The sequence below is a fragment of the Lampetra planeri genome, chromosome 43 (assembly GCF_965212315.1).
Source record: "Lampetra planeri chromosome 43, kcLamPlan1.2.h2, whole genome shotgun sequence".
Classification (NCBI taxonomy): Eukaryota; Metazoa; Chordata; class Hyperoartia; order Petromyzontiformes; family Petromyzontidae; genus Lampetra; species Lampetra planeri.
The window spans coordinates 2,505,614-2,577,702 of NC_136149.1; the positions used below are offsets into that span (position 1 = coordinate 2,505,614).

Consider the following 72,089-nt stretch of genomic DNA (forward strand, 5'->3'; position numbering starts at 1 on the left):
TTGGACGTTTTCTCTCGATGCAACTGTTCAAAAATAAATCATCATCAGCATCATCGCAATCATCAGTGACATCATCATCATCATCACCACCCTCTGCTTGTCCATCGTCATGATCGTCATCATCATCGTGAACGCCACCACACGTCGCCAGTGATCTCTTGACGTAGAGTTGGCAAAGGTGCAGCCCTGCAACTGCCGGGAGAGGTTGTGCAGCGACGACCCCAGGTCGATTCCCGCTCACGGCCAACACCAGCGACGATTATCTGAACCGGTCCTGGGCCTCCCCTAGGTCGACTCAGCCTCAAATGAGTACCTGGCGCGGTGTGCAAACATCACCACCGAGGAGACAAAGGCGGCCGGGTGTGGTGTCGGCCCAACCGCCCGCCCACCCCGCGATGTGCCGTGCCAGCCTACTCTCGAACAGCACTTGCCCCTATAGCCTATACGGGGGATCTTTGTTTTGTGTGTGTGTGTAGGCAGCACCTACATGTGTGAGTGTGCCCGCGCGTGTGTGTTGTTGTTACCCCCCCATCCTCCACCTCCCCTGCACCCCCCTCCCCGCACTCTCTGCTTGTCTCCCCTGCGTTCCCCTTAAATAGCTCGCAGCGATGTCACCCGATTCCCCAAAACTACACGCGACACGGGCCATGAGCTACCACAGAGGCACGCGATAGAGGGATAGTGGCGCGCGTGTGTGTGTACCTGTGTGTGTGTACCTGTGTGTGTGTACTGTGTGTGTCTGTGTGTACCTGTGTGTGTGTACTGTGTGTGTCTGTGTGTACCTGTGTGTGTGTACCTGTGTGTGTCTGTGTGTACCTGTGTGTGTCTTTGTTGTGGGGAGCGGTAGTGTAGCGGTTAGCGCGCTGCGCTATGAACCCGGCGACACGAGTTTGATTCCCACTCACGGCCAACACCAAGTGACGATTATCGACTCAGCCTTAAATGTGTACCTGGTGCGGTGTGTAAACATCGCCACTGGGGAGACAAAGGCGGTCGGGCGTGGTGCTGGCCACCCACCCCCTCGTGTACCGTTCCGGCCTTCATAGGTGCTCGCTAACAGCACTTTCCCCTACAGTCTGTTAAGGCTACACGGGGGATCTTTGTCTTTATCTGTGTACCTGGGGAGCCGTGGTGTAGCGGTTTGCGCGCTAGAGGAGGAACGACGCTCACAACAACGAGCGGAGCGCCGGGCGGATAAAACGCAGCCAGGTGGCACATTGTGGGGTACAGCTCGTGCATCTGCCAGTCAATCTCAGTCAGTCGATCCATGGCACCTGCGTGCGTCTATCCCAGCGAGCCTTCGACGCTTTACAAGGCCTCAAAGTGCACCTAGCTTGGCACGATAGCTATGGTTTCGTCACCGCCACTCTATTGGCGAAAGTCTGCTGTTGTTGTAGTATCTGTGTGTACCTGTGTGTGTACCTGTTTGTGTACCTGTTTGTGTACATGTGTGTGCCTGTTTGTGTACATGTGTGTGCCTGTTTGTGTACATGTGTGTGCCTGTTTGTGTACCTGTGTGTACCTGTTTGTGTACCTGTGTGTACCTGTTTGTGTACCTGTGCGTGTGAGTGTGGTGATCAGCGCACCGCGCCGTGAAGCCGAGGGAGCTGGGCCTCCCTCCCCTAAGTCGACTCAGCCTCAACTGAGTACCTGGTGCGATGTGTAGAACACCCCCCCCCCCCCCGTGTCCCAACACGGTCCCTCGGCAGAGATATGTTTTGTATACGTCGCTTGTATTGTGTACTGCAATGGTGCACTAACACAAGTCTACACACGTTAGTCCTTTCAAAATACAACCCCCACCTAGACCTTAATAATACCCCACAATTATGAATGCACTTATATCATTAACCCTCTGGAATTTCAGAGAGAGAGAAAAACATGCACACGCGCGCGCGCACATGCACGCACACGTGCACACGTGTGCACACATGTACACACACACACATGCACATAATGAGCGCCCACACCGCCCCACTATAGCCTGTAACAGACTGTTGGGGCAAGTGCTGTTAGCGAGCACCTATGAAAGCCGGCACGGCACACGAGGGGGTGGGTGGCTAGGACCACGCCCGACCGCCTTTGTCTCCCCAGTGACGATGATTACACATCGCATCAGATACTCATTTGAGGCTGAGTCGACCTAGGGGAGGCCCTGGTCGCGATCGTTAACCGCTGCACTTCGACTCCCCCCCACACACACCACGTAACACACACACAGACGCATTGTATATAGCCTGTCGCTTTTCTCGTGTTCCATCTGTGAGCGCATGTGTACGAGTGCGCATGGCGCAGCGCGCTAACCACAGTGCCACCGCTCCAACTCATGCCCGCAAAACATGAAATCAATTCCACACACACATACACACACACATACACACACATACACACATACATACACACACACTTACACAGATACACACACATACACACACATACACACATATACACACACTTACACAGATACACACACATACACACACATACACACATATACACACACTTACACAGATACACACACATACATACACACACATACACACATACATACACACACACTTACACAGATACACACACATACACACACATACACACATATACACACACTTACACAGATACACACACATACACACACACACATACACACATACACACATACATACACACACACTTACACAGATACACACACATACACACACACACATATACACATACACACACACATACACACACACTTACACAGATACACACACATACATACACACACACATACACACATACATACACACACACTTACACAGATACACACACATACACACACATACACACATATACACACACATTTACACAGATACACACACATACATACACACACACATACACACACACACACAGATACACACACATACACACACATACAAGATCAATTCCACACATATACACACGTACAAAATCAATTCCACACACACATACACACATACAAAAGGCAAATGCAAAGGTCCCCCAGCCCAGGACCGGTTCAGATAATCGTCACCGGTGATGGCCGTGAGCGGTAATTCAACTCGGGTCGCCGTTTTCGTAGCGCAGCAGCGCGCTCACCGCTGCACCAACACACACACACAAAGACAAAGATCCCCCGTACAGCCTCAACAGACTGTTGGGGCAAGTGCCGTGAGCGAGCACCTACGAATGAGGTTCCTGCGCGGCACGAGAGAGGGTGGGGTAGAGGGCGGATGGACGCTCGCTCGCTCGCTCGACACCAGCGACACCTCAGCACAGACGCTCCCTGCGGAGGGCAGGAACACCGTCGCTCCAGTGTAGCTTGCGCAACACTCGAGCAAGGTGAGGGGCGGCGGTGGGGGGGGGGATTACATAATCCTCACGGCACCTCAAGGCGGAGGAGACCGTCTGTCAGCCGTCTCACCGCTCACGCCTAAACTTGTTATGCCAGTCCTGCCCAGTAGCACCCCCACCACACCCCCCACGAACTGAGTCACGGTGGTAGCGATGCGCTGGGCTGTCTGCGTCGTCAGGCCACGTGGTGACGAGGAATCCGTTCGGAACTCGGGGCAGCAGAACGAGCCCTGTTCTGAGCGGCGATTTCGCAATGGTTCACGAACCCGGCGCCCCGCAGAAGTTCGATTTCGAGACGAGCTGCTATTAAGGCGAACGCCGTTTCCCCCCCTCCTCTCTCGACCCCTACCCTACCGCTCCCCCACCCCCACCTTGAGATCACGAATATTTGTAACTTTGTTGATATTCGCCCGAGACAATTTGTGGAATAACATCCTTATTCTTGGTTCTTTCGGTAAAGTCACGTAGAAGGGAAATAATAAAATAATAGAACATTTGTGGCCGGGTTCTTGCCGTGGATTTCACACCTGGTGATGATTGCTTGTGTTGCAGTCGAAACGTCGTGAAAATTGTTATTGTTTTATATTAATATTATTTTATTATTTCCCTTCTACGTGACTTTACCGAAAGAACCTAAGAATATCAATTTGTATAAAGGTGTCAGTTTTGTAGCAGTTAAAAGGGTAAAAACGTATTACTATATTTCTAGATTTGAAGCTTTCGTGACTGCAAGGATTCATATTCTTAGGTTTTTTCGGTAAAGTCACGTAGGTAGAAATTTAAAATTAATAAAAGTAAAGTAGAAAGTAAAATAAAAAAGACTGTTTTCTTGGAATTTCTCTTACTTGATACAGCAAGCGTGCTGTGACGGTTCCACCTGAAGACGGAGGCTTGTGTTGCCTCCGAAACGTCGTGATTTTAATTTTATTTTTATTAATTTAAATTTTTTACCTACGTGACTTTACCGAAAAAACCTAAGAATATTCGCCAGCAGCCGGCGGTAGAGCAGTCATACTTAAATTTCGATTTAAAGCTTTCGTGACTGCAGGGATTCATCTTCTTGGTTCTTTCGGTAAAGTCACGTAGAAGGGAAATAATACAATAATAAAAATAAAACATAATAAAATAATTCTCACGACGTTTCGGCCACAACGCAAGCAGCCGTCCTCAGGTGAAGAGGACGGCTGCTTCACTCTTAGAGAGAGGGGGGGGGGTTACCCGAGTATGTATGCATATACAAATATAGGAGTCCAGAGCTTGGATATAATTGTTGGCGCCGGTTCTGGGCTGCCTTCCCGCTTGTCCGTGGGTTTCCCGCGCCTCTGAATCATTCTCCCCCCCTCTCTCTAAGAGTGAATAAACACTAAGTGGTTATTATATATTTGTGTTTTATTCAAACGCAGCGGTTTAGACTGCATTGTAGTCGAAGGCGTCCGGGCATGAATGTTAGCAACAGAGTCGTGTGCCGTGACGGACCTTAATAGGTGGTCGCTACCAACACTTGTCAGCAACGGCCCCGTTGGAGGTTACACGGAAGGGCCTCGGTCTTTTGTTCTCTCACGTGTGTGCGTGTGTGTGTGTGCGTGTGTGTTCGTGTGTGCGTGTGTGTGTGTGCGTGTGTGTTCGTGTGTGCGTGTGTGTGTGCGCGTGTGTGTGGGTGCGTGTGTGTGTGCGTGTGTGTGTACGTGCGTGTGTGCGTGTGTGTGTACGTGCGTGTGTGTGTGCGTGTGTGTGTGCGTGTGTGCGTGTGTGTGTGTGTGCGTGTGTGTGTGTGTGTGCGTGTGTGTGTGTGTGCGTGTGTGCGTGTGTGTGTGCGCGTGTGTGTGTACGTGCGTGTGTGTGTGCGTGTGTACGTGCGTGTGTGTGTGTGTACGTGCGTGTGTGTGTGTGCGTGTGTGTGTGCATGTGTGTGTGTGCGTGTGTGTGTACGTGCGTGTGTGTGCGTGCGTGTGTGTGCGTGTGTGCGTGTGTCATTGTGGGGAGCGGTAGTTTAGCGGTTTGCACTACGAACCCGGCGACCCGAGTTCGATTCCCGCTCACGGCCAACACCGGTGACGATTACCTGAACCGGTCCCGGGTCGATTCAGCCTCAAGTGAGTACCTGGTGCGGTGTGTAAACATCGCGATGGGGAGACAAAGGCGGCCGGGCGTGGTGCTGGCCACCCACTCCCTCGTGCGCCGTGCCGGCCTTCATAGGTGCTCGCTAACAGCACTTGCTCCAAAAGTCTGGTAAGGCTACACGGGGGATCTTTGTATGTGTGCACTAGAGGGCAGCCCGTCCTGCAGCCGTGTCGGCATGACACTCACCTTTCCTCTACCAGACACTCGCGATTACCAAAGACACAGATCCCCCGTGTAGCCTTAACAGAGTGTTGGGGCAAGTGCTGTTAGCGAGCACCTTTGAGTGAAGGCCGGCACGGCACACGATAGGGGTGGGTGGTGGCCAAAACTACAAGGTACAAATTTTCGGCTGAGTCGACCGATGGGAGGCCAGTGACCGGTTGGTATATTCTCTTATTGGTCGTAAGCGGGTGTCGAACTCGGGTCGCCGGGTTCGCAGCGCAGCGCGCTGACCACTGCGCCACCGCTCCCCACAAGTGACACTCACCACGCACCCAAAGGCTCACAACTAATAACTCACCACCGCTCACCGCTCACCATGATGTTCATGTCTGGCCAATGAATGAACTCGAGGCAATGGCGCTTTTCTAACAGCAGGGCGCGCGCCAGCCATTGCGATGAGATTGCAGGACAGAGGTTTGATTTTTATTTATTTTCGAGGTCATAGGTCGAACATGACTCGAATGTAACAGCGTAGGTCGCTGTATTCTGCTGGTCAGTAGGAGCCCCTGCTGGAATCTGTAAGGACACAACAATTAGTCAAGTAAACACCGTGACTGACAGGACAGGTCACGTCCCACATTTGTTGTGTCATGTGCAGGTGGAGGCAGGCGCCCTTCAACGACAACGGCGGGCGGAAGGAGCTACGCTCACAACAAGGAGCGGTGCGCCGGGCGGATAAAGCTCAGAGATTTGGCGCAGTGGGGGGGGGGGGGGGGGGGCACCGGTGGTGCCTCTGTCGGATATCTCAGTCAGTCGACCCATGGCACCAGGGCCGTGTTACCCAATAGGCCGCAGTAGGCACTGCGTGCCTAGGGCCGACGAAAACTGAGAGGGCCTTGGACAAAACATGTTTGACACGTGTTTTTGTTTGTTTGCATGATAAAACAAATTTAACCCGTGATATCTTCTTGAATGAATATATTCATATAGCAAGGATAGGCGCAGTGTTTATACAAAAAGGCAGTCATGTCAATCGTTCTTTTATAAGGTGAGAGAGACAAATTAACACCGGAGATGAACTTTTCGAGATTTTCTCATTGCAAAATTAGCAAATAACATCTTCAAATGGTATTTTTCGCCCAATCTCATTCTCAATAGAAAAGTAGTGCAAGGGGAAAACAAGCGTTATCCTATGGTTGATCGGAGACAGTTTTTGTAAAAAAAATTCAGTTTAAGCGAGTGGCAGCAGCAGTGGCAACTGTAGAAGTTGATCAATGAGGGCCTAGGAAACAGAAGTGCTTGAGGCCTACAAGAACCTTACTCCGGGCCTGCCATAGGACCTGGGTGATTATGACCTGTGACCTACTGCACCTAGCCTGGCACAGCAGTCAACCCATAACACCTGGATCTGTCCCGCCCTCACAGCAGCGAGCCGTCTTCCACACGTGATAGCCTCAGAGTGCACCTAGCCTGGCACAAGCGCTGACGTCACTTAGTGGCGAATGGAGGCCGCTGATGTCGATGTGAATTTAAAAACGATGGGCTGTATTCTGAGTGATGTACAAGCAGACATTTCCATTACTCGGCACATCTGGCAGTATCACTGTACCTTGCAGCAATAGCTGGTTGACGTTTCGGACTATGTCCCTAATTCAGAGCAGAGCGAAAATAAGATACATCGGCTGTGTTGAGAATAATGAACCGTTTGGAATTCACTATTAGACGTCCCAGAAAGTAAGAGCGCACCCCAAATGCGTGCCATGTGTCAAGATTACAAGACTCAGCCCCATCACAGGACGGAAGTTCGTCTTATAATCTGGAATACACCGTGTGAGTGGACACTGAGTATACATCTTGACTTAAAGCTTTCGTGACTGCAGGAATTCATGTTATTTGGGTCTTTCGGTAAAGCCACGTAGATATAATAAAAATTTAAATAATGACAGTATCACGACGTTTCGATCGCAACACAAGCAATCGTCATCAGGTGAGCGCTGCTGAAGCTGGAAATAATATCTAGCGGGAGCGCTGCTCAGGCAGGAAGCTATAAAGGTTTGAGATGGGTGTAACCCAAGGGTCAGTGGGCGGGGAGAGATGTTCAATTTGCATGTAAATGTAAGATCGGAGAAATCTTGACAAACGAAGCTGTGGGGGTGGCCATTGCTTTGCGAGAGATTAGCATGTCAATGTGAGACATTTGCTTGTGAATGTAAGCTCGGAGAGAGCTCGGAAAGACCCATCTCCACGTGGAGGTGGACAAGGATGACAGGCCGCCATTCACTAACACAGCTAACGGTGGCTGTGTTAATGATTGCAACTCAGAGAGTCGAAAATAACTACTAAGATGGGTAGCTTTGCAAACCCACTGGCTATCAGCAAAGATTCGTCCATGAAGCCATCCAGATATTTAAACACAGACACCATTCAACCGAGAAGATCGGTACAAACTAAGCAATCATTGGAAGGACGTTATTAACCAGTTTAGGTCATAACTGGCTGTGTTATTCCCTTCCTACCTACCGATGTTAGCAGTTATTTTCGACTCTCTGAGTTACATTCACTAAACGACGTGATATTGTCATTATTATAAAAAAAAAATCTACGTGGCTTTACAAAAAGACCCAAAGAATTGAGTTTACAGCACAGTATGACAAACACCACAAGTAGATATACAAACACGTATATATATATAAAACAATATATATATATTAACGTATGAATGTATTTGCACGTGAGCGTGATTGGAGAGTGAGATTGACACGCGCCTGTAATCAGAATGTTTGAAATGGGCGTTAATTGTGCGTCAATTTGTAAGGAGTAGTGGCGCAGTGATTAGCGCAAACTACTTGTTTGTTTTAATTCTCGGTCACGGTTAACATTCTTGGCAACGAGTATTCTCGGCCTTGATTGAGAACATCGTGCGGTGTGTCAAAACGTCAGCACGAAGATGACGAACAGGGCCGGGCGTTGTTGATAGTCACCCCACCCCCTGTGTGCCTTAATAGGTGGTCGCTCACAAAACTTTACCCGAGAAAAAACAATCTGCAGCTTGCAAATATATATTTTTTAATTGACCTTGCGAGTGAAACTACGATACATTACATGAAACGTATCGGGCTATGTAACGCATAAAAAAGACAAAGATCCCCTGTACAGCCCGTAGGGCAAGTGCAGTTAGCGAGCACCTATGAAGGCCGCTACAGCACACGAGGTGGTGGGCGGCCAACACGACTTATTTGAGGCTGAGTCGACCTAGGGGAGGCCCAGGATCGGTTCGGATAATCGCTATAACTGGTGTTGGCCGTGAGCGGGAATTGAACCTTGGTCGCCGGATTCGTATTACAGCGCGCTAACCATTACACCACCGCTCCCCATATGCAATGCATCAACACACATAGCTACGTACATAGCAACACACACTAGCGTTGTAAGTGTGTTCAACTTCTTTCGCACATAGCCAACCGTGCTAATCGGAGTTAGAGTTCAGTATTCGTACACAAAGACAAAGATTACCCCCCCCCATAGCCTGTAACAGAACGTGAGTGCTGTTAGCGAGCACCTATTAAGGTCGGCACGGCAAAAGAGGAGCTGTGTGGCCAACACCACGCCCGGCCGCCTTTGTCTCCCAGTGCTGATCTTTACACAATGCACCAGGTACTCATTTGAGGCTGAGGCGACCTAGAGGCGGTCTAGGAAAGGTTAACATATGGTCGTGAGCGGGAATTCAACTCGGGTTGTCGGATTCGTAGCGCAGTGTGCTAACCACTTTGCCACCACTCACCAAAACATACACGTACAGTCAGGATTCACATACATACACACACTCATGCTCACACATACACAGGATAGCACACATCAACACGCGCATACGCTTAAAACACTCACATAGCGACACACAAAGACAACGATCTCCGTGTAGCCTTCGTTGATTTCTTTCGTACGAGACAGAATCCAGAAGGTTTCTTTTATATTGGAGGAATCCGATGAGCGATAAAGCTCTTTTTTATAGATGTCCAGTAGGGGCAAAAAAATGAAATTAAAATTAATAAAAAATTAAATAAGAACACTTTTTTTTCATTTTCATTTCATTTTTTTTTTTACCTACGTGACTTTACCGAAAAAACTAAGAGCATGAATCCTTGCAGTCACGAAAGCTTCAAATCTAGAATCCAGTAGGGGCGTCTTGGAGACGTCTTTATCCAGCAGTGGATTTAGCATGGCGCGTGTGGCTTCACTGCCAACAGAGCCATCATTTGCCTCCGTGTACACATGCCCTGGTTAAAGGTGCAGCCCTGAACACAACAAAAATCGCTGAGCTCACGAAGACGCCGTTGGCAGGACGCTTGGCCTCCTCTAACCACGCTGTTCATCCCCACAGTCAGTGCCGGATTATCCCGGTAGCACAAGTAGCTACACGCGATGCTACGGGCCCCGCACTTGCAAGGGCCCCCGCGCTAAATGATTTCAAGCTATCAATTCCGGCTCAGTGATCCTGCACTTGCTCTATTACTATAGTACTATACCGCCTTCAGCTTTTACGAACTAGTGGGTGTTTCAGAATAGCGATTTGTCGTATTATCTGTCTGTATCGCAAGTGAAAAAATACAATTACTTTACTATGCAAATAAAAAATTGTGTTTTAATATTTATACGTGTGCGTGTTTTAAAATAAACAAATTTAGGGCCCCTTTAAAACATCATTGTAACAGGCCCCGCACTAACTTATTCCGGTACTGACCTACCGGCGGTACAGCGACCTGGCGACCTCAGTCGCCACGTCACTGTTGGCCGACGGTCCGAGCACCATGCCGGGCCAACAGAGGCGGCAGAGGCGGCGGTGGTGGTAGGACGAGGAGGAGGAGGTGTTGGGGGGGAGAGGTTCGTGAAACGCGCGTTCGATATTCCGCGCGAACGGCAGCAGCGAGCCGGTAGCGCTCAACTCTGGCCGCTATTGACTGCCTTCGCCGTCACACTCCGCGCGAATCCAAATTTAAAAAAAAAACGATCTCTCAGCACCGCGATGCCCACGGCCCCCGAAGTCGGCGGAATCCCTTCGCGAACGACGTCGGCCCGACGGGACGACTCCAAACAAAAGCAAAAATGAAAAAAAAAACAACCCCACGCGCAGCCTTGGTTCGAACGCAAAGCCAACAACAATTTAATTTAACGCGCGCTCAGAAAGTTGTGGAGCCCTTTGCCGATCCACTGCTGGATGAGACACGGGGGGGGTGGGGGGGACCGGGCGTGCTTTTGGCCAAATCGCCCTCGTGGCGAGCCCCGTGACGAACCTTCAATGTAGCCGCCCGCTCGCTGCACTTTCCCGGGCAGTGCCGCGGACACGCGCAGAGGAGACCCCCGTGATCGTGTGCGGGTGAGGACGCGTGGGAGCACGGGGGAGGAGGGGAGAGCGGCAGGTTTGAAGATGTACGAAGAGGGGCGATGCAGAGGTCGGAGGAGGTGTGAGCAGCAGAGAGGTAGGAGTCAGGTGCTGGGGGTACGTGGAAGGAGATTTAGTTACAATGAAACACTGAACGCATTCGGACTTGAATAACCACCCCCCCCCTCCCACTATATAATAGGCGACGTTTCGGGCAATGGCCCTTTTTCGTGCTCGGCAGGAAACGTCGCCTATTGTCCAGGTTCCACTTTGAAGGGCAACGCGGTGGCGATTGAGGGATGTGTCGACGTTGGCTGCTCGTTGTGCGCCACTGCCGACGCAGCGGGGCACCCAACAATGAATGCCATTCACAGAGAGACGAAGGTGGGAGGTTGGGACCAGGCGGGAGCAGCGGGTGAAGCGATAGAGGTGCAGGAGCCACGGGAAGCATTCAGCTGGAGGGAGGAGGAGGGAGGTAGGAGAAGGGGGGAGGAGGAGGTAGGAGGATGAGGTAGGAAGAGGAGGGAGATAGAAAGAGGAGGGAGGTAGGAGAAGGGGGGAGGAGGAAGGAGGGAGGAAGAGGAGGGAGATAGGAGGAGGAGGGAAGAGGAGGGAGGAGGGTGGAGGTAGGAGGTGGAGCGGGTAGGAGGGAGGTAGGAGGAGGAGGAACGCCCCAGTAATTATGGGAGGTGTTCTCGGTGCGAGTGCGAGGAGGCGTGCCCGCTGGGTTGTATCAACAGCACTGCGAGACGGAGGTAGGAGGGAGGAGACGAGAGGGAGGGAGGAGAGGGAGGGAGGTAGGAGGGAGGGAGGAGAGAGAGAGGGAGGGAGACACACTCGTGTGAGTCTGGGTCCGCCAGAGACGTCGAGACGAGTAGTCGCGACGTCGCTATCGCATCTGCTCGCTGCCCCCCACCACCCTCAGCTGCTTGCTCAAGGTTTCTGTACACCGCCCCCCCCCTCTCTAGCCCCACGTGGTCGCTGGAAGAAGAAGGACATCGAGACTCACCAAGGACTAAGAGAGAGAGAGCGACCGTTCCTTCCTCGTGGCAGAGAAGTGACAACATCAGAAGGTTGCCATTTAGTTACAAAGAGGACAAGGGTCGTCACGTCTTGGCTGCGTTGCCTGCTCACTGCGTGCCCTGGGAATCTTGTCCCGCTGAGTTCCGATCCGACTCCGGGCAGCGGAGAGGGGAGCGCTCGAGGAGGGGGAGACGCGGCTGGTGGAGTGCGAGTGGACGCGGAGTTTCCTGGCTCTCTGTTGTTGTCGCCGTCGCTACGAAGAGACTAAAAAAGTGAGTTGGTGAGCGAGAAAGTGGGTGGAAGAGTGAGAGAGGATGTGTGGGTGAGTGGCGAGCGAGGGAGTGAGCGAGTCGTAGGTGGGTGAGTGAGTTGGTGGGTGGATGATCGAACGGCTGAGTGAATGAGTGAATGAGTGAGCGGGTGAATGAATGGGCGGGCGGGCGAGTGAATGAGTGAGTGAGTGGCTTTGCGAGTGATCAAGAGGTTGTTGCGTGGGCGAGGGTGCGATTGGACGGGTGTGTAATTTGGTAGGGGGAGTAAGTGGTCCGAGCGACACGTACAAGGTGGAGTCCGTGACTGTTGGGTGGCGAATCGGAGACTGTGAAACGCAGCCATCGAGCGCAGTGAGTCGACTACGAAGACAGCGAACGCGCGGGTAGCTGAGCGAGTCTTTAGGTTACGGGCGAGTTTGGTTTGTGGGTCGACGATTGGATGCAGATCCACGTAGACATAGCGGACGGATCGCGAGAGAGACAGAGAGACACGGCAAGACAGAGGGAGGGAGACACGGCATCAGCTGCAGAGAGACAGAGACGCAGACGCACGCACGCGCACACGGGAACTAACTGTAGACAAAACGGCCATGCAGAGAGACACGTGGAATATTCAATGACAGGAGGGATGTAAGATAGACACAGAGGGAGAGATACATGCGCAGACGTTTGGGACCACATAGACACCTTCGATTCGGACAACGAGGCGGAGAGACACGAGTGAGACACGAGTGAGACACATTTGAGACACGAGTGAGACACATTTGAGACACATTTGAGACACATTCATCGGTATGGATACAGGGGGGGGCAGACAGACGTTGTTGAGACGTAACTACACAGAGGCTGGAGAACAACAACGTAACGAACACGCAGACGCATGAACAGACACAAGGACAAATATCTGTATAGAGGGACACACACACACGCTACAAAGATAAATAGAAAAAAAGATCCCCCGTATAGCCTTAACAGACTGTAGGGGCAAGTGCTGTTAGCGAGCACCTATAACGGCCGGCACGGCACATGAGGGGGTGGGTGGCCAACACCACGCCCGGCCGCCTTTGTCTCTCTAGCGGCGATGTTCACACACCGCACCAGGTAGTCATTTGAGACCGAGTCCACCTAGGGGAGGCCCAGGACCGAGTCTGATAATCATCACCGGTGTTGGCCGTGAGCGGGGAATCGAACCCGGGTCGCCAGGTTTCTTAGCACAGCGCGATAACCACTACACCACCGCTCCCCCCACACACACACACGCTGACCAGCTCACACACCACAGTGAACACAGCAAAACAATGCGTGTTAATACATCTATTTAAATTAACATTATTAATACAAATACAAAGGCGACATCACTGATCCTACACGCACACATAGATATACATACATACACACAGGCGTACAAACACTCGGACACACAAACGCGAGTCACTTAACACAGAGACAAATAAGACGGATATTCGCACAAAGACAAAGGTCCCCCGTGTAGCCTGTAACGAACTTTTGGGGCAAGTGCTGTTAGCGAGCACCCTATGCCTGTACGTGTGTGCGCAGATGCGGTGGTGTAGCGGTTAGCGCGCTGTTCCACGGACAGGTCTACCCGAGTTCGCATCCCACTCACGGCAAACACCGTCGACGATTATATTCGAACCGGTCCTGGGCTTCACACACGTCGCCTCAGCCTCAAATCGAGCACCCGCCGCGGTGTGCAGTAAACGTCAGCACTCGGGGAGACAAAGGCGGCCGGGCGTGGTGCTGGCCACCCACCCGCCCGTGTGCCCGTGCCGGCCTTCATAGGTGCTGCTCGCTAACGGAACTTGCCCCAACAGTCTGTTGAGGCTGTACGGGGGATCTTTGTCTTTGTTTGTGTGCGCGTGCGGTGAGCGGTGGTTCAGCGGTTAGCGCGCTGCGCCACGAACCCCGAGTTCGTATCCCATTTACGGCCAACGCCAGTGACGATTATTCGAACCGGTCCTGTACGTCTCCTAAGTAGACTCAGCCTTAAATTAGTACCTGGTGCCTTTTGTCAATAACAGAATCGGGGAGACAAAGGCGGCCCGTTGAGGTGTGAATGCCTTCATAGGTGGTGCTCGCAAAACGGCACTTGCCCCAACAGTCAGCCAAGGATATATACAGGGGATCTTTGTCATTTATATGTATGTATGAGTGTCGGTATGTGACTGTAAGACGATATATGGAATATTTGTTTTGTTTTTTTGTCTGTGAGTGAGAGTTGCGTGTCTTTGTGTGTGCATGAGTGTGTGTGTGATTGCGTGTCTTTGTGTGTGTGTCATTGTGAGTTGCGTGCTTTGTGTGTGTGTGTGTATGAGTGTGTGTGTGATTGTGAGTCTTTGTGTGTGCATGAGTGTGTGTGTGTGTCTTTGTGTGTGCATGAGTGTGTGTGTGATTGTGAGTCTTTGTGTGTGTGTGATTGTGAGTCTTTGTGTGTGTGTCATTGTGAGTGCGTGTCTTTGTGTGTGTATGAGTGTGTGTGATTGTGAGTCTTTGTGTGTGTGATTGTGAGTCTTTGTGTGTGCATGAGTGTGTGTGTGATTGTGAGTCTTTGTGTGTGCATGAGTGTGTGTGTGGTTGTGAGTCTTTGTGTGTGTGTATGAGTGTGTATGTGTGATTGTGAGTCTTTGTGTGTGTATGAGTGTGTGTGTGTGAGTGTGTGTCTTTGTGTGTGCATGAGTGTGTGTGTGATTGTGAGTCTTTGTGTGTGTGTCATTGTGAGTGCATGTCTTTGTGTGTGTATGAGTGTGTGTGTGATTGTGAGTCTTTGTGTGTGTGATTGTGAGTCTTTGTGTGTGCATGAGTGTGTGTGTGATTGCGTGTCTTTGTGTGTGATTGTGAGTTGCGTGTCTTTGTGTGTGTATGAGTGTGTGTGTGATTGTGAGTCTTTGTGTGTGCATGAGTGTGTGTGTGATTGTGAGTCTTTGTGTGTGTGTCATTGTGAGTGTGTGTCTTTGTGTGTGTGTGTGTGTGTATGAGTGTGTGTGTGGTTGTGAGTGCGTGTCTTTGCGTGTGTGTATGAGTGTTTATATGATTGTGAGTCTTTGTGTGTGTATGAGTGTGTGTGTGATTGTGAGTATTTGTGTGTGTGTCATTGTGAGTGCGTGTCTTTGTGTGTGTATGAGTGTATGTGTGATTGTGAGTCTTTGTGTGTGTGATTGTGAGTCTTTGTGTGTGTGCTTGTGAGTTGCGTGTCTTTGTGTGTGCATGAGTATGTGTGTGATTGTGAGTCTTTGTGTGTGTGTCATTGTGAGTGTGTGTCTTTGTGTGTGTGTGTGTGTATGAGTGTGTGTGTGGTTGTGAGTGCGTGTCTTTGCGTGTGTGTATGAGTGTTTATATGATTGTGAGTCTTTGTGTGTGTATGAGTGTGTGTGTGATTGTGAGTATTTGTGTGTGTGTCATTGTGAGTGCGTGTTTTTGTGTGTGTATGAGTGTATGTGTGATTGTGAGTCTTTGTGTGTGTGCTTGTGAGTTGCGTGTCTTTGTGTGTGCATGAGTATGTGTGTGATTGTGAGTCTTTGTGTGTGTGTCATTGTGAGTGTGTGTCTTTGTGTGTGTGTGTATGAGTGTGTGTGTGGTTGTGAGTGCGTGTCTTTGTGTGTGTATGCGTGTGTGTGTGATTGTGAGTCTTTGTGTGTGTGTCATTGTGAGTGCGTGTCTTTGTGTGTGTGTATGAGTGTGTATGTGATTGTGAGTCTTTGTGTGTGTATGAGTGTGTGTGTGATTGTGAGTGTGTGTGTGATTGTGTATGAGTGTGTGTGCGATCGTGAGTTGCGTGTCTTTGTGTGTGTGTGTATGAGTGTGTGTGATTGTGTTATGCACGTGTGTCACTACGTGTGCGTGTTCATGTGTGTCTCGGTGTGCATGTGTATCTGTGCATACATATAATATTGCGTGTATGTTTGAGTGTGAGAGTATGCCCGTGTGTGTGTGCGCGTTGTTGAGTGTGTGTCTTTACGTCTGTGTGTTTGTGAATTAATCCGCGTCTGCGTGTCTGTGTGTATACTGCTTGATCTGTGTGTTCACGTGGGTGTGAACATCTCTCTGTGTGAGTATATATATGAACATCTGTATGTGTGAGTATATATATGTGAATATCCGTGAGTGTGTATACAGTATTTGTGTGGGGAGCGGTTAGCGCGTTGCGCTACGAATCCTGCGACCCGAGTCCGATTCTCGCTCACGGCCACCAACAGCAGTTGACGATTATCTGAACCGGTCCTGAGCCTCCCCTAGGTCGACTCAGCCTCAAATGAGTACCTGGTGCGCTGTGTAAACATCGTCACAGGGGAGACAAAAAGGCGGCCGGACCATCCCCTCGTGTGCTGCGCCGGCCTTCATAGGTGCTGCTCGCTAACAGCACTTGCCCCAACAGTCTTTTGAGGCTGTACGGGGGATCTTTGTATTTTTTTTTTAAATCTCTCCGTAAAACACACACACCCCGCCTTTCTCCTCCCCCAGTGACCATCTCATCGACTGTCTGAGCCCCACTCGGCACCAAGCCACTAAGAAGCCACCAACCAAAACACACTCCCGAGTCAGCGGCTCACCACCCAGCACCACGACCACCACCAACCACCACCACCAACCACCACCACCAACCACCACCACCAACCACGACCAGAACTCCCGGCGATGACCACCAAACCAGGCGGGGCCACGGCAGTCCTGGGCGACGCTCACGTGAAGCGCCCCATGAACGCGTTCATGGTTTGGTCGAAGGGCGAACGCCGCAAGTTGGCGCAGGACAACCCCAAGATGCACAACTCGGAGATCTCCAAGCGGCTTGGCGCCGAGTGGAAGCTCCTCACCGAGGCCGAGAAGAGGCCCTTCATCGACGAGGCCAAGCGGCTCCGCGCGCAGCACATGAAGGAGCACCCCGACTACAAGTACCGGCCGCGCCGCAAGCCCAAGTCCATGCTGGCGCTCAAGAAGGACCGCTTCGCTTTCCCGTTCCCTTACTTCGCGGCCGACGCTGACCACGTGGCGAAGTTGCATCACCAGCACCAGCAGCACCAGCAGCATCAGCAGCATCATCAGCAACAGCAGCAGGCGGCAGCGGCGGCGATCCTTTGTCCGAGGTCGCCCTCCGGAGTGGACCATCCTCTGCAGCAGTGTCTGCAGGGCATGGACGACCACCACAAGATTCGCGCGCTGCTGCCCCACTACTCGCTGCTGCCCCGCGGCGTCGCGGACCTCTCCCCTGCGGCGCCTGGATCTGGGGCAGCGGGAGGAGCAGCAGGAGGTGGTGGTGGCGGTGGTGGTGGAGCTGCAACTGCAACTGCCGCGGCCGCCGCAGCAGCAGCAGCGTTCGCCTACCAGCATCACTTCGGACATCACCATCATCATCAGCAGCAGCAGCAGCAAGAGCAGCAGCAGCAGCACCACGTGCTGGCGGGACATGCCCACTCGCCTCACCACCACTCCCACCACCCTCACCACCCTCACCACCACGTCCCCGCTCCCCCCGGGTACCTCGTGCCTTACAGTTGGGCAGCAGCAGCAGCGATGGCCGGGGGAGCGGCGATGCAAAACAGCCCCCACCTCGCCTACCTCCTCTTCCCTCCGGCGCCGCCGGCGAGCCTGGCTAAGCCCACCGCCATCGAGCCTCTCCGGGCCTCCCCCTACCCGTGACGTGCCGGTGCGTTCCCCGCGCGCGCCGCGCTGTGAGGTTTGCGTGGTCTGTGCGTATGCGTGTCGGGGCATTCTGTGGCACAGTGCGGGGGCTCGGCCGGTGCTAATCGGAGGTGCGGGGAAAGGGGCAGCGGGCTAAGGACAAAGACGGCGGTTCTAAAGAAATGCGTTTGTCAATCTGGATGACGATTTGAAACGCTGCACAGCTCCGGTTGCTTGCTAACATCGGAAGGAAGAGCGTTCCAGACGGCCGCGGAAGCGCATCCGAAAGCGCGCGACGATGCTGGCAAACAAAGTAAGATGGGCCAGCCAAAAGACGCTGCTGCTGCGATGATGATGGCCCGAGTTCGCGTGGTGGTTTTGTGCCCCTTGACGAAATCAGCGAGATTGGCGCGGGGATTGTTAGGGTCAGGGCAGGAGCTGTCCAGGGGCTGACCTCCGCAATGTCCACTCAATTGATTCTGAGTGGACTGCAAAGCGTCAAGCCCCGTGGGGCTGCTGATGCGTTGCGAAGTCGTTGTGCGTGTGGTTGGTGGTCTGCTCGTGTTGATTGATGATTTGTTTCAGACGGAGTTGTCTTGGGTAGAGTTGCGGAAAAAATATTTCCCTGTCATCGGCGGGAGGGAGGGAGGGAGGGAGGGCGGGGGGAGCAGGGACGTTGTTTTGTGGGACTGAGGTGGTCCGGAAATATTTCGCGAGAAATCCTCCGGCCCTGGAGAAGGGGGGGGGGGGGTAGCGATGTGCCTGAGAGTTCGTGTCCGAGCCACGAGAGCGAATAACTAAACTGTTTACTTATTTTGTTTAATTTACCACGTGAGGCCCCCCGCTGAGCTGTGTAGCCCTTTATCGGAAGCGACCTGGCCACAAATGACAGCTCAACGAAGTGGCTCATCATCATCATCATCGTCGTGTGGGAATGTATAGCAGCCGCCAAGTACTCTAAACGCGTGATGTTGATTGTAAACATGGAGGGAAACACCGGGGGACCCGGAGACAAATCCACGAGACCACGAGGGGAGAGAAAGAGAGAAAGAAACAGAGAGAGAGAGAGAGAGGAGAGACACGCAAACTACAAATATTCGGCAGGCGTCAGGGTCGGGATCGCCGTGCGGGCCACGGCAGCGTGGAGTTTGATGAAACAAACCGCACGACCACAGCGACACCACGAGGGATGGCCAGTGCAGGGGTTGGGCGAAGGCGGAGAGCATAGACCTGACGTGGGCACGCGTAGCAGTGCAGCACACCCGTGGATATTGCTGCACCTCGCTGTTCATTACGTGCCGTTCTCCACGCCGCAGTCACCCATTGTGCATCATGGTCACCCAATACAAAGACAAAGATCCCCCGTGCAGCCGTAACAGACTGTTTGGGGAAAGTGGTGTTGCTAGCGAGCGCCTTTGAAGGCCGGCACGGCACACGAGGGGGTGGGTGGCCAGCGCCACGCCAGGCGATATTGACACACCGCATCGGGTACTCGTTTGAGGCTGAGTCGACCTAGGGGAGGACCCAGGTCCGGTTAAGATAATCGCCACCGGTGTTGCTGGCCACGAGCGGGAATCGAACTCGTGTCGCCGGTCTTCGTAGCGCTGTGCGCGATCAGTTGCACCGCCTCTCCCCACGCACACGCAGACGTTTGTCTGGGCTAACAGAGATTTTCATCGTCAGCCATCATCATCATCTTCTTCTTCAGCCATGATCTATCCGCTGCTGAATTAATCCGCCTTCACATGTCTCGCGATGCCAACGATCCATCCGGATTGTGTAATAGGATCCGATTTTGGGGCTCCATCTCTAGCAGGGATGTGTTTACCTGCCCCCCTCTCCCGATTTAAAATAAGTAAATATTCATATGGACGAGCGGTGGTGCTGTGGGGAACGCTCATCGCGCCACGAACCCAAGTTCGATTCCCGGCCACGTCTCCCATCAGTGGTGAGTTACCTGTGAACCACTCATTAGTCGCTACCCCCCCCACCCCCCACTCCCCGCTTTATATCAACCCGCACCGCCCAGCCTGGTGAAGTATGGTCAAACGACCCCAGTAAACGACGGCGCAGTGCGGGGAGATATGTCATGCGGTCGTGGATTTACAAAAATCAGCAATTGATTCTTATTTGATCGATCACTACTATAAGCTATGGAAATCTAAGGGCAACGCGTGTTGCGAAAGCTTCGTCGATGAGATGAATCACGAAAGAAGAAATACTTTGAAGTGACTTTCACGAGCGCTCCAGTGAGGCCACCGCCGTCAAACTTTGCTGAACGCGTTAGCGACGTCACTGGAGCACAACTGGAGTGGTGGATGGGTGGGTGGCGTAATAAATGAAACTCCTTAAAAAAAATTAATTTTTTTAAACGACGGTTTTATTCACAACTTCGTTTAACTCGCCCTCGAGCAGTACGTCAATGATGCCGCACCTGCTCCCACATCAACGCTTACTTGAAATAATTGGTTATTTTATTAATGAATCTTCAATGTACAAGTTGTTTTGTTTGAGACACGCGGCGCCTGCTGTTTGCGCGAGGCGATTCCACAGTTTAGGGACCGCGTCGTTTTTTGACCGACACAAAAATATATAATTAATAAGCCGTCCATACTAAAATTGTAATTGCATGCATTGTCACCGGATCTGAGCACGTGCGCAAAATGTCGAATTGATTACACAACAGGAAGTAGACACAAATTTTTACTACAATATTTGACCACGACAAACAGGGGCCAAGTTAAATAAAACCATTCTAGATTTGAAGCTTTCGTGACTGCAAGGATTCATACTCTTAGGTTTTTTCGGTAAAGTCACGTAGGTAAAAATAAATAATAATAAATAAATAATAGAAATAATGATAGAAATAAAATTATAAATCACGACGTTTCGGGCGCAAAAGAGCTCTTTTGCCCACTTCAGCAAGTGTTTCTTGCTGTGGTTGTCCCACCTGATGACGGACGCTTGTGTTGCGCCCGAAACGTCGTGATTTATTATTTTATTTCAATTATTATATCTATTATTTTTATTATTTATTTTTATTATTTATTTTTAACCTACGTGACTTTACCGAAAAAACCTAAGAGTTTAAATAAAACCGTTGAAGAAAATCGGAGCCGATCTTCTGAAAGTCCCGTCCCTCCTCACAGGAGGCGTCGCACCCCCCCCCCCCCGCCTCCACCCGCGTGCGTGGCGGGTCGAGGCGCGTGTCTGTCTCTCGGCAAGCGGGGCTCCACCACCGGGGTGACAATCGGAGATCAGATCCACGTGGTTCTCTCTAAATCAGCCCGAGCCTCACCGTAAAGAGCCAGTGCGACCCTTCACGTCACAGAAAACAGCCCACGGAAGTGGCTATCACGGAGTTACGCCTGAGATCCTCGCTCTCACCTCCACCCCCAGCCGCCCGTATAGCCTCAACCGACTGTTGGGGCAAGTGCTGTGAACGAGCAGATTGTTAAGGTCAACTCGGTACACGCAGGGTCGGGTGGCCAACACGACGCCCGGCCGCCTTTGTCTCCCCAATGCTGCCGTTTACACACTTGCTCATTTGAGGCTGAAGCAACCTAGGGGAGGCTCAGGACCGGTTCAAATATTCGCTGTCACTTTTTTGTTGGTGAGAGGGATTCCAACTCGGCACGCCGGGTTCGTGACTCCGGTGCTCTAACCACTACGCCACTACTCCCCGTACGTACAAATAAAATAATTACATATATGTGTCTGTAGAACTCCATTCTGTGTGATCTGCATATCAATACATTCGACGTATTTGTTAAACTTCTTTGGTACCGTACGTGGCCAATCGTGATACTCGCAGCTTGCGGATTATTTCAAATAATTTAGTAACGGAATATAAGACGCTCCCAAAATACTCGCTTAGAAATATGAGGGACGAGTGCGTCTTATAACCCGGTGTATACGGGATATTGTAGTGTACATTTGCCACTTTGTTTCAATTGCATGTATCGAGAAAAAATAGGAATTGGAAATATTTATCCTGGTAATGAATTAGATAATTTGTAAAAAAAAATTTAAAACGAGGTTTTAAATTTTTTTATTTTATGTTATCCGGGCGGAGCATTTTATGCTAACTTTTAAATCATCGACTTATCGGCACTTATTCGAGCAGAAACCTGGGTAATTGGAAATCCAGTGACTTTGAACTTTAAACAAAAAACAGATCAATGAAAGGATGGAACTCATGTGTGTGCATGTCGAGGCGCAGTGGTTAGGGCTACGCTGCGCTACGAACCCAGCGACCCGAGTTCGATTCTCGGTCACGGCCAACACCGCCAGTGACAATGATCTGAACCGGTCCTGGGCCTCCCCTAGGTCGACTCAGCCTCAAATGAGTATCTGCTGCGGTGTGTAAACATCGCCACTGGGGAGGCAAAGGCGGCCACCCACTCCCTCGTGTGCCGTGTCGGCCTTCATAGCTACTCGTTAAATAGCACTTGCCTCAACAGTCCGTTAAAGGCTATACGGGGGATTTTTGCCTTTTTGTCTGTTAGAAAAGAACTCTCATGCCCAACTGAAAAGCAATGTCAACTCAAAGTTGTCTCAGTAACTTGAATATGGGTAAACTTGACTTCATTGTGAACTTATAACCTTACAACATCCCGGCTGTGTATTACTATTATTTAATTGCGTACACACATAAAAAACAAAGTGAAACTTGACGAAGTGGTAATATCTCAGCACATTCCGTCAACAGCACTGTGGCACCTAAAAAAAACTGAAATATATCACAGGCAATGTTTCGAGCAATGACCCTTTTTCATCACAGCGCAACACGGGTCATGCAGATAACGCATAACAAGGGGAAATGTTCCATCGTGTTGACTATTACACACACACACACACGTATTTATATATGTGTGTGTGTGTGATCTTCATAGGGCCGCGGTTTTATTGACAGCTGTGTTGAGTGTAGCGGTTAGCGTTGGTGTAGCGGTTAAAGCGCTGCGCTACGAACCTGGCGATCCGGGTTCGATTCCCGCTCACGGCCGACACCAGTGACGATTATCTGAACCGGTTCTGGGCCTCCCCTAGGTCGACTCGGCCTCAAATGCGTACTTGTTGCGGTGTGTAAAGACATCGCCACTAAGGAGACAAAGGCGGCCTGGCGTGGTGCTGGCCACCCACCCCCTCGTGTGCCGTCCTGGTGCTCGCTAACAGCACTTGCCCCAACATTCTGTTAAGGCTATACGGGGGATCTTTGTCTTTTTATCTTTGATCCGTATCGGGCCGCGGTTTTATTGACGCTGTGTTGAGTTTTCGTATTTGTGTGAATGCGCCACTGCCAACGCGGTATGGCCACGCTGTTTGTTTATATAACAGCTCTCGCAAAAGGGCACTAACTACTACTACTACAACCGCTGACATCGCACATAACGTACATATATTTTTTTAAAATATAAAATACGTGAAAAAAAAATAAGAAGTCTGTCCTATCGGAAACACATCGTGAAATAATATATTTACGTCCATCCACAAACGACAGTAGATGTCTCATTGTGTTAATACCTGCACGCGGGATTGGGTCAACTGAACAAAATCGACTTTGGAGCGGTTTGTGACTTTTGTTGGGTTCGTAAGCGCAATGTGTTGGTCATTGAAATAAATGCGGCTGATGTACATTGTTTATTGTTCGTGCGCGTGTGTGGTAGACATTGTCCAGGATATTGTGCGAGTCTGTGATGTACATTGTGCGTGTGATATGCATTGTATATTCTGCGTGTGTGATGTACATTTTGCGTGTGTGATGTACATTGTGTGTGCGTGTCTGTGATGTACATTATGCGTGTGATATGCATTGTATATTCTGCATATGTGATGTACATTGTGTATGCGTGATGTACATTGTGTGTGCGTGTGTGTGATGTACATTGCATATTGTGCGTGTGTGTGATGTACATTGGGGGTGTGTGATGTACATTGTGTATTATATGTATGCGTAATGCGCATTGTATGTTGTGCGTGTGTGATATAGATCGCATGTTGTGCGTTGCGCTTATGCGATGTAAATTACGACTGTGATAACAAAATATATATATATGTAAATGTGAACACGTGCTTGGTCGATTGATTCTTTGCTGTTACAAATAATTGGGCGAGACAAGAAACGTGCAGAGCACCTCTCTTGGTAGCCACGCGAGCCGCGTCGAAGTGTCACGAAACGAGAAATCCAGTCGGGACATCTGCGAATGGAGCAGCAGCAGTAGTAGCAGCAGCAGTAGCAGCAGTAGCAGTAGTAGCAGCAGCAGTAGCAGCAGTAGCAGCAGCAGTAGCAGCAGTATTAGCAGTAGTAGCAGTAGTAGTAGCAGCAGCAGTAGCAGCAGCAGTAGCAGCAGCAGGAGTAGCAACATCAGTAACAGCAGTAGCAGCAGCATTAGCAGTAGCAGCAGTAGCAGCAGCAACAGTAGCAGCAGTAGCAGCAGCAGTCGCAGCAGCAGCAGTAGCAGCAGCAGCAGCATTAGCAGCAGTAGCAGCAGCAGCAGTAGCAGCAGCAGTAGCAGGAGTAGTGGCAGTGGCAGCAGCAGCAGTAGCAGCAGCAGTAGCAGGAGTAGTGGCAGTGGCAGCAGCAGCAGTAGCAGCAGCAGTAGCAGGAGTAGTGGCAGTGGCAGCAGCAGCAGTAGCAGCAGCAGTAGCAGGAGTAGTGGCAGTGGCAGCAGCAGCAGTAGCAGCAGCAGTAGCAGCAGCACGTGGTGGGTTCCTCGTGTCAGGAGGGTGCCAATAGACGAGAATCCGAGAGAGATATTTAATGGAGAACTTCTCCAGCAATAATCCAACAAGTGGCATCCCCGTTCCTTTACACCGTAGGAGGGGGTGGGAGCGTGCACATACCCGCAAACCCTGATACGAGATTATTTTTTTTGTAGGATAGCCAGCGAGTATGTTACACATTCTGCGTGCTCGAATTTGGCAATTTTTGAAATCAAAAGCCGCGTTTAATGTGGTGGGATTTGTCGTCGTGTGCAGACGTCAATCACCGGTGCTGATCCGATCAACGCGTTACAATTGAGAACCCCGGTTCAATCACGGGGTGGGTGAAACCTGGATTCAAACCCAGGTCCTCGGAGTTTCTGGCGCAGTGTCTCTGACCCTTGAGCCAACGCGGCGATATGAAAGAACAACAACAACAAACACAAACACGCGCACACACAACACCAACTTTCACTGGACGTCTCGGAACATCCCAATGAAGACAGAGTGGATGTGACATGCCACTAACTTTCTCAATTTAACAACACACCAACGATGCCACAGCAACTGCACGTGCACTATGACCAAAGCTCTCACTCAGCCTTGCGCAAACCACCAGGCTCTACAGAACTGCATTGTGCTCATACTTGGGTCTCAGAGCGCCAACTGAAAAAATAAAAATGCCACGAACAAGCGGAACGCTTCACAGATTTAAAATCGCCGAGGCACCGGTGACGTTTTTTCTTCTTCTTGGTTCTTTCGGTAAAGGCACGTAGAAGGGAAGTAATAAAATAATAAAAATAAAACATAATAAAATAATTTTCACGACGTTTCGGCTACAACGCAAGCAGCCGTCCTCAGGTGAAGAATGAAACACCACCACGCTTGGAGCGTATATTTAAGCTGGGTTCCCTTCTACGTGACTTTACCGAAAGAACCGAGAAGATGAATCCCTGCGGTCACGAAAGCTTTTAATCGAAAGTTACTGAAGTGCTTTGGGCCGGCGATGCAATTTAAAAAAAGTAAATTCTTGAAGTATTTTTTTAATATATATTCTGGTTAATTACAAAAAGTTCGCGTGGCACAGACAGCTGCTAGGGAAGAACTCCGTGTTTTTCGTCGGTTTCACCGCCACGTCATCATGAATATATTTCCGATTGCCCGAATAGTGATCACGTTGTATCTCTGTCCACGGGTTTATGGTTAGCCATAGTTGTTAGTGTTATAGATAGGGGTTCGCGGTGGTGTTTGGGATAGGGTTGTATGGGTGATGCCAGGGGTTATCTTAGTGTTCCTGAGGGTGTTTGGGGTACGGTTAGTAGGGTTAATGTTAGGTGTAGGATTAGTGTAGCGAGTAGGATTCGTGTTAATGTTGGTGGTTGTGGTTAATTTTGGGGGTAGTGTGTGGTGTATGGTTCGTATTGGGGGCAGTGTTTTGGGTATGATTAGTGTTGGGGGTAGTTTGGGGTAGGGGTAGTATTAGGGGGTAGTATTTGGGGTAGGAGTAGAATTGGGGTATTTTTTGGGTAGTATTGGGGGGTAGTATTAGGGGGTAGTATTAGGGGGAAGAGTTGGAGTCGGGCAAGGACGTTAGCGCCAGGGATGGTATTGTGGGTAGAGGTGGCGTGGGCGTTAGTCGCGTTAGGGGTATGGTGTTAGTGCCTGGCGTTAGTAGCGTTAGCCACTGGACCTATGGATAGGAGTTGGAAGTGATCGTTTGATTCATCGGTTAATTGGTTAGGGGGCAGCAGGAGGTTAACGTGAACGCATTTACGTTTGATCGGATGGATTTTGGCAAAACTCCAAATTTACATTTTGATGTGAAACGGACCGAGCTGTAATATTGTACTGTAACTATAATATCACGGCACAATGAATACACACACAGGCACCATGCACGCACAGACCTTACACCCGAATACACACACACACACACGCAGGCGTGAAGCAAAAGACAAAGATACCCTGGGAATCAAACTCGGTTCTGGGGGTTCGTACCGCAGTGCGCTAACCACTGCGCCACCGCTCCCCTTACACACATACAAAACAAAGACGATGTTTATACATTGCACCAGGTGCTCATTTGAGGCTGAGTCGACCTAAGGGAGGCCCGGGACAGGTTCAGATAATCGTTACTGGTGTTGGCCGTGAGCGGGAATCGAACTTGGGTCGCCGGGTTCATAGCGCAGCGCGCTAACCGCTACACCACCCATGTACGCATGTAGACTTGCTCAAGTGTGTATACTGTACCGTGTGTATACTGTGTACTATATATACTGGTGCTTGCTAACAACACTTGCACCAAAGAGTCTGTGCAAGCCTACACGGGGGACCTTTGTCAAACGCTGCGTGTATGCAGATGCCGACACACGCACACAAAGACAAAGATCCCCGGCATAGCCTTAACAGACTGTTGGGGCAAGTGCTGTTAGCGAGTAGCACTCGTGAAGGCCGGCACGGCAACACGGGGGGGGGGGGGGGTGCCTAGCGCCCACGTCCGGCCGCCTTTGTCTCCCCAGTGGCGATGTTTGTACACATTGCCCGAGGGACTTATTTGAGGTTGAGTCGACCTAGTGGAAGCCCAGGACTGGTCGATACAATCGTGACCGAAGTTGGCCGTGAGCGGGAATCGAACTCGGGTCGCGGGCTTCGTAGCGCAGCGTAGCGCTAACTGCTGCACCACCGCTCCCCCCACACACGCAGGCCACGTAACACACACACACAGACGCATTGTATGTAGCCTGTCGCTTGTCTCGTGTTATATCTGTGAGCGCATGTGTACGAGTGCGCGTGGCGCAGCGCGCTAACCACAGTGCCACCGCTCCAACTCATGCCCGGTAGAACTTAAATAAATTCCACACACATACACACACACATACATACACACATACACACACATACACACACATACACACACATACACACTTGCCCCTACAGTCCTCAACAGACTGTTGTGGCAAGTACATTTAGCGAGCTCATCTGAAGGACGGCAGTGCAACACGAGGGGGGGGGGGTGACCCCCACCCCACGCCGGGCCAAGCTGTCTGTCGGAGACCAGTTTGAATGGTCGATATTCACACAAAAAATGATTTCGGTTTTGTTCATGAATCTTTGAAAGTGTAAAGGAAGGCATCGCAGAGAGAGAGAGAGATACACGACGTTGTTTGAGCGACGCAAACTCAGGGGCTCGAGTTAGCATCGTGGGGGAGGTGGGGGGGGGCATTGCTGCTCACCTCCCATGCACAGCCCCTGCAGAGCCAGTGGTGGGAATTCCACATTCCTAAATCCGTGGGCCAGTCTATCCATAGAACAACTCCCGGTGCGCTCCGCACGAAGTGGTACCTGTTTTATCGACCACCCCCCACCTCTCTCCCCTGTGGAGGGGAGGGGGGGGGTCCACCTTCACCCGACCGGGATTTGAACTCGTAACCTTTCGAGTACGGACCGCTCCCTTTACCACTGGGCCACCTGGGCCGGATGCAGAGAGGCATTGCGTTCACAATTGTGCCAACGACAAAAACCATGCCAATTGAAGATAACTGCACTGTACTCTCTATATATATTGCGTGTCGGAATCTTACAAGCGACCGATTGATCAATGTGTAAATGGTAACGTCGTTCCACATCAGCATATACGCGTAAGGCTCCAACAAACGTATATCAACACTTATACAGTATTTATGCAAATGCCGGCACGCGTTTATATATATACAAAGATCCCCCCTATAGCCTTTAACAGACCGTTGGGGCAAGTGCTGTTAGCGAGTGGCACCTATGAAGGCCGGCACGGCACCCGGCCGCCTTTGTCTCCCCGGTGGCGATGTTTTAAACACACCGCGTAAGCTACTCATTTGAGGCTGAGTCGACCTAGGGGAGGCCCAGGACCGGTTCATATACAGTATTCGCCACTGATGTTGGCCTTGAGACTGCATAGGCTGTTGGAGCAAGCGCTATGAGCTACTCGCACACGCTGCACAAACAAACGCTTATGCACTAATTGCGGTCAATATTTACGTGAATTAAATTAACGTTGAACACTTAAACACTTGTATGTACGTTTAACTTCTTTTGCACCGTACGTAGCCAACCGTGCTAGTCGGAGGTGCGCTCAATTAGTCCCCGATATGATGTTCAAATAAACGTTTCTGGGTTAGATCGCGTTATTTATAAATGTGTCGTAACCCTCCACCACCCGACACGGCCGATCAGCAAAAAAATGTCACGTTGACAAAAGACAAAATAGTTCACTGCTTTAGCCCACCGGTGTGTTGATATGACGTTCAAATAAAGCGACCGATTCAACTTGAGTGCTTACACGTGTGTACGTATCTGTGTGTACGCGTGTGTGCGCAGGCGCGCGCGTGTGTGTGTGTGTTGGGGAGCGGTGGTGCAGCGGTTAGCGCTACGAACCCGGCGACCCGAGTTCGATTCCCGCTCACGGCCACCAACACCCAGTGACGAGTACCAGTTGGGGAGACAAAGGCAGCTGGGCGTGGTACCGACCCATATGTACTCGCTAAAAGTACTGACTCCCAACAGATCGCGTGTGTGTGTGTGCATGAACATGTGTCAATGATTATTTTCCGAACCGATTATCTGAATCGGTCATGGGCCTCCCCTAGGTCCATTCAGCCTCAAATGAGTACCTGGTGCGGTGTGTAAACATCGCTACTAGGGAGACAAAGGCGGTCGGGCGTGGTGCTTGGCACCAATCCCCTCGTGTGCCGTGCTGGGCTTCAGAGGTGCTCGCTAACAGCACTTGCCTCCAACAGTCTGTTAAGGCTACACGGGGGATCTGTGTCTTTGTGTGTTGTCTCTCTGCGTTTCCACGTGATCGCGTCTCTGTGTGTGGAAATCTCTGACCTTTCGTTGTGGCTAGCAGACCCTGACATTGTCATTTAGCTCCTGAGCGCCGTGCTGCTGCGATCATTCACAAGAGCAGACTCGTGTTTCTTTGTGACTGCGTGTCTTTATTTTGTTTCTTTTTGTTTAAATCTAAGTCTCATTGTCTCCCTTGTGTGTGTTTCTCTGTTTCTGTGTCTGTCTCCCTCGGCAATCATAGCAAGACATTACACTCGCCACAATGTACATCGACACATATGACATGTAAATTATTCCTAACATTATTAGTTACAGCTTTTACAAAACACACACACACACACTAATATATATGGATAGATAGTGACACACTTAACAACATTTTAAGTAATTTTATTTTCACCCAAATTTTTTTTTTCCCGAATAGTAATAATTTTGTATTGCAATTTATAATGTGTTTCTTTTGGGCTGGATTTTATAAGTAGAAATGTGTCGTAAACCCTCCTCCACCCGACGCAGTAGGAAATACATTTCGCGCGTTTTGATTCACGTGACCACTTTCCTCAAGTGGCTGCGTCAGGTGGTGGAGGGTTGACCACACACAATATTACTTACACAGCTATCTCAGGGGCCGTCCATAAATGACGTCACGCACCTAGGGGGGGGTCAGACATTTGTGACGATGTGTGACGAGGAGGGGGGGGGGGTGAAAAATGTGACGTCACATCAAAATGCGCAAGTTTAAATAAATATAGACAACACGTTCTACTTAATTAAATACACTTTTTAATAAATGTTTTCTCCTACAACTTCAGAGTGCAGCGCCACATTAAATACGCACTACAATGAAAATAGTTTAATGCGATTTGAAGCATGTTTTTTTTTTTGGGGGGGGGGGGGCAGAGCTTTGTGACGTCATATTTGAGGGGGGGGTGTCTGACTTTCTGTGATGCCGTGTGACGATGGGGGGAGGGGGGGTCAAAAATCGTCCAAAATCGCGTGACGTCATTTATGGACGGCCCCTCACCCAAAAGAAGCCAATTACGAATCATACATATTGGTCGGGGAAAGTCTTCGTATACATTGCATATGTCATTATAGCAAGTGACACTATTACACGATTTACAAACAAGCACGTGGCTTACGATGTCAACTCCATGTCGGGTGAAGCGTGCACACTGCACAAGTATCTGTGCGCGTGTGTGTCTGCGTGTCTGTGTGTGTGTGTCTGTGTGTGTGTCTGTGTGTGCGTGTGTGTCTGTGTGTGCGTGTGTGTGTGCGTGTGTGTCTGTGTGTGCGTGTGTGTCTGCGTGTCTGTGTGTCTGTGTGTGCGTGTGTCTGTGTGTGTGTCTGTGTGTGCGTGTGTGTCTGTGTGTCTGTGTGTGTGTGTGTGTCTGTGTGTGCGTGTGTGTCTGCGTGTCTGTGTGTCTGCGTGTCTGTGTGTCTGTGTGTGCGTGTGTGTCTGCGTGTCTGTGTGTGTGTGTCTGTGTGTGCGTGTGTGTGTGTGTGCGTGTGTGTCTGCGTGTCTGTATGTGTGTGCGTGTCATCGAAACGCTCGGAATGAGTGCCCAATTCGTGGATTTTAAGGCGAAATTTCCGAAAAATCAGACCCTCGATTCGAACATATCGGACAATCCGATTTTTGTTTATTTGGGACCGACACAAAATCGCACGCTTTTCCCGCCAAGAAGTGGCGTCACGTGGCATCCGGAGACCTCATTATAGGGTGAGCACGTGGATCATTATTAGCCAATCGTGTCAATGATCCGAAAATCCTCAAACGTTCCGAAGTTGTAAAATAAAAAAACCCGAAAGTCATTCTCAACACAACAACAACCACCACCGAGTGGCGGTGACGTCACCGCAGCACTTGTGCCAGGCTAGGTGCACATTGATGCCACGCAAAGTGTGAAGACTCGCTGCCGGCAGAAGGTCACGGGACAGACCTCAGGTGTGATCCCAAACAACCACACACACACGCGTACAAGTGTAGGTTCTACAGGGTCTGTGAATAAAAAATACAAAGTGCACCTCGCCTGACACAAGCGCTGTGATGGAGTCTGTGGCTACCGAATGACTACTGCTGTTGAAAAGTAGCCGGTCAATTGGCTCAATGGTACAGTGATCAGGCTGAGAACACCATCAATTTACTGCATGGCGGAGTTCGAACCCAGCTTTTGATTTTCTTATTTTTCGATTTAATAAAATAATTAAAATAAAACATAATAAATACAATTTTCACGACGTTTCGGCCACAACGCAAGCAGCCGTCCTCAGGTGAAGAACAGGTCTGTCGGGGAGACAGCGTCTGGATAACAACATCTACAGCGTCTGTCTGACAGACCTGTTCTTCACCTGAAGACGGCTGCTTGCGTTGTGGCCGAAACGTCGTGAGAATTATTTTATTATGTTATATTTTTATTATTTTATTATTTCCCTTCTACGTGACTTTATCAAAAGAACCAAGAAGATTTTTTATTTTTGTTGCTCTTAGAGGATCCGGTTCAGCATCTCTCTGCTGACCTCTGTGGGTTTCTGGTGGGGGGGGGGGGGTCTCTATGGGTCTCTGACCTTCACGTGGCCACACTACTGGCGGAAGGGCAAGGGGAGGGGTGGGTGGGTGGGGGGTGAGGTCAAGGAAGCCCCCTTGAGAGGAGGGTATTTGGCCTGTACCAGGGGGTCGGCGACCATTCAGCTAAGCAGAAGTAGAGACACGTGTTTTTGTTGTTGTTTTCGTCTTTGACCAAAATAGTTCTAGAGCCGCATCACACGCGCACAGCAACTTGTACACAAACATAACAGCAGCAGGTATACAGCAGATGGTAAACAACAACAACACACTTTTATGACTTAAACAAACAAAATAGGTGATGGAATAAACTCCGTATATTTAGTCCCCCCACTCCGCCTTTAGTGATTCTTTAACAACGCAGTTTCTACTGTTGTAGATGTTGTTATCACGACCAAGACACTCCATACTGATTCTAGATTTGAAGCTTTCGTGACTGCAAGGATTCATATTCTTAGGTTTTTTCGGTAAAGTCACGTAGATAAAAAAAACGTGACTTTACCGAAAAAAACGAAAAAACCTACGAATATGACTCCATACTGACTCATTCCCGGTCAAATTTAATGAATTAATTATCTTTACGCAACAATTTGTATTAAAGATTTACGTTTTATTTATTTTAAAAAAAACCACACAAAACACCGCATTCCGCAAGGGGGAAGCCCCAGCGAGCCAGAAGGCCGCTCCAGAGCTGCGGACTGCCGGCCACATGGCCTCCAAACACTCCCCACGACGCTGGCCAGACGCAGTCACTCCTCACTCCACTCCACCACACTCTCTCTTCTCACCACACCACACTCTCTCTTCTCACTCCACCACTCTCTGTCTTCTCACCACACTCTCTCTTCACTCCTCACTCCACTCCTCCACACTCTCTCCTCACTCCTCCACACTCTCTCTTCTCACTCCACCACACTCTCTCTCCACTCCACCACACTCTCTCTCCACTCCACCACACTCTCTCTCCACTCCACCACACTCTCTCTCCACTCCACCACACTCTCTCTCCACTCCACCACACTCTTCTCACTCCACCACACCACCCCGCGATCCACTCTCTCTCTCTCGCCTACCGTGCCACTTGTAGTTTCCGCTGGGTTCATAGAGGCGGGCGTTCGGTGGTGGGTGTGGAGATTTACGAATTTAAGAAACTCTGACACCCCCTCTATCAGGGGTGGGGGGATAAGGGCGTTGGTCATGAATCAGCTGGAAGCCTCCCGTTGTGTTACAGACATTGAAATGCTCTCTCACTCCCTGTGCGGTTTACCGAACAAAGACTCAAAGTGGATTGAATATTGTAAATACAAATGCATAGGGAAAATATTATATATATAAAAAAAACTAAATCTTGAAATCAACACTCGCACGCTGCCGTGTTTTATGTTTTATGGAGCGAGCGCGTGTTGTGAGTGTGCGTGTGTGTGGAGGGCGATCTGTGCGTGGGTGTGTGTGCGTGGGTGTGTGTGCGTGGGTGTGTGCGTGGGTGTGTGCGTGGGTGTGTGTGGGTGTGTGTGCATGTGTGTGTGTATGTGGGTGTGTGCGTGGGTGTGTGCGTAGGTGTGGGCGTGAGTGTGTGTGCGTGAGTGTGTGTGCGTGGGGGTGTGTGTGGGTGTGTGCGTGGGTGTGTGTGTGCGTGGGTGTGTGTGCGTGAGTGTGTGTGCGTGTGGGGAGCGGTGGCAGAGCGGTTAGCGCGCTGCGCTATGAACCCGGCAACCCGAGTTCGGATTCCCGCTCACGGCCAACACCGGTCCTGGGCCTCCCCCAGGTTGACTCAGCCTCAAATGAGTACCCGGTGCGGTGTGTAAACATCGCCACTGGGGAGACAAAGGCGGCCGGGCGTTGCGCTGGCCTTCACAGGTGCTACTGGTCAACAGCACTTCAGGCTATAGGGAGGATCGTTGTCTTGTGTGTGAGTGCGCGAGTGGAATTGCATCAATAGGCGCTTGGGATGACACTGAGAGATAGGATAGAGGTGCGCGCGGATTAGGGAACACGCGCAATTGAGACATCGCAATGCCTGAGAGGACAGAGGCAGGAGAGTGCGTGGTGGGTAATAGAGCGAGGTGAGAGGGGAGAGGTAAGAGAGTGCGTGGAGGAGAGGGGAGAGGTAGGAGAGTGCGTGGAGGAGATTGAGACGAGAGGGGAGAGGTAGGAGAGTGCGTGGAGGTGGGGTGAGACGAGAGGGGAGAGGTATGAGAGTGCGTGGGGTGAGACGAGAGGAGAGAGGTAGGAGAGTGCGTGGAGGTGGAGTGAGATGAGAGGGGAGAGGTAGGAGAGTGCGTGGAGGGGAATGAGACGAGAGGGGAGAGGTAGGAGACTGCGTGGAGGTGGGGTGAGACTAGAGGGGAGAGGCAGGAGAGTGCGTGGAGGAGAGTGAGACGAGAGGGGAGAGGTAGGAGAGTGCGTGGGGGTGGAGTGAGACGAGAGGGGAGAGGTAGGAGTTTGCGTGGAGGAGAGGGGAGAGGTAGGAGAGTGCGTGGGGGTGGAGTGAGACGAGAGGGGAGAGGCAGGAGAGTGCGTGGAGGTGGAGTGAGACAAGAGGGGGAGTTCACGGAGGATGGTGAAGGCGCTTAATGCGATCTGGAAGTTCAGTGGAGGGACGATCAGAGGTTTTTTTTTTTTGGGGGGGGGGGGGTGACGATGCGAATCGTGATGCACGCTTACAAGCACTGTCACGGGAAACGTGTTGATGTAATCGAATTACCAAAGGGCATATATATTTTTGGTTTTTGCACTCATCATCTGATTTAAATTCATAGAACGCCTTCAAAATATCGCCACGAAGTAGCAGTTTTGGTTCCTTCGTTGCATTGTACGGTACGTCTATGCTCCCTGTCGTCTGCACCGACTGTCGCGCATGTGACCGGCTCCATGAGAAGAAGCCTGCCTAAAGTCACTCACACACACACACGTGGGGTGGTGGAGATGGGGCAGGCGGGGGGGGAGGTGTCATCCAGCAGTGGATTTACGTACAGGGATCTCTCTCTCCCGCTCTGCACGAACTCTAAAGCACGTGTGCAGAGGACACACCAAACACGTGATTTGAACTCGGATAATTAGGAACAGCAGCAAACAACCCCTGTTAATTTGTGTAATTACTGTAGTAACGCTTCAATGCAAGGGTATCGTTACTTAGCAGGTACCAGTCGATTACCGTTCAGGATTACTTTTCGTTCATGATTCGAGAAAACGAAATCAGTTGGAAGGCACTGAAAATCCCAAAACGAAACAAAAACACGCCGTGATATTGGTGAGTTCAAATCAACAATCAGATGACGATATTCTAGCATCACCAAAAGAATCAGATCACGGTATTATGACGTTACCAGCGTAATCATATGACTAGATTTTAACATGACCAAAGTAATCCGATTACAATAGTATAACATTGCAAACATAATCAAAGTATGATTATTTCAACGTTACCGAAAGCAATGGGTTTGCCATATTTTCAGCAAGATCAATGTAATCCGATGACGACAGCTGTATTCGAACACGAGTACAGCACGTGGCGTCTTCGTGTGCACACCTCGCGAGCAGGATACGTGGGTGTGGTTTGGAAGGACAAACACATTTGTCTCCATCCCATCGACTTTCCAACGAACATTTTATTTCGATTTAAAGCTTTCGTGACTGCAGGGATTCATCTTCTTGGTTCTTTCGGTAAAGTCACGTAGAATGGAAATAATAAAATAATAAAAATAAAATATAATAAAATATTTTATTATGTTTTATTTTTATTACTTTTATTATTAACATAATAACATATTTTATTATGTTTTTATTTTTTTATTTTATTTTTTCTATTCTACGTGACTTTACCGAAAGAACCAAGAAGATGAAAAGTTGATATTTTCTTGTCGGAGTGGATAGTATGAAAAAACGATTTTACTCGACAATGCAGAACTTAAATTCTATAACAATAATAATAATAAATATATACCCGGCTCTTTTACAATCCACTGCTGGATGAGGGCCTCTCAGTGGTGCCAGTTGCATCTGTCGCCACTGATGTGCGCCATGACCGAGGCCCGGGGAGATCGAACTTAGACCGCTGGGTTCGTATTTGGCGTTTGTATATTTGTAGTGTGCGTGTCTCTCTCTCTCTCCGTGGTTGTTGTTGTGGTTCTCAGAGTCCTCCGCCTTTTCCCTCCACATTTAGAAACGTAGATAATGTAGATTATTTAGATTATTTTGATGTTATAAATGTCCACGTGATAAGCCACTTTGCGTTGAGCTATCATTTGTGGCTAGGTCGCTTCTGAAAAAAAAGCTAATAGCTCAAGTGGAAATTAGCTCGTAAGATAAAAAAAAGTTTAGTTTTATTTGTATATTCTTCTGCAAACCATTTGTTTAACTTTTCTTTACTTTGCACTCCGATCGTGTTTTTTGTTTGTTGTTGTAACGTTCTGACCTGCCCCTTACTGGACATCTGTGAAAAAGAACTTCACAGATCATCGGATTCCTCCCGTATAAAATAAATATTCTGGTTCTGATATCACGCTGCGCCAACCACTGCACCACCGCTCCCCTCCCCTGCGTACGGGGGACACGCGATACGAGCTGACAATCTGACGAGTTCCACTTCCCCGCCAGATTTGCAAAGTTTCGCCACCGACTCGATCACATCTCACGTGGCGCGCTACAATAACAACAACAGCAACAGCAGCAATGATAATGACGGACGGGGACTGGAAGCCTCGCAGCAGAACGCGTCTGAGAGCGATGCACGCCCGGGAGATTTGCAGCGACGAGTCCGTGCGTGGCTACCTCGGGTCGAGTCATCAACAGCGCAGCATCGTGAGAGGTGACGGCAGTGGCTGATGATGATCACGATGATTGATGACGGTCATGATGATCGTCGTAATCATTGTGATAGGGGAGTTGTGAATTGTTGCCACGTGTCACCGTGTGCCCTGCGTTCCAGCCGGTCTCACGTGGGAAAATATGTCTTGCACACCAAAGGCAAAGGTCCCCCGTGTAGCCTTTAACGGCGTTTTGGAGCAAGAGCTGTTAGCGAGCCACGCATGAAGGCCGGCACGGGGCAGGACGTGGGCAGTGTGCCCAGCATCACGCTCGGCCGCCTTTGTCTCCCCGGTGCCAGGTACTCGTTTGTGGCTTAGGGGAGTCGCGAAACTAGGTTCACGAATTCGCCACTGATGTTGGCCGTGAGCGGGAATCGAACTTAGATCGCCGCAGTGCGGCTAACCACCGCACAGGTGACTCCCCCCATACAAGACAAACACAAAGACAAAGATCCCCCGTGTAGCCTGTAACAGACTGCAGGGGCAAGTGCTGTTAGCGAGCACCTATGAAGGCCGCAACGGTACACGAGGGGGTGGGTGGCCAGCACCACGCCCGACCGCCTTTGTCTCCCCAGTGGCGATGTTTACACACCGCACCAGGTACTTATTTGAGGCTGAGTCGACCTAGGGGAGGCCCAGGACCGGTTCAGATAATCGTCACTGGTTGTGACTGTGAGAGGGAATCGACATATACACACATATACACACATATACACACATACACACACACATCATTGTTGCGACATCATCTATTCAACGGAACAAATTAGATGCGTGATCCATTTGCAGACACCCCACCGATGTCGAGATGGCCCAATAATGACGTCTCAACTCCTCGGCAAGTGATTGAGGATGCCTCCGTATCTTGTTACACAGAGGAGGGGAGTGCTGAAGGATTTAACGCGTGTTTTGACATGGGGTGGGATACGAGAGTAGGCAGCGGCTCTTAAATAAAATGTTCTTTTTTAAAAAGTCTAGACGTGTAATTTGTCCACGTTATTTGAGTGGGGTGTCTGTAGATGGATCACCCCGTACGCGATGCTACACCTTCAACGAATAAATGAAAAAGCTAAACATTATTTTCGTAATTCTATACATTCTCAAATGCGTTGGCTTTTAAATAAGAATATATATGTACGGTACTATAAAAGGCGACGTTTCAGGCAATGGACCTTCTTCATAGCACTACAGCACAACCATTCGAATGATGTTCTGCACGAATGATTCAAATCTAGAATTCAAATCTAGAATCGAATGATGTTCTGCACGGACTATGGAGCGGACAGTTGTCACAACTCTAGCCGAAGTATAATGTATTTACGAAAGTCATTCGTAAGTTGTAAATGATCAGATTTTAAAATGTAAATATCAGTCGTAGCTTTGTGTTGTTTTTTGGCGCCAAAACTGAGAAGTCATCATAAACTCTGTTTCTTTTTTTGTTATTTTTTTTGTTCAACCTATGCGCCTAAGGAAGTTGTTCATGTGCAGGTGTTCGTGGGACGTCGTAGCTAAATCATAAATCTTATTGGCACGTAAGATTTTGAGCTTTTCTTGTTCTCCCTTCGGGGTCACCTTTTGGGGGGGCGAGTGTGACGCCCAAGCAGATAAAAAGCGGGTCGAGCCAATTGCCTTAAGCACCGGATTATAAGACGCACTTCCACACCCCCCCCCCCCACCCTCCCCACTTTATTATAATTGTTTTTTTTAAAGTAAACGTCAGATGTTGCGTCTTTATAATACGCTAGACGTGGTCTACTTTTCAGGTTAAAGTGACGTACAGCCGTTTCAATACGGCAAAAGAAAGAATGTCAGTCGTATAAAAATGTGTGTCTATTTGTCTGTGTTTCTCCCTTGCGATGGAACTTTGTGGGATGAACGTTGAGATTTATAAGGGCACGGGGTGAGCAATACGGTCTTAATTTGTTTGTAGTAAGGTAGGGCACTGATCAAGGGTTGACAGGTATGGTATAGTGTAGTGTATAATGTAGTGTATAGTAGTGTATAGCGTAGTGTATAGTGTAGTGTATAGTGTAGTGTATAATGTAGTGTGTAGTGTATAGTGTAGTGTATAGTAGTGTATAGTGTAGTGTATAGTGTAGTAGTATAGTGGAGTGTAGTGTATAATGTAGTGTATAGTGTAGTGTATAGTGTAGTGTGTAGTATGGTGTAGTGTATAATGTAGTGTATAGTGTAGTGTAGTGTGTAGTATAGTGTAGTGTATAGTGGAGTGTATAATGTAGTGTATATTGTAGTGTATATTGTAGTGTATAGTGTAGTGTATAATGTAGTGTATAGTGTAGTAGTATAGTGGAGTGTGTAGTATAGTGTAGTGTATAGTGTAGTGTATAGTGTGTAGTGTATTGTGTAGTGTATAGTGTAGTGTATGGTATGGTGTAGTGTAGTGTATATTGTAGTGTATAGTGTAGTGTATAGTGTAGTGTATAATTTAGTGTGTAGTGTAGTGTATAGTGTAGTGTATAGTGTAGTGTATAGTGTATAGCGTAGTGTATAGTGTAGTCTATAGCAAACCTGTCAACCCATCACGGTTTAACCCCGTATTCTTGTACAGGGAAATTTAGTTTTCAGGTCCATACGGCGTACAGCCGTTTCAATACGGGCAACAGAAAAATAAAATGAAATTGTGTCTATTTGTTTGTGTTTCTCCCTTGCGATTGAGATTTATAAGGGCACAGGATGACCAATACGGTCTGAACTGGTCTGTAATAAGAATAAGTTATTTGTGGTGACCAAAATTGTGCAACTTTATTGACACGAGGTAAACTTTTGAAGCGCGTCTTATAAATCGGCGAAATTTGATAACAATAACTGGCATGTGTACACAGAGCCACGATGCTGCGTATACATACATGTACATATGCAGTACGCATAGCTCTATAGTTATAGAAGTATAGCGTATACATATAATTATTTGGTGATATTTATACATATACATATGAGATATGAATAAATGTCTTCTTCTATTTTCCTCTATGTAGTTTTTTTGGTTTAGATAGAATTATGATCTTCAGATTTTCGGATCTTTTGCAATTTGTCAAACGGTTTTGCGTTTTCCGAGATTACAAAAGTGACGTCACTTGACGTCACGAAATAATTGGCGGGAAAGCAGCTGAAGCGACGTCGTCTATTGTGACGTCATTCATTAGTGACGTCGATTTTCTTGTTCGGAATATTTATAAAATAAACGCCCATTGTCTCGTATCCATTGGAAGTTCACGATGTCTGTGCATCACACGCAACACGCGTACACGCAACACAGAGACAAAGACCCCCCCTATAGCCTGTAACAGACTGTTGGGGCAAGTGCAGTTAGCGAGCACCTATGAAGGCCTGCACGGCACACGAGGGGGTGGGTGGCCAGCACCACGCCCGACCGCCTTTGTCTCCCCAGTGGCGATGTTTTTAGACACCGCACCGTATACACAGTACACACACACACCGTACACACAGTTCACATACAGAGTACACACACAGTACACAGACAGTGTTGCCCCACGTACGACCGCATAGCCGCGTGTAGAGTCAACATAATCCGCGTAGTTGAGCGAATTTTCGGTAGAGTTAGGTTAGCCGCATATACAGAACGCGAAATCGCACAAACCGAACCAGCATAAAGCGAGGAGAACCTGTCCGATATGCTGAAATGCTTTTGGAAACAATGAGCTTTAGCAATACAAACTTGCAGAGGTGGGACAAAGTCATTGTTATGCAAGTCCAAGTCGAGTCGCAAGTCATCAAATTCATGACTCGAGTCTGACTCGAGTCCAAGTCACATGACTCGAGTCCACATCTCATAGGTGGGACAAAGTCATTGTTATGCAAGTCCAAGTCGAGTCGCAAGTCATCAAATTCATGACTCGAGTCTGACTCGAGTCCAAGTCACATGACTCGAGTCCACACCTCTGCAAACTTGCGTGCGCTCCAATCTCGCTCACGGTTAACATCAGTGGTGAGCACCTGAACTGCCTCTGCGCCTCCTGGAAGGTCGACTGCAGCCTGACCACAACAATCGTCGTCAGCTCGCTCACCATCACTCCTAACATCGCTACTCCCTATGATAGCGACTGTTCCCTTGAACTCCACTCCTTGGTGCCATCTCCCACGCTGAGGACTCGATGCGTGTGTGTGTGTACGTATTTGCGTTGAACTTCTTTCGCACCGTACGTAGCCAACCTGCCAGATTCAGCCAGCTCGCCCAGACTGTTCAACCACCACGCTTTGGAATTTCCTCCCATCGACTGTGCGAGTGAATATGGAGCTCTGTGCGAGTCTATGGATCTCTGTGTGAGTCTATGGGTCTCTGTGCGAGTCTATGGATCTCTGTGCGAGTCTATGGATCTCTGTGCGAGTCTATGGATCTCTGTATGAGTCTATGGATCTCTGCACGAGTCTATGGATCTCTGTGTGAGTCTATGGAGCTCTGTGCGAGTCTATGAGTCTATGTGCGAGTCTATGGATCTCTGTATGAGTCTATGGATCTCTGTACGAGTCTATGGATCTCTGCACGAGTCTATGGATCTCTGTGTGAGTCTATGGAGCTCTGTGCGAGTCTATGAGTCTATGTGCGAGTCTATGGATCTCTGTGTGAGTCTATGGATCTCTGTATGAGTCTATGGATCTCTGCACGAGTCTATGGATCTCTGTGTGAGTCTATGGAGCTCTGTGTGAGTCTATGGGTCTCTGTGCGAGTCTATGAGTCTATGTGTGAGTCTATGGATCTCTGTGTGAGTCCATGGGTCTATGTGTGAGTCTATGGGTCTCTGTGTGAGTCTATGGGTCTCTGTGTGAGTCTATGGGTCTCTTTGCGAGTCTATGGGTCTCTGTGCGAGTCTATGGATTTCTGTGCGAGTCTATGGCTCTCTGTGCGAGTCTATGGATGTCTGCGCGAGTCTATGCGTCTCGGTGGGGTCTTCATGCGAGTCCATGGGTCTCTATTGCGAGTGTTAATTGTTATCGGTTTCAACTTTTAATTGTGCCGTTTGTTGACGCTCGCTTACCATTTGGGCTCTTGGGCCTGTGCTCAACAACCGTAACACAATATAAATATATATGCAAGTACATGTGCATTCAATTTACATACTGTATGTGTGCGTGTGTGTATCTTCAAGTACACGTGTTGTGTATATGTTCACCGCCGGCGATCCATCTACAGACACCCCACTAAAAGAATTACAGAGAGGGGGGGCAGGCGGACTTAGCGTTTAATAAGCGCGCTCATCTCAACACACGCGTCGAAATCATTCAGCGACCGCCCCTCCTCTGCGCAAGAAGATACGCGAACCATCACTTTCCCAGCAGTCACCTGTTGAGATGAGAGATTATTGGGGTAATTCGAACCCGGTGGGGTTATCTGTAAATGGATCACCCCGAACTTTGCGCCGTTCTACAGATTGTGTCGTTGCAGTGGTATAAATGTCTAGGCCATGTGACACACACACACACAATATATACACACAAACACGCAGTTTCATATTCATATGAAGTATGTATTTTGAAGGCGAATGGAAGCTTTCATCCAGCAGAGAATTAATGGTCGTTCGTGATGATAAGTCGTGCGGATGGGAGCGGTGGCGCAGTGATTAGCGCACTGCGCTACGAACCCGGCGCCGCTAACGGCTAACATCAGCGACGATTATCTAAACCGGCTGTAGGTGGGCGCTCCCTTAGGTCGACTCAGCCTTAAGAACGAGTACCTGGTGTACTGTGCCAACATCACTACTGGCGAGACAAAGGCGGCCGTGCCGATACTCACTAACGGCACTTGCCCCAATGGCCTGCAGAGGCTATCGGGGGGATCTTTGTCTTTGTGTCACCGTGTTCCTGTGAGTGAGTGTGTAACGCACGGAGCTCTGGGGGATGTTTTCTGTTTTCAATTACTCCCTCTGGCGTGTTTCGCGTGATTACAATGTGTACTTAAAAAAAAAACACACGCACAAAGGGATTGTAAGCGAGAACCTTTGGTTACTCAGCCTGTAAGCGGTAACAATGCGGCCTTGTGATACGCAGCGCTTGGGGTTTGACTCCTATCCCGGGTTTCTAAGCCGGGCTCTCAAGGGCAGCGTGTTAATGGTGTCAGCACGCGGACACCAATGAATTGCGTACAGATGGTCGACTGTAATCACATCGACAACCCCATAGAGACCCTAGAAACACACGTAGGAAGCCACAGACTCGCACCGGAGATCCGTAGACCCAAAGTTAATTGTAACTTAAAAATAAGAGCCATTGCACGACGTTTCGGGCAATGGATCTTCTTCACAGCACACAGAGAAGCTTTCTATTCAATGGGGCCGTGCAGAGCAAGTGGTGGAAATTCCACATTTCTACGGGGGGGGGGTGGCGAGTCGATCAACTTTTTACGTCTCCACAAAGTGTATGGTAGCTATTTTATCGACCGAGGGTTAGGGATGATGGGCTGAGCCAAAAACCCCAAGCAGGATTTGAACTCAGAAGCTCCCCATTGCGAGTCACTCGCTCTACCGCTGAGCCAATCGGCCGGTTGTCAGAGCTTCACAGCGCATCGGATTCCTCCAGTATGAATATACACATAGACACGTGTACTAATATACACGTATAGTACTATAGTAATAGAGTAAGTGCAGAATCACTGAACCGGAATTGATAGCTTGAAAGCATTTAGCGCGGGGCCCTTGAAAGCGCGGGGCCCTTTAGCATCATGTGTAGCTACTTGTGCTACTAGGATAATCCGGCAATGGGCAAAGTTCTGTTCCCAAACCTCTATTCCACAGAGAACAACACACACACAGATACAGACGCACACATTTAGAGAGACACAGGAATAGAGACAGACGCACGGTGACATGAAACCACCGATAGAGAGAGAGACGCAGCAACATGAAACTGCCGTTCGCCACTAAGTGGCGGTGACATCGCCACTGCGCTTGTGCCAGGCTTGGTGCACCCTGAGACGCGGACGCAAAGTTCAAAGTTCATGTATTAGGTATCGCCCGGTGAGCCATTCGGCTCTTCAATCGGGTGCAACCGCAACAAACAAAAAACAAAAACATGAACAAGAAAACATCTTAAAGTGACTATGTGCAAACAAAAAATCCAAGAAAAGACAGCAAAATATTGCAGAACAATCACCGTACACCAACCCTGAGCAAATATCCCAGTGGGATGCAAGTCAAACAACAACAACCACAAGACAACTTAGATTAAGGCCATCAGTCTAACATTACACACGCGCACAGAAACACGCGAACTTGAAGAGAAACACGCTAACAACGAAGAGATAGACCGGTTCTTAAAGACAGACAAAGACACACACACATATACAGACAGGTAGAAGGTACACATCGAGGCTGAGAAGTCTGCAACACACCCAGAGCATCACTCATCTCCTCCATTCACGCCCCACGTGGTCGCCATTGTCTACATTCTATTGTGCGAGTCAATGGCCAATTAACGCAGTTAAAGGGAGGATCGGTCTGGTCACGTTTAGCAGGAGGAGGGAGGAGGGGTGGGGGTGCAGGGTGTGTGATGTGTGTGTGTATGCATTGTTGAATTTTGTTTCGCACCGGACAGAGCCAGCGAGTCGCGCTAATCGTGGGTGCGGTGGCTAGGAGATGTTAACTACCTTGCCTGGTATACAAGCGGCCGTGGGTTAGATACGACGCCTGCTGCTGTATTTTTGTAGTTTGTGTGTATCTCTCACCGTGGTCGCGTGGATTTTTCTCCGGGTTTTCCGCCCCCCTCCCCCCACCACATTAGGAATCAACAAGTATTTGTCGGCTATACATCTTTACGCGATAAGCCACTACGTTGAAGCTTTCATTTGTGACCAGGTCGCTTCAGAAAAAGAGCTGTATAGCTCAGTGGACATTACCTGGTAAAATCAAAATAGTTCAGATGTTGACTTAAAGCTTTCGTGACTGTAGGAATTCATATTTTTTGTGTCTTTCGGTAAAGTCACGTAGATAGAAAATAAAATAAATAAAATACAAACATAAAAAATATTTAAAAATATTAAAAAAAACTCGCGACGTTTCGATCGCAACACACGCGATCGTCTACGTCACTTTACCGAAAGAACCAAAGAATAGGAGACTGGTTTCTAGTGTACACACGCCTCCGTTTGTCTATCACCCTCCCCTCCCCTTCACCCTACCCCCACTTCCTCTGTACCCATCACTGGACTCCCTCGGCCACGTCCCGACGGTTATCCCATTAATGTCGCTCGCGAAATGGGATATCATTGAACCGGCTTGGAGAGAGAGAGAGAGAGAGCGAGTCACGTGCACATCGCTCATCGCACAGTGCAGCCCTGGCCCTTGCTGGGTGCGGCTCATGGGCGCTGGTTGTGGTTCTTTTCCCCACTACACAAGCCGAGCCGTGCCGAGCCGAGCCGTGCCGAGCCGTGCCGAGCCGTGCCGAGCCGTGCCGAGCCGTGCCGAGCCGTGCCGAGCCGTGCCGAGCCGTGCCGAGCCGTGCCGCTGGTGTCACTCGCAACGGACACATCGAGATGCGTGGAGATGCCCCGGTGTGATGGTTGGTCACCAGCCCCAGCACTATCCAGGCTCAACTCCGCTTAGCTTTACGATATCTTTGTGGGTAACTTACATAATGATTCTTCCACACCCCCTACCACTTACTCACCCCCGCCCTCTCACCCCCCCCCCTCCCTTCTCCCTTCTCCCCCTTCCAGGAACGATTCTACTCAGATCGATGGTGGAATTGGACGACGAAAGGCAAGCCGTCTCCTACTACGCCTTCCTCGTCACGGGCACACGTGAAAGTCGCTTTGCAATCTTTCTTTAAAGAAGAAACATCACTGACACGGATCTCCATGCCCGCGTCGGACATTACGAGACGCGCAGCCAGGGATTGTAACCACGATGGGTGCCGCGATAATCGCGACGACCGCGATAATCGCGATACAGCAGCGCGATACGATGTCCACGATAATCGCATCGTCGTTCAGTCGTGCAGAATATCTCTGCGCGCCCTCGTGGTGACGACGGTGGTGGCGGTGGTGGTGGCGGTCGCTTCTCGTCCTTGAAAGAAAAATAAATAAATATTATTTAATCCCCTGGCAAAATATTTATGAAATTACAAACTCGGCAATTAAAGTTGTAAGTAAATACGGGTTTACCCGTTTAAATTAGTGCTTCGCAAAACGTTTTGAGAGTAATTAATGGCATCGCAATTAGATGACGGAATCATTTTGGTAGTTAGTTTAATCATCTCGGTATTTCTGGTGTAACTGGCTGCATGTGAGGATGTTGATCCACTCTTGCCCATTTGCCTGTGACTTGATCCTTTTCTCAATTAGGTGCACCTAGCCTGGCACCCCCGTTTTTACTTTAACCCCCCCTCCCTTTATCGTCTCCCATCCGTTTCCCTTCTACTCCCCCACTAAACAAACACAACTCACAGATTGTTCTGCCCCATCCAGTATCTGTCCCTCCACGTAAAAAAATAATCCAAAGTTTTTTTTTTCGACTCATCACATCAGCCCCCATCGCCTTGTTGGGAGTATTATTTATTTTCCTTCAGCGACAAACTCTGGACCGGTTTCCACGTTTCGGTCTCTCATCAGCAGAGTGCCGTTGTCAAGGCTCGCTTTTTGATTTTATTCAGCAGCATTCGTTTATTCAAAGCCAAACTCTGGACTTGTTTCGACGTTTCGGTGCCGTAGTCAAGGCTCGCTTCAACCAATGCTGATGAACTGCCCAGATGTTTGGGAAGGTAAGGGCATTGTCCTTCTCTCCGTTGTCAGATGGGGGGGGTCCTTGATTTGACGCAAGCCTCTACGATACAACGCAGAACAAGCAGCATCAGAAACTGCGTTTAAACGGCAGGAGGAATCCGATGAGCTATGAAGCTCTTGATCACAGATGTCCATTAGGGGCGGGTTAAAAATACATATTCTGATTCTATGATACAACGCAGAACAATCACCGTTCGCGGCGCTGTGGAGAATATAAATATAAGTTACCACGGTTTTTTCTGCATTTTGTCGTTTCTGTATCGTTACTGAAAAAAAAAAAACGAAATTAAAAAAAGATATATACTGTATATATAACAACAAAAATACATCGAAATAAAAACCGCTGGAGTCTTTGTCGAAGTCGACATCGGATGTGAATGTGAAAACGGACTGGCACTTTCCATGGGAATGTGGAATGTCCACACACCGGCTCAGGGCCACCAAGAGTATAGAAACATGTGTGAGCCTCCTGCGCCCCCGCCCCCACGACCACCCACCCCCCATCGGCACGCGGAGGAGGAAAGTGCCGCCTATGACCACAACGCGGTCTTGTCGCGTCTTCATCGCGTCCCATTTCTTTCGCACGAGTCGGAAAGGCGGGCCGTGTTTCAGAAGCATCAAACAACAACAACAAACAACAAAAACAAAACATAAAGTTGACTCTGCTGCCTGCGTTGCCGCAACGGCGTCTCGCGATACCGAGAGGAACCAACACAGACACAAACAAGCAAGCAAAGGCGAGTGGCCACGCGACGTTCGGCTACGTACGGTGCGAAAGAAATTCGACACACCGTGCGTACGCGCGCGGATCCCAAGTGCAGGAAGAGGTCGAATGAGACCGCGTGGTCCGGGAATCGCAGTCGCGTCGTCTCCCTCGTCGTCATGCACGCGAAAACTCGCTCTCAGCACTTGCCCCGATATTCTGTTGAGGCTATACGGGGGGTTCATCTTCTTGGTTCTTTCGGTAAAGTCACGTAGAATGGAAATAATAAAATAATAAAAATAAAACATGATAAAATAATTCTCACGACGTTTCGGCCACAACGCAAGCAGCCGTCCTCGGGTGAAGAGCAGGTCTGTCGAGAAGGCAGAGTCTGAAACGTCGTGAGAATTATTTTATTATGTTTAATTTTTATTATTTTATTATTTCCCTTCTACGTGACTTTGCCGAAAGAACCAAGAAGATGAATCCCTGCAGTCACGAAAGCTTTAAATAGAAATTTATACGGGGGATTTTTGTTTTTGGCTTCCTTTGTGTGATTGTATACGTATCCACGTATGTCTCGAAGCAAATACGTCCTTGCAAATACGGCGCATGCACAACACATGGATCCGTAACAAAGACAAAGATTTCACGGAGAGAATGTAAAGGATGTTGGGGTAAACGTCGCTAGCGAGCTCCAAAGAAGGCCGGAACGGGCCACCAACGAGACGACACGGCCAGCACCACGCCCGACCGCCTTTGTCTCCCCAGTGATGACGTACACACACAGCGCACTTGGTGGTGTCCTCAATTTTAAGGCTGAGTCGACCTCGGGAAGGGCCAACATCGGTTCAGATATTCGCCACTCAATGTGAGCGGCAGTGGGGAATTGAACTCGAATGAAACATACTCAGCTGTGTGTGTCGCTCATACACACGCACATCTCTGTGTTAGTCACTCACATGTGCGTATGATTACGTGTGTACGTATGTTGTTTGTGTTTGTATGTATGTGCCTGTGCGTATGTTGGGGGGGGGGGGAGTGAGTGCGTCGCGCACACAGACACGCACACTCACCAATCAAAAACAAAAGATCAACAAACTCGTGTTGCCTTGACAGACATGGCTAACGAGTAAACTATGAATGGGGCTCGCACGGCGGCGTGGGGAGCCAGAACCACGCCCGCTCGCCTTTGTCTCCCCAGCGCGTGATGTGTCACACCGCATTGAATCGACATGAAGGAAGGGGGGATGCCCAGCACGAGTTAAGATTTTTCGTCACCGATAGTCGTCGGACGTGGTAGGGGTAAGTGCGCTAACCACTACACGACCGCTACACACACATACAAAGACAAAGATCCCCCGTATAGCCTTGACAGACTGTAGGGGCAAGTGCTGTTAGCGACACCTATGAAGACCGGAACGGTACACCAACGAGGGGGTGGGTGGCCAGCACCACGCCCGACCGCCTTAGTCTCCCCAGTGGCGATGTTCACACACTGCACTGGGTACGCATTTTAGGCTGAGTGGACCTAGGGGAGGCCCGGGACCGGTTCAGAAAATCGTCACTGGTGTTAGCCGTGAGCGGGAATCGAACCCGGGTCGCCGGGTTCGTAGCGCAGCGCGCTAACCGCTTCACCACCGCTCCCCACACACACATACACACACACACACATACACACACACATACACACACACACATACATCGTTGTGCATGTCGCTTCACACACACAGACACAGATCGCCCATATAGCCTAAACAGACCGTTGGGGCAAGTGCTGTTTGTGAGGTCGCCGTGGAACACGAGGGGGTGGGTGGGTGGCCGGCACCACGCCCGCCCGCCTTGACACACCGCACCGGCTACTCATTTGAGGCTGAGTCGACGTAGGGGAGGCCCAGGACCGCTCCAGATAATCGTCACTGGTGGTGTTCGCCGTGAGCGGGAATCGAACTCGGGTGGCTGGGTTCGTAGCGCAGCGTAGCGCTAACCGCTCCCCACACACACAGACAAAGATCCCCCGCATAGCTGTTTGCGAGTAGCAGCATCTGATTAGCATCATCATCAGCAGCATCATCATGAGCATCATCAGCATCATACTTTCTCCTGGCGCAGTGAAGGGAACACGATCGAGTAACATTTGCGATGAAGGCCGCCACGGGACACGTGGCGAGACTGGGTGTCCAACACTACGCCCGGCGCGCTAACCGCTACACTACCGCTCCCCACATATACACACACACACACACAGGCACACACACAGGCACACACACACACACAGCGACACACACACACGCAGAGCCGTATGCGCGGAGTACGGATTAGTCCCTGACACGCGGTAATTCCAGCATTTTTTTTTCCAATTAAAGCTCTGAACCAATACCCCTGTCCCCCTCCCCCCCCCAAGCCACAGCCACTTATCAGACGCGAACATATGTTCACTTAGGGTGGGGGCTTAAGGAATTCTGCTGCCATTTCACGCTCATTCACCTTCTTATCCAAGAGAGAAACGACGCGAAAAACGTCCGTTTTTATTTTTTGTGCTGAATTGAATATTTTTTTCAAAACTATATGTGAATTTTAGATTATTACTACTGCTACAGAACGTATAGTTAAACGTTTTATTTTATGTGCGTGTCCGTCCGAATATTGTCGCCACGTTTGATGGTTTAAAGGCGGAGCGTGCAAGCACATGGCTCGGCAGAGGAGATTGTGTGATGAGCTGATAGCCCTTCGCAAGGCGTCTTCGAGCAAAGCTTCAGTAGCAGAAGACACATTTGCAGGCGTCACGGTGCTATGGTAGGAATGGGTCACGGCACGTGGTAAATGATACAGACGCATATATACAGAGTGTATATATTATACACACGGTGCGTGCACTATTTCGGCGCCCACGATTTTCGCGGTCGGCTACGTACGGCGCGAAAGAAGTTCAGCGGTTCAGAATTTGTGCCGCATTATAAGACGCAGCCTCCCTTCCCACCCCCTCTCCCTCGCTATTTGAAAACTAAAGTTGGTGGGAGTTGCGTCTTTTTTTTACGATCAGAGGAAACAAGAAGATGCTCGGTGTAGTCGACACTTTGCTTCGTGATAGTGAACACATCATCATCAGCAGCATCAGCAGCAGCATCATCAGCAGCAGCATCATCAGCATCATCATTATCATCAGAAGCATCATCATCAGCATCATCATTATCATCACCATCATGATTAGCATCATCATCAGGATCATCATGAGCATTATCAGCATCATCATTATCATCATCATCAGCATCATCATTAGCAGCATCATGATTAGCATCATCATCAGGATCATCATGAGCATCATCAGCATCATCATTATCATCATCATCAGCATCATCATTAGCAGCATCATGATTAGCATCATCATGAGCATCATCAGCATCATCATTCTTTCTCCTGGTGCAGTGAAGAGAACACGATCGAGTAACATTTGCCGTGACAATTCTGGCAAGTCGCGCTCTTATACAACTCTGTTGCTCTTAAGAGCCTTGTGTGTCTGGATTCGGGGTCGCGTGTGGGCTTCGTGAGCGAACAGTTGGCGGCCCACTCAACAATGGTGCTTGATTGCACTGTAAAATCAACGTTATCATCATCATCACCAACATCATCATCACCAGCATCGCTAGCGTCGTCAACATCATAATCACAAGCATCATCTTTGTCGTCTTCATCATCATCGTTATAATCACCAACACAAACATTATTGCCATCATCATCAATCACCAACATCATCATGGTGATCGTGACCATCACCACCATCCTTACAGTCATCGCCATATGCATCATCATCGTCAATATTATGGACATCATCACCCTCATCATCACTACCACCATGATCATCAAGATGATGGACATCGTCACCCTCATCATCACTACCATCATCGTCAAGATGATGGACATCATCACCCTCATCATCACTACCAACATCATCATCATCAAGATGATGGACATCGTCACCCTCATCATCACTACCACCATGATCATCAATATTATGGACATCATCACCCTCATCATCACTACCAACATCATCATCATCAAGATGATGGACATCATCACCCTCATCATCACTACCACCATCATCATCATCGTCAATATTATGGACATCATCACCCTCATCATCACTACCACCATCGTCATCATCATCAAGATGATGGACATCATCACCCTCATCATCACTACCACCATCGTCATCATCCCCAGCATTGTCATCGTTATCTTCATCATAATGATCATCCTCATCATAATTATTATCACCGCCATCACCACCAACGTCATCACCCCCACCACCCCCACCACCTCCTCCACGACCCCCACCACCACCACCACCACCCCCACCACCACCACCCCCACCACCACCCCCACCACCCCCACCCCCACCACCACCCCCACCACCACCACCCCCACCACCACCCCCACCACCACCACCACCACCCCCACCACCACCACCACCACCCCCACCACCACCCCCACCACCCCCACCACCACCGCCACCACCACCCCCACCACCACCACCCCCACCACCACCACCACCCCCACCACCACCCCCACCACCACCACCACCACCCCCACCGCCACCTCCTCCACCACCACCACCCCCACCATCACCACCTCCTCCTCCTCCTCCACCACCACCACCACCACCCCCACTACCACCACCCCCACCACCCCCACCACCACCACCATCACCACCACCACCACCACCACCACCACCCCCACCCACACCCCCACACCCACCACCACCACCTCCTCCACCACCACCACCACCACCACCACCACCACCACCACCACCACCTCCACCACCACCACCACCCCCACCACCACCACCTCTTCCACCACCACCACCACCTCCTCCTCCACCACCACCACCACCCCCACCACCACCACCCCCACCACCCCCACCACCTCCTCCACGACCCCCACCACCACCCTTCTTCTGGAGGCCGCAACGCAGGCACCACCTGAGTGACAATTGACGACGGTGACAATGCTGAGAACTCCTCGCGACATCAAGGAGTCGAAGCGACGAGGGGTGGTGCGGCAGGATCCGTCGTCGTCAGAGTATTTGAATCCGCAGTCTGCGGCCAACAACCCGAACGGGCGTGAGCGTGGGTTTGTGGAGAAACAGCTGTTTCACACAATGGTGCTTAATTACACTGTGTCATTGTGTGTGTGTAGATGTGTGGGTGTGTATGTGTGTGTAGGTGTGTGTGTAGGTGTGTGAGTGTGTAGGTGTGTGTGTAGGTGTGTGAGTGTAGGTGTGTGGGTGTGTATGTGTGAGTAGGTGTGTTAGTGTGTGTAGGTGTGTGGGTGTGTGTGTAGGTGTGTGGGTGTGAGTGTGTGTGTGGGTGTGTGTGTAGGTCTGTGTGTGTATGTGTAGGGGTTCGGGTGTGTGTGTAGGTGTGGGTGTGAGCGTGTGTGTAGGTGTGTGGATGTGAGTGTGTGTAGGTGTGTGGGTGTGTGGGTGTGTGTGTAGGTGTGTGGGTGTGAGCGTGTGTGTGGGTGTGTGTGTAAGTGTGTGGGTGTGAGTGTGTGTGCGTGTGTGGGTGGGGAGCGGTGGTGTAGCGGTTAGTGCGCTGCGCTACGAACCTGGCGACCCAAGTTCGATTCCAGTTCACGGTCAACACCGGTGACGATTATCTGAACCGGTCCTGGGCCTCCCCTAGGTCGACCCAGTCTCAAACGAGTACTCGGTGCAGTGTGTAAACATCGCCACTAGAGAGATAAAGGCGGCCGGGCGTGGTGCTGGCCACCCACCCCCTCGCGTGCCGTGCCGGCCTTCATAGGTGCTCGCGAACAGCACTTGCCCCAACAGTCTGTTAAGTCTACACGGGGGGCCTTTGTCTTTGTTGTGTGGGTGTGTGCCTGCGCCAAGCGTGACACGAGTGAATTGATGTTCGGGAGTGGGGGAGGGGGGAGACCGCTCAGAATGGGACCATCAACAGGCACGGGAACCCGCGCACATCAAAGAGCACAACGACAACAACGACAACAACAACAACGACGGGCTCAGGGCACAACGGGCGGATCGGCACCACTCGTGTCGCGCGCTCACGCCCCGCGCATCTCTCCCTCCCTCCCTCTCTCCATCTCCCTTTTTTATTTTTATGATCAGAGGAAACAAGAAGATGGTCGGTGTAGTTGGCACTTTGCTTCGTTCATCATTTTTTTATTATTATTTTCTCAATGCTTTGCTTTATGTGCCCCCCCCCACCCTGTTTCAATGAAAGATTTCACGCTCTGCTCTCCTCCTTCTTACCCCTTCTCTCTCTCTCTACCCCCTCTCTCTACCCCCCCTCTCTCTCTACCCTCTCTCTCCCTATTCCATGTCTATGTCCCCCCTGTTTTCTATGTAATATCTGTAATTTTTTTACTACGACAAGTGCTGCATCTGCACGCAGCCCTTCTCGCAGTCCTACGGCCTCCGACGGGTAGCTCATAATCTACATGCAGATCTCTCCGTGTCTTCTGCCACCGAGCACACGGCCTCCTCCAGCGCCCACTGCTCCTTGAAGGCCGGCACGGCGTGTGTCAGCCGCGCCGCATGGCGGAACTCCAGCCCACACAGCCCCTCCACGACCACCTTCCTCGCCCTGTGTATGGCGAGCTTGGCGTAGCCGACGAGCACGTTGACCAGCCCCTGAAGATGTTGAGATCCGTCGCCCTTCGGCTATCCAAAGATGAGAACCGTCGGGGAGAAGTGGGAGGCTGAACCTTAGGAGGATGTTTCTCAGGACATTGAACAGCGAGTCCAGGCTCTTGCACTCCACGTATTGGTGCGCCACCGTCTCCACTTTACCGCAGAACCGGCACGCCTCTCCCCCCTCTCTCTCGTTCTCTCTTTTTTGTTCACCTTTGTTCTGGTGCTGAATGGGGAGACAAGAAAGGAACGTGTGAACGGCGCGACGATGATGCCCGCGATTGGTTATTTGTGTTCGTGATTTGCTCACCCTTACCTGGTGTCGTGTTTTCGTGACGTTTGTCGTCGTCGTCATTGTCAATTTGGTGACCCGCATCTGCGAAAGCGCTTTATAGCTCATCGGATTCCTCCTACAGCCTCGACAGAGACTCTGATTCTCGTTGTGCCACGTGTACACCAGTGGCCAGGAACAATTGCGATTCGACGAGGGACAGTTTGGACGCGCTGGGGTTATTCACGAAACGCGACTTTACCGAAAAAAACTAAGAATATGAATCCTTGCAGTCACGAAATCTTCAAATCTAGAAGATCTGAAAAGTAAATTTCGATTTAAAGCTTTCGTGACTGCAGGGATTCATCTTCTTGGTTCTTTCGGTAAAGTCACGTAGAATGGAAATAATAAAATAATAAAAATAAACCAATAAAATAATTCTCACGACGTTTCGGCCACAACGCAAGCAGCCGTCCTCAGGTAGAGAACAGGTCTGTCGAGAAGACACCTGAGGACGGCTGCTTGCGTTGTGGCCGAAACGTCGTGAGAATTATTTTATTATGTTTTATTTTTATTATTTTATTATTTCCATTCTACGTGACTTTACCGAAAGAACCAAGAAGATCTGAAAAGTACACAAAGTAGCGCGGAGCGAGGGCTTTCCTCGCACTCAGTGCAGGCAGCGAGCGTCATTTGACCATACTTCACCCCGCTGGTCACTGCGCGTGGGTGCGGCACGTGAAGGATGACAACAATGGGTCTGGCTGCATTTCCCCCTACTGCCCCACAACACCTACCTGGACATACATGCACATACCTGGACCTACCACATCTACCTGGTCCTACCTGGACCTACCTGGACCTACCACACCTACCACACCTACCTGGACCTACCTGGACCTACCACACTTACTACACATACCACACCTACCTGCACCTACCACACGTACCTGCACTTACCACACCTACCACACACCTACCGCGCGTACCCGCACAGAGAGCAAATATTGGCACGGCAAAGTGAGCAGGGCGAGGGAGGGGGCGATGGGAAAGATGCCGCACTGCTTACAAATACAATGCCAAACTAATGAGGCGCGACACGCGGAGTCACGTGAACAGGTAGGTGTGTAGGTGTGGTAGGTCCAGGTAGGGATGGTGAGTGTAGTAGGTGTGGTGAGTGTAGTAGGTGTGGTGAGTGTGGTAGGAGTGGTGGTGTAGCGGTTAGCGCCGCGCTGCGCTACGAAACACGGCGACCCGGCTTCGATTCCCGCTCACGGCCAACATCGGTGACGATTATCTGAACCGGTCTTGGGCCTCCACCTAGGTCGACTCAGCCTCAAATGAGTACCTGGTACGGTGTGTAAACATTGCCACTGGGGAGACGAAGGCGACCGGGCGTGGTGTTGGCCACCCACCCCCTCGTGTGCCGTGCCGGCCTTTATAGGTGCTACTCGCTAACAGCACTTGCCCCTTACAGTCTGTTAAGGCTACACGTTGGCTCAGCTGGTGCATCTACCGGTCATCTCAGTCAGCCAACCCATGGCACATGCTGGTTCTGCCCCGTGACCTCCTCCTGCCAGCGAGCCTTCGACACTTCACGTGGCCTCAAAGTGCACCTAGCCTGGCACAGCGTGTGTTGGTGCTGGTGATGACGTGATCCGTGTTCACGCACGCGGTCATGGCCTCTGTCACGCACCCGTCCTTCTGCCGCTCGTTCTCATCCTTGTTAATTGTCGAGCCCTCGTTTGATGGCAGACCGCCTGCAGTTGGCGAGTGGACAGAGGTCGCAACCGGGTACCCGATACCTGTACCCTACCCGATACCCGGCTACCCGTACCCGGCCAGGTACGGGTACGGGTAGGCCGTGAGTCACTGGTGAGTAACCGTTTGTCACTCATTTCGGGTAGGGTACGGGTAGGGGTAGGGAACGGGTACCCATTTGCGACCCTGATGCGGCCGGGTACGGGTACGGGTAAGGAATCAAAACCCGTTTGCGACCTCTGTTAGTGGACAAAATAAAACGTTGTGACACTTCAAGTTCGATGAAAACGATTGGGCGTTGTAGCAGCAGCAGCCTCTCATTGTGTTCCGCAGCAGAACGCACAATGGGCACGAGTTATTCAGATTCGCGGTGATTCAACACCGGTTCGAAAATATTTACATCGTGATGGAAATTCCACGTTGCCGTGCCGAGGACAGGTGCCGCGAGACAGCAGCTAATGAAGGCCGATGCAACGGCGCGCAAACGGAGTGGTGGTGATCTTCACCCCACCACACCGGGTCATTATTTAAGGCTGAGTCGATCTAAGGTGGAAGTCTAAGAACCGGTTCAGATATTCACCATTGATGTTGCCCATCAACAACTGCCCGTCCAGCACCCCTCCCCCCCCGTTAGCCTCCGTGTTGCGTGTGAGAGTGCGCGCCGTGAGGGTGAATTACTTCCTCGTTTTAGCATCCGCAAACAAAACCACCACCTCCTCCACCTCCTCCTCCCATCCTCGTGGTGTTGGTAGTCTGACCCACCCCATCCCGAAGAGGTGAGCGGTTGGGTTTGCCAGTTTCACTCGAACAAAGACAAAGATTCACACCCCCCTCCCCCCACTCGTGTAGCCTTCACAGGCTGTTGGGGCAAGTGCTGTTAGCGAGTTAGTGTAGTGGTGGTATTGACGTGCGCCGACTGTGACAGTGATGGATCACGGGGCGGCGCGGGGTGCGGGGTTGGGCACGCGTTGTGGGCGTGGTGTGGACGCGCGCGCCGGGAGTGACAGATGACGGGGCGGCGCGGAGTGAGTGGTGAGGCACGATGAGATGTGGGAAAAGAGGATCGTAGCCAGCGCCCGGCGATTGGTCGAATAAGTGGGTGCTCGCAGCGACGTCCGCAGGTGGGGTATAAAGGGGGACGCGCGAGAGCACTCGGGGAGAGTTACCCAGTTGAAGACCCGAAGACGGAGCTGAAGACTTAGTCAGTGGCGTTAGTCGCCGAGTAGCTAAGTGGATGTTGGTCATCCGAGTAGCTCAGTGGCGTTAGTCGCCGAGTAGCTAAGTGGATGTTGGTCATCCGAGTAGCTCAGTGGCGTTAGGCGCCGAGTAGCTAAGTGGATGTTGGTCATCCGAGTAGCTCAGTGGGCGTTAGTCGCCAAGTAGCTAAGTGGGTGGTTGTCACCCGAGTACTAAGTGGATGTTGGTCATCCGAGTAGCCCAGTGGCGTTAGTCGCCGAGTAGCTAAGTGGATGTTGGTCATCCGAGTAGCTCAGTGGGCGTTAGTCGCCAAGTAGCTAAGTGGGTGTTTGTCACCCGAGTACTAAGTGGATGTTGGTCATCCGAGTAGCTCAGTGGGCGTTAGTCGCCAAGTAGCTAAGTGGGTGTTTGTCACCCGAGATACAAAGTAGGTGTTAGTCACCTGTAACCAAGTTTGATAAAATAAAGAGTGTGTTACCCGTGAAGTCGTCTCCCGCCGAGTTACTACACTACAACTGGCGTCAGAAGTAAACCTGTCTTCAAGAAGTATGGACACAAGGAAGACTACCCGTACCCACGAGCGAGGTCGGGATGACGACGGCGTACCGGGGACACCGACCTCGGGAGTAGAGGACGAGGAGTTGCCGCCGATGCAGCACTTCGCGGTGATGGCCGACGCTCCGCTTGCCTCCGACACCAGCCTCCAGGACGCGCACTCCCGGTTGGCGGAGTTGCTACTCGCCGCCGCCGCTGTCTTGGCCGACATCTCCGTTCCGGCGAGCGGAAAAAACGGCTGCGGGGGTCGTGGAGGAAGCGACGTTGGAGGATTCCCGCCAAAAGGCGCTTCGCGCCAAAAGTCTGGAAGTTGCCGCCGTTTTTGGGGGGCCGCCACCGATTGGCGGGAAAGACGGACGCCACGTGGCCGGACACCTCCGCGCAGCGCAGCCCACGTCATCAGCGCGCGCCGGAGCCCTCCATTTTGCGCCTGACAACCGAGCCGACATTTTACACAACTCCAGCGGAGCGCGGGAAAATCTCTCCGACGTCGACGACGATCGGGTCCTCCAGCAAAGATTGCCCGCGCTGTCGGCGTTCAAGGCGGATGGGGGCGACTGGGGAGCCTTCCAACGAAGGTTCCTCGCTCATCAGGAGATGTCGGGGTGGTCCGACACCACTGCCCTGCGTGCGTTGCCAGCGATGCTTGACGACGACGCGCTTGCAGCCTTCACATCTGCTGCAAGGTCGTCCCGTTCTACGCTCCAGGCCGCACTACACCTGATGGCGAAGGTGTTCGGGCCGCCCTCCACGTGTCGCCACCAGTTCTACGATCGGCGGAAGGTGGCTGGGGAAACGACGCTAGCCTACCGCACGGCACTACTCGCCTTGGCGGACGCAGCTTTTCCCCGCATGGATAAGGAGGGGAAGGACGCCATGGTGACGGAGCAGCTGCTGGTGTTGGCCCACGAGTTGGGGGTCCCCATCAACGTGGCAGACGAGATGGAGATCTGCTCCCTGGCGATCGCCACGAGCATTCACGCGTACGAGGTCCTCAAACGCAGGCCGGGGGTCGTCTGCAAATGGCCGGGGAACGCGGCACTGGCCGCCACGATCGCCGAACCTCAGCCAGCTGCGGTGCAGGAGCAGGCCTTCGCTGCATCGCGTCCGGGGGAGTGGAGAACGGGAGGTCGTTCGCCCACACGTTCGCCCCGCAAGCTGGAGCAACCGAAACCTACGACGTCCGTCGTCTGCTACAACTGCGGCCTTCGGGGTCACGTCGCAGCCGGGTGCCGGGCCCCGCGTCAGCGCGCCGCAGGACCACGTCGGGACGACGACCAGGGCCACAAGTCATCCCAACAAAACCCGGCAAGTCGCGGCACCTCACACGTTCGGTCCACAAACACGGCACATTCGGGTCGCCGCTTCGCGGTGGGGGGTTCGCGGCTGGGTGCCGGGGGTTCAATTCGGCGAGGGGGGTCCGTACGCGGCCCGCAAGCAGTCGAGTGGTCCGAATTGGCCCACAGGATCGTGGCTGCGTCGGCCGGGTCGTCCGTGGTAACGGGGTTCATTGACGGGGTTGAGGTCCGGGTGCTTGTTGACACGGGTGCGTCGGCCACCATCATCTCGGACCTTATTTATAACATTCTTCCCGTCCAAAGTAGACCACTTCTGCCGGTAGACGTGCCATTTTATGCGGCGAATGGGGGATCCCTGGGGATCATCGGCCAGATTCGGGCGACTATTTGCATTGGTGACATTAAATTAGCGGGCCCTATTTTTGTATCATCATCGCTGGCCGTTCCCTGTTTGCTAGGTACGGACTTTTTGTCAAAAATGCCCATCAAAATTCTTATAGATCAGGCCTGCATAGAGCTTCCGTCAGGTCGGCGGGTTGCCTTCTTGTCGAGCCCTATCAAAGTGCGCACGGTTTGTGCGACGGTGCAGGCGCTGGCGACTCACACTGTACGGGTGCCCCCGGGATCGCAAATGTTAGTACCCCTTCGGTTCAGGAAGCCACTCGAGGTGGGTGCGGAGGCACAGGGGGTGCTGTTGGGGCCGTCAAACAGAGCCAGTAAGGGCCTCGACTTAGCGGTTGCTCAAACCATGGTAAAAGGGGACAGTGAGCCGTTCGTAATGGTCCTGAATACGGGGTCGCGGCCGGCCGTAATTGCGCAGGGAACGGTGCTGGCTCACGCCGCGCCGCTACCCGTTGAGGAACGGCTCGTGGCTCAAGCAGATTTCACTGTCGAGTCGCATCCTCAAAGTGATGAGGGGACTGAGTGGTTGGACTCGCTGTGTGCGGGTTCTGCTAATTTGTCCGGGGTGCAATTGGGAGCATTGAGGGGTTTGTATAGTTTTATAGCAGCCGGGGCGGCTGCGAGCTATGTGGTAGGGGGTGATGTAGTGGTGGTATTGACGTGCGCCGACTGTGACAGTGATGGATCACGGGGCGGCGCGGGGTGCGGGGTTGGGCACGCGTTGTGGGCGTGGTGTGGACGCGCGCGCCGGGAGTGACAGATGACGGGGCGGCGCGGAGTGAGTGGTGAGGCACGATGAGATGTGGGAAAAGAGGATCGTAGCCAGCGCCCGGCGATTGGTCGAATAAGTGGGTGCTCGCAGCGACGTCCGCAGGTGGGGTATAAAGGGGGACGCGCGAGAGCACTCGGGGAGAGTTACCCAGTTGAAGACCCGAAGACGGAGCTGAAGACTTAGTCAGTGGCGTTAGTCGCCGAGTAGCTAAGTGGATGTTGGTCATCCGAGTAGCTCAGTGGCGTTAGTCGCCGAGTAGCTAAGTGGATGTTGGTCATCCGAGTAGCTCAGTGGCGTTAGTCGCCGAGTAGCTAAGTGGATGTTGGTCATCCGAGTAGCTCAGTGGGCGTTAGTCGCCAAGTAGCTAAGTGGGTGGTTGTCACCCGAGTACTAAGTGGATGTTGGTCATCCGAGTAGCCCAGTGGCGTTAGTCGCCGAGTAGCTAAGTGGATGTTGGTCATCCGAGTAGCTCAGTGGGCGTTAGTCGCCAAGTAGCTAAGTGGGTGTTTGTCACCCGAGTACTAAGTGGATGTTGGTCATCCGAGTAGCTCAGTGGGCGTTAGTCGCCAAGTAGCTAAGTGGGTGTTTGTCACCCGAGATACAAAGTAGGTGTTAGTCACCTGTAACCAAGTTTGATAAAATAAAGAGTGTGTTACCCGTGAAGTCGTCTCCCGCCGAGTTACTACACTACATTAGCACCTAGGAAGGCCGGCACGGCACATGAATGGGAGGGGGGTTGAGTGGGTAGCACCACGCCCGGTCAATAACACACACACAGACACAAAGATCCCCCGTGTAGCCTTCACAGGCTGTTGGGGCAAGTGCTGTTAGCGAGCACCTATAAAGGCCGGCACGGCACACGAGGGAGTGGCCAGAACCACGCCCGGCCGCCTTTGTCTCCCCAGTGTCGATGTTTACACAGCACACCAGGTACTCATTTGAGGCTGAGTCGACCTGGGGGAGGCCCAAGACTGGTTCAGATAATCATAACTGAGTGTTGGCCGTGAGCGAGAATCGAACTCAGGTCGCCGAGTTCGTAGCGCAGCGTAGTGCTAACCGCTGCACCACCGCTCCCCGCAACACACACACACTCTCTCACACACACACAATCACACACACTCTCTCACACACACACAAACACTCACACACACTCACACGCACTCACACACACACACGCTCACACACACTCACACACACACACTCTCACACACTCTCACACACACTCACAAACACTCACACACACTCACACGCACTCACACACACTCACTCTCACACACTCTCACAAACACTCACACACACACTCTCACACACACACACGCTCACACACACTCACACACACATTTACACACTCACTCACACACACACTCTCACACACTCTCACACACACTCAATCACAAACACACTCACACACCCTATCACTCACTCACACACTTACACACACACTCACACTCTCACACACACTCACACACTCTCACACACACACTCACGCTCTCACACACTCACACACACTCACACTCTCACACACACTCACACTCTCACAGACACTCTCACACACACACTCACACACTCACACACACTCACACACTCACACACTCACTCACACACTCACACACGCACACACACTCACCCACACACACTCTCACACACACACTCTCACACACTCACACACACTCACACACACACTCACACACTCACGCACACACACTCACACTCTCACACACTCTCACACACACTCTCACACACACACTCACACACACTCACACACACTCACACTCTCACACACGCACGCAAAGCAGGTGAGTCAATTCGCTGCCGGCGCACAAAGGCGCGAGCGAGGCAGTGTTTGTGGTTTCAGTGTCAAAAAATTAGACGCTTCAGCCCAAGCTCCTTTTGTGCTCAAACTGTGGCGTCTGGATCCGAGCACAAAGCATTCCTCATCCCATTCCTCACCCCCCCCCCTCTCTTCGCCAGGGGGGGGGGGGGATTATCGGGGGAGTTTCGGTAGGGGTGGTGGGGGGCATTGGGTTGGGTCAGGTACGAGGTGCGTGGGTGGGTGGGTGGGTGTGTCTGCGGCGTATGGAAAGAGGTTGTACCTGTCGGTGTGTCGGTGTGTGTCGGTGTGTGTCGGTGTGTGTCGGTGTGTGTCGGTGTGTGTCGGTGTGTGTCGGTGTGTGTCGGTGTGTGTCGGTGTGTGTCGGTGTGTGTCGGTGTGTGTCGGTGTGTGTCGGTGTGTGTCGGTGTGTGTCGGTGTGTGTCGGTGTGTGTCGGTGTGTGTCGGTGTGTGTCGGTGTGTGTCGGTGTGTGTCGGTGTGTGTCGGTGTGTGTCGGTGTGTGTCGGTGTGTGTCGGTGTGTGTCGGTGTGTGTCGGTGTGTGTCGGTGTGTGTCGGTGTGTGTCGGTGTGTGTCGGTGTGTGTCGGTGTGTGTCGGTGTGTGTCGGTGTGTGTCGGTGTGTGTCGGTGTGTGTCGGTGTGTGTCGGTGTGTGTCGGTGTGTGTGTTACGGGGAGCTGTAGTGTAGCGGTTAGCGCGCTGCGCTACAAATCCAGCGACCCGGGTTCGATTCCCGCTCATGGCCAACATCAGTGACGATTATCTGAACCTGTCCTGGGCCTCCCCCCAAGTCGACTCAGCCTCAAATGAGTTTATGGTGCGGTGTAAAAAAACAAAAATCACCACTGGGGAGACAAAGGCGGTCGGGCGTGGTGCCGGCCACCTCGTGTGCTGTGCCGGCCTTTATAGGTGCTCGCTAACAGCACTTGCCCCAATAGCCTGTTAAGGCTACACGGGGGATCTTTCTGTCTGTCTGTCTTGTCTGGTTGAGGTAAGCGTTGTTGGCGAGTAGCATCGATGAAGGCCGCACGGCACATGCGATTGGTGAGTGGCTCAGCACCACGCCTCGCGCAAAGGCAAAGATCCCCCGGATAGCCTCGGCGTGCTTTTGGGTCAAGTGCCGTTCGCGGGTAGCACCGATGAAGGTCATAGTTCACAGACAGCGGTCACGTGACCACCCACCCGACGTTCCGTGCCCTGTAGACCAATCATCTTCATTTATTCGCCATCAAGCTCCTGCTTTCGCTCACTGCGTTATTATTTATGTTGTTGTTGTATCTCCAGCGGCCGCTACCGGAGTCGTGAGCTCTGATTAAAGAGTTTGCCGTCTTTTACAGTGGTGCCCTGAATAAGGGCCAATGCCCGAAACGTCACTTTGTATTGCTACGCATCGTATTGCAAGGCGGCAGTGTTATTGACACGGACACGTGCTGAGATTGTTTTTTTTTCATTTGTTAATCGTAATTTGATCGATGGCATCCGTCACGTGTAACGCATTTAACCCCTCCGTTCGCTCGTTGTGCGATATTCCTTAAGGCAGCGCCGCTGCTGTTTTTACGCAGCACCACGGATCTTCCGACTAAAATATCCGGGCAACTGGCTTAACGGGATCATCATCAACAACATATCAAATTAAACTCAAACTTAAATTCAGGTTGAAATAAATGTCGCGTGCAATGTGAATTTTGTTCGCTCACATATATATATGATTGCGTCCGATAACGATTCCCCAAACAACTCGTGTTGTAAATAAAGGGATAGTTACACTCACAACAACAACAACGTATGTAAGATTGTACGTATGTATGTACGTTTTTGTATATATGTTGAACGTCTTTCGCACCGTACGTAGCCAACCGTGCTAATCGGAGGTGCAAGGAAGGACAACAAACTAAACACACACAAAAAAGTTCTAAAGAAACTTTTTTAGATTTAAAAGCGGACAGCTCCCAGTGGCTTCAGAAGGGAGGAAGAGCGTTCCAGACGGCCGCAGAAGCGCATCTGAAAGCGCGCGCGATGCGGTGATCGATGGCCCAGCCAAGAGCTGCTGCTGCTGCTGCTGCTGCTGCGAAAAGAGATCGCGTGAGGATGGTGTATGCTCCATGACGAGATCAGACAGGTATTGGTGTTTATTTGTGGCAAGCACTGTGTGTGTGTGTAGTGAGTCCGATATTTTTTTTAAAGTATGTTTTTTTTCTTCTTTGTTCTTTCGGTAAAGTCACGTGGAAGGGAAGTAATAAAATAATAAAAAATAAAACATAATAAAATAATTCTCACGACGTTTCGGCCACAACGCAAGCAGCCGTCCTCAGGTGAAGACCAGGTCTGTCGGGGAGACAGCGTCTGAATGAAACAACACCACGCTTGGAGCGTATATTTATGCTGGTATGTTTTATTTGATTTCATCAGGTAACGTCCACTGAGCTATACAGCACTTTTTAGAAGCGACCTGGCCACAAATGATAGCCGAACAAATTGGCTTATTGTCATGCCGAAATGTATAGCAGCGAAATTCTCTAAATGCACGTTGATTATAAACGTGGAGGGAAAAAACGAAAGACCCAGAGAAAAATCCACGCGACCACGGTGGGAGAGACACGCTAACTCCAAATGTACAGCAGCAGGCGTCAGGGTCGGCATCAAACACACACCCTCCTGTATACCAGGCGAGGTAGTTAACATCTCCTAGCCAACGTGATGATGATGATGACAGAGAGAGAGACACGCAAACTCCCAATATACAGCAGGCGTCAGGGTCGGCATTGAACCCACAACCTCCTGTATACCAGGCGAGGCAGTTAACATCTCCTAGCCAACGTAATGATGATGATGATGACAGAGAGAGAGAGACACGCAAACTCCAAATACACAGCAGGCGTCAGGGTCGGCATCGAACCCACACCCTCCTGTATACCAGGCGAGGTAGTTAAGTATTCGTTCGGCAATGCAGCTCAGCGAGCACCGGATGGACAACAACAATAACAACAACAATAACAACAACAAAGTGATTTAAAGCTTTCGTGATTGCAGGGATTCATCTTCTTGGTTCTTTCGGTAAAGTCACGTAGAAGGGACTTTACCGAAAGAACCAAGAAGAACAACAAAGTGGTTTGAAAACTCCGGCAAACTGTGATCGGGATTATTTACACGCGACTCAAATTAAGAAGCGCACGCGCTTCGCCCCTTGCGATTTGTATTCGTCTACGACAATGGAAGGAACACACACAAAAATAAAAATAAAACTGTTAAATCCCCCTGCGGTTAATTCGCGGCGCCGCGTGACAGATTAACGAGCGCGCTACACGCAACGCGGTGCCCTGCCAAGCCGACATTACGCAGGGCACAGGTGACCCGATTGCGCAATCAAAGTTGAGTCTCGGCACCGCAGCAGAGATCACGGGGAGGAGGAGGCGGCGGTGGAGGAGGTGGACTCGGAGCCAAAAGCCACACGCGACGGAGAGGTGGGGTGGGGGTGCGAGGCGTGGGAATGAAGCAAACGGAGCGACAGCGGCAGCAGCCGTCACCGCAGCGGTTGTGCCACGTTAGGTTGCCCTTTGAAGTCACGTGGCTGGCAGATGCACCACCACCTGCGATTTTCTCCCACTGCGCCACCTCGCCGCGTTTTAACCTCCCGGCGCTTTTTGTTCGTTGTTGTGAGCGTCGCTCCTCCGCCCTCCGTTGTCGCTGGAGGGCGACTGCCTCCAACTGCCCAGTAGCAGAAGCAACAGCGTCCTTCACGAGCCTCCTCCTCCACAGAGGCCGATCTTGACACCGCCGGTAGCGATCATCGGCAAGTTCAATCGGCCCCACGTGTCTCCGTATCGCACCAGCCCGTGCCGCGCCCTTCGAGCCCCTTACCCCCCTCTATCGGGTCACACAGAAGCTGCTTGGGTACGCGGTGGCTGGGCATGCGGGCGACGTGACCCAGCCTCGCGTGTCGGAGGCGTTTCAGTGATCGATCCCTGTTCAGATGGTTTGTAGATCTGTGTGCTCATTCCACGATACAACCTCGTTGAACGCGGGATGCATCGTAGGCAGGCCAGCCTGAATCTACCAAACGGGTGGAAGGTGTTCATAAAAAAAGTAATATTAAAAATAACTTATTTTTGTAACACGCTTTAATTAGTGATGGAAGAACTCCACGACTCCAGGAAGTGGCCCAGAAGCTTGCCATAACGTAAGGGACCGTGGTGGTTTACAGCCAACGTCAGTTGACCGTGGACAATTAGATCCAAGCCGAAACATAACATATACAAAAGATTGTTTAAAAAAAAAAAATAACATAATATAGTATTGTCATCAGTATGACATAAGTATACCAAGTTTGCAGTCGATACCACATTGGGAAGTGGGTTAAAATTGAGTTAAAAGATTTGAGGATATGACAACAACAACAGACAGAGTTGAGTTAAATAAAAGCGTGTAAAAACGGGCCCACGTTTCGTAAGCACGGATGAGCGAGGGCATGCTTGGTACCGAGAAGTGCCGGGACTTAGTGTGGAGCGAGAGAGCTCAGACAGCTTCCAGACAATGTTCTGCAACCGATGAAAAGATAATGATGCCGGATTGATTCGGAACGAGACCTCTGATGCTAAGCAGGAACCGGTTATGAGCATCCCGCCCGGGTACGGGAACTCCTGAACTCTCTCCACGACTGGAGAGTTTGATGACACAAGGCAACCCACGTCAGTGCTTTGGTTCGGTGGGGCTGATGGTTAGTCCCGGCATTTTCCTGTTTAAATTCCAGGTGCAGAGATCCTCCCAACTCCTTCTCAGAGTAAGCAGCAATTACCAGGTAACCAGTATATGTACGGTGTATATATATATGTAGTGGGTTCAATTTAGGCACACACACTTCTTGGGAGGCAACACTCATTTATTAATGAACACAACGGTTACTCAACAGTTTCTCTTACTCTACACATAGGGTGGTGACCACCGACATACCCTAGCTAACACACACTTGTCTCTTAGCTACTCCAGCGTGACCCAGCCAGGTGGACATATATATATATTGCATGGTTGACTAGCAGGGAGATATCCCTTGCCGTTACATTAATGTTAACGTTCGAAATGTGAACGTAATTCTATTTTATTCTTATTAGCAATTGGGACAGGTGGCGAGAAAGAACGATTACCTTTGGGCAAGATTAACGACGGAGTGATAGCGATGAAAGGGCGCCACGGTGGCTATAAATGTTCACTACCTCGCCTGGTGTACAGGAGGTCGTGGGTTCCATCCCGGCCCTGACGCCTGTTGCTGTATATTTGGAGTTTGCGTCTCTCTCATCATCATCATCATCACGGTGGCTAGGAGATGTTCACTACCTCGCCTGGTACACAGGAGGTCGTGGGTTCGATCCCGACCCTGACGCCTTCTGCTGTATATTTGGAGTTTGCATCTCTCTCTCTCTATCTCATCATCATCACGGTGGCTAGGAGATGTTCACTACCTCGCCTGGTACACAGGAGGTTGTAGGTGCGATCTCGAATCTGATGCCTGCTGCTGTATATTTGGAGTTTGTGGTGTCTCTCCCTCTCTCTCTCTCTCCCCGTGGTCGCGTGGATTTTGATCCGGGTCCTCCGGGTTTCCCCCCTCCACATTTAGAATCGACATCAACGCGTTCAGCGTATTTGGCTTCTGTAAATGTCCACTCGATAAGCCCACTTCGTTAATCGATCATTTGTGGCCGGGTCGCTTCTGAAAAGGAGCTACATAGCTCAGTGGGCCTTATCTGGCAAACAGAAAAAAATAGTTTTGAAAAGTTTAAAATCAGACGCATTGTGGCATCGCGAGACCGGGGAAAACGTGCAGGGCATGGGGAGACCTCATCCAGCAGTGGACAGATCATAGCTGCTGCCGGTGATGACGCGGCGCATCCTATAGAGATGCGTAAACACTCCTTAATTGGCTGATAACGTCTTCATATATAGAGGAACCACAGAGCTTGGGCAAGCGTTGGTAGCGCCGGTGGGCTCACCGCCTGGTGGCTGCTGCTGCTGCCTTCTCGCTCTTCTGTAGTTCCTCCTCGCGCCTTGGTGTCGTTCATTCGCTCTTGACCTCTCCGCGTCTCACGAGAGTGAATACTGCGCGTCCTTACAAGCTGACTTGTTTTTTCCACAATAATGATGATTATTATTAACAATGCATGGAGTCGTGCTTTTTTTGTTCGTTTGCCAGCGCACGTGAATTCCACGCGGCAGTGATTCCGTTCCCGACGCACGCACGAGGGTTGTGTGAACAAGAGGGCCGGGACACCGGGTACATAGACACTGGACACTGCGCCTGCAGCCCTGCGGCCAAATCACCCGGAGCGCGCCAGGCGCCCCACCACACCCCCACCCCCAGGTCGCCAGATCTCACGCACGGCTGGCCACGTTTTGAGGCTGCGCGCTTCCTGGCAGCGCGACTCGTGACCCGCTTCTGGACAACTCCACGTTGCCGTGACGCCACCCGTAATCTCGAGGAGCGACCGCCGGGAAAAGCGGGGAAGGCGAGCTTGGTGCCTGCTATTGCCCGAGCTCTGGGGTCCTCTCCGCATTGAGATGCTTTCAGAGAACGAATAAGCACGGACGACACCGACTCAACATAGGCGTCAATAAAACTGCCGTGAAGAACAAGAAGCAGAGGAAGAAGTTGAAGAACAAAAAGTTTGATAATTGGTTTTTTACCCTTCTATCTGGCAACAAAACTGACACCTTTTTTACGAGGAGTCATGTTTGCATAGACCACAATACCTGCGGTCGTAATGCAAACAAAAAACATAACTCTGATAATGTATGCACTGTCCTTGAAGTTGATTGGTCCACACCCGAGACAGCTTTCCTTAGAGCCTAGTCTCACATGGTGTTGGACCAGATGATGCCAAAAGGCGCACAACTCAAAGACAATGCACCATCAGAGCATGAGAACTCGGGGTTAAGCATTTACACCAACGTCATTTGCCAGTAAAAAATATGATAATTGGTTTTTTACCCTTCTATCTGGCAACAAAACAGTTTAAGAAAAATAAGCGACGTTTCGGGAAATGCCCCTTCTTCATGGTGAATTTCAGCCCCAGCTGCCAATGTATAAAAGGTTTGACGAGATGCAAAATATCAATTGCTTGTAAGCGAACACTTTATGCGCGTTGCTGACACTACACTGCGTTTTGAAATGTATAAATGTAATGCCGTCGCGTATTCAAGCCGTATCCGCATCACAATTGATATGGCAGATTTTAATTCGTGTCTGTTTCGAGATACAGCGGCCTATTTGATAACAACCCATATTTGACTTATTTTTTATTCCTTTAAACAAAAATTACATTGCGAGTATGATCCGCTATCTAATTCTGCTGTTGCATTTCGCTTGTCCGTTATCGCTTATCGCAGTCAGAAAATACATCGAAAAATTATTGATGTAAGAAAAGACATCAATAATTATTGATCATCAATAATGATTAATGTCTTTTCTTACTGCCACCTGTTGGTACATCGGAGTAACCCCGACTTTAAGGGCTTCTTGGCTCACCGGGCCCTTCGAAATAAACTCCGACACCACCACCACGACACCACCACCACCACCACCACCACGACCGCACGCCACAGTTCGCGATGGGCTACCACTCGCCGCTGCCACGGCTGTCGCGAGTGCTGCCAGCTGCAAGCGAGGTGACTGTTTGGCTTTCAGCGTCGCTGTACAATAGGGCCCGAATTAAGGCCGTAGCCAAACACTGTGATGATCTCCGTTGGGGGGGGGGGGGGGGGGCAAAGTGCAGCTACGCAGACGAAGGGGTCAAAGCCCCGACTCACACGGCCTTCGCTCCTGTAGGCGCGCGGTGGAGCAGCAGCCAGGCCACAGCGCTACCAACCCGGGCGACGAGAGAGACAGAGAGAGAGAGAGACAGAGAGAGAGATAGAGAGAGACAGAGAGAGACAGAGAGACACAGAGAGAGAGAGACAGAGAGAGAGACAGACAGAGAGAGACAGACAGAGAGAGACAGACACAGAGAGAGAGAGCCCTCCTGAGGGTGGCTGTGTGGTCATCTGTTGCACGCCGGCCAGAGCGTGTCGGAGGAGGAGGCGTGAGTTTCCGCTCTTAGCCCCATCACCGCACGCGCCCTTGTGCCCTCTTCATACTTATTGTGCCCTCTTTACACTTCTTGTGCCCTCTTCATACTTATTGTGCCCTCTTTATACTTCTGGACAAAGGTGGCGGCGGAGAGGAGGATTAAAACAAACCCCCCCTCCAAAAAAAAAGATCCTTCCCATTGTTCCAAATGCCGCGCCGCAAAATCGAACGGCGACTTCTGGATTACAAGTCCAGCGTGCTAACCGCTACGCGAAGGTGGAAATTCCTACAAAATGTTTCGTTATCAATAATAAAGACTCGGCTCGACTCAAAGTATATCGCTGCTCCAGGGAGCGCGGGGAAATGTTTCGGCTCCTTTTTGCCTGTCCTCGTCCAGTGGTGGAAATTCCGCATTCGCATGACGGGGCCAGTTCATCCTGGATTGCACGACGATTGTTGACTCCCCAACCTGAAGGTATATAGTTCATTTTAGCAATCACACGGGAGGCATCGTTGACCACAGAGCGGGATTGGAGGTCACGCATTTCCGATTTGAGAGTCGAGAACTCTTGAGCACAATATGATGGTGCCACAATCATCATCGGCATCGTCACCGTCAGCAGTAGCATCATGTGTGTACGTATGTTGAACTTCGTTCGCACCGTACGTAGCCAAACGTGCTAATTGTGGGTGCGGGGAAGGACATCGAACTAAACACAAAAAGCGGCGTTCAATAAATCAGTTTTCAATCTAGATTTAAAAGTGCAGAGCTCCGGTGACTTCCTAATATTATCACCATTATCAGCAGTCATAGTCGCGATGATCAGAAGCGCCATCATCATCACCACCACCAGTGTCATCATCCGCACAATCACCGTGACTAAGAGCGAAATCATCGACAGCATCCGCCACGAACGTCGTGAGCAACATCAGAGGGCATCATCAGAAGCACCATCATCACCAAATCATCACGATCATCAGCAGGATAATCCACACCATCACCGTCATCATCAGCAGCAACAGCACCATCATTATTATTATTATTATAAGCCAGATTTACAATCTGCTCACAAGAATAGCGGGATTCTTTTTAGAATTTTCAGGATCTTTTAAAAAAAAAAACACGCACACATTTTTCGTGGTATTACTTGGAAATACAAGTCGCGAGAGGTTATTTTGATTTTTTTAAACAGATGTTTTTTTCTCTCTCTCTCTCTTGTTCCCGTTGTTGGATAAGAGGCGCCACTTTTTTTTTGTTGTCCAAGCGGCATTACGACTCCACTTTCTCGACCTCCAGATGTATCCAAAACAGCACAAAGATTGCTAAAGTCTGGCTTCGAACACGTGCGTGTCTGGGGTAGCTGATCCATTCCGCAATCACGGAGCCCTAAGGGCGTGTGGTTTTGTTATGCCGGTAGTTTACACACAGGCACACACACACATATACATACATACATACACACGTGTGTATGTCTGTGTGTGTTTGTGTGATTTTGGTGGGGAGCGGTAGTGTAGTGGGTAACGTATTGAGCTACGAAACCCGGCTCACCGGAGTTCAATTCCCGCTCACGACCACCACCAACACGAAACATCGTCACTCGGGAGACAAAGGCGGCCGGGCGTGGTGCTGGTCAACCCCCCATCCCCACTCGTGTTAGCCGTTCCGGGCTTCACAGATCCAAATTACTAACAGCTCTTGCCCCAACAGTCTGTTACGTTTTTGTCTTTGTATATGTATATGCGTTGGCATGTGTATATATATGTGTACGGCGCGCTGGTGGATATTTTACCTTGTGTGTGTGCGTAATTGTGCGTGCGTGAATCCGTGTGAGTGTGTGTGGGTGCCGTCCACGTGGGTTGTTTGACCATACTTCACCGCGATGGTCCGTGCATGTTTTATTAATGGAGTCGAAGGGAGCAAGGCCGGTTCAGATATCATTCGCTGGGTTCATAGCGAATTCCCTGGGTTAGGGCCATTTCCCGAAGCGTCGCCTATATATATTTT

General features: G+C 50.7%; 1 protein-coding gene across 1 annotated transcript; it reads left to right on the forward strand.

The window, feature by feature from the left end:
- Positions 1 to 16,874: 16,874 nt before the first annotated feature.
- On the forward strand, positions 16,875 to 46,937 carry LOC144732582 (uncharacterized). The gene is made up of 2 exons (XM_078614032.1): positions 16,875 to 17,965; positions 45,521 to 46,937. Exon 1 carries the CDS (start codon positions 16,960 to 16,962, stop codon positions 17,956 to 17,958), a length of 999 nt encoding a protein of 332 aa, XP_078470158.1. The 5' UTR covers positions 16,875 to 16,959; the 3' UTR covers positions 17,959 to 17,965; positions 45,521 to 46,937.
- The last annotated feature ends 25,152 nt before the right edge of the window (positions 46,938 to 72,089 follow it).

Bases quoted from the DNA above. Each gene is read 5' to 3' on its own strand.
- LOC144732582 (XM_078614032.1), top strand. From the start codon at position 16,960: ATGACCACCAAACCAGGCGGGGCCACGGCAGTCCTGGGCGACGCTCAC.